Source organism: Psittacula echo (assembly GCF_963264785.1).
Source record: "Psittacula echo genome assembly, chromosome: 7".
Classification (NCBI taxonomy): Eukaryota; Metazoa; Chordata; class Aves; order Psittaciformes; family Psittacidae; genus Psittacula; species Psittacula echo.
Genome location: NC_137740.1, coordinates 31,065,079 through 31,136,740, shown reverse-complemented (window position 1 = coordinate 31,136,740; position 71,662 = coordinate 31,065,079). Strand labels below are relative to the sequence as shown.

The following is a 71,662-nucleotide window of genomic DNA, read 5'->3' as shown; positions in this document are numbered from 1 at the left end:
TAGCAAAAGGTAACACATTGATATAAAATCCATTGTACTGAACCGTTAACATCAAAAGAAAGCTAAGTGGTTAAAATAATAGTTATTGAATAAATTCAGACATCTACTCAAGTAATAATAAGCTCACTGTTGAAAAAAAACCCCAGTAATCACTATTCACAGTGATGAATACTTCAAGAGACTGCTTTTTAGGCCTTTCCTTATACTAAGCAATTGCTATCTGTCCACCTAGCTTGCCAAAGTCCTATCCACCACTTTCCCATTCCATTAAATTTTCAGGAATGCCCTGAAGCATCCCCTTCCTTCATTGTGTCAGACACTGTGGGTGCTCTCCCAGTGCCCAGACATCGTCAATTGTGAGTCCTTCCTTCCAGCTTCACAGGGACACTTTCTATCCCCATACCATTCCCTCTTCATCCTTTATACATGTTGGACTCTTGTGGCTCTTTCCTCCAGACATATCTTTCATGCCATTATTAATTCTTTTATTTCTACAATGAGAAGACAAGCAGAGGTGAGATATTTTGTTGTTATGCTACATGCTGTTAATAGCTTTGATCGGTAGACAATAACAGATCAAATTGCAGTTTCTATTCTGCCAGCTCTGTATCTGAGCTTCATATATTCCCTGTTTAGCTTTCTTTCTCATTTGATTCTGCTTAAATCTGTAAATACCTATGCATTTATGTCTAGGACATTCTTTGAGAAACTGTAGAACAGATTGGATGTATTATTCAAAATTTTCCATGTTACAACCATAAAGACAAATGACACCAACCTGAGAATAAAACCTTGCTTGATTTGGCTACCTGTGTTATCTGCAGCAGTTTTCCTGGGGTGAGCTATTTGGAGGATATACAGAAGCATGTGTGACTTTCATGTTGCTATTAAGGTGAAGCCATTGTGACAAGAGCTATGACTAGTTTTCATAAAGATAGTTTGAAAAGACAAAACCAGGACATTGGCTTTTGGTGAAAGAAGGCAAGGGACACAGCTAGAGGAACTAGGAACCAAGAACAGCCAGCTAGAGAAAGTTGTGTGATCAAAGTCCAAGAAAAGGGTTTGGGTTTTTTTTTCATGAATTTTGCCATTAGAGATATTGAGGAGGCCTATGTATTAAATTCCTGAGTTTTGAGGCACTGTAATAGAGCTGTCAAACAAAGATATAGAAAGTGCTACTGTTTCCACTAGACATGACAAGCTAAGGATTCCCAACAAAGTAAGCTGTCGAGGCCACCTGAAGAGGGATAATGAAAGTGATTACATCAGCAAAGAAGAAGGAACAATCCAGGTAAAGAGTTGGTGGATGTTTGATCTTGGAGGGTTGCTGTTACCTCCAGTGCAGTCATCCAAAGCTGTCTAAAAATTAAATAGGCTAAAAGAACAAGAATGCCTAGGATTTCTTCCAGGAACTTCTGTAGTTACCTACTAGGCATCAAAGGAGACTTCTTTTGAACCTTCAAATATACAAGGAGGTCACATGCACCAGTGACTGCAGGTTTGGTAACCTATTATTCATTATTTTCTTTTATTGATTGTTTTACAGTCCCCAAGACGTGTGTGTTGCTTTCTGTGCCACAAAAAAAAAAAAAAAAAGGATTCTGTAAAATCTTGGGGTTTTTTACAGGAGTAACAGCAGCTCTCTGTCATTGTTAATGACAATGGCAGCCTATTTTTTTTTCCTATTAACTCTGATTAGGGGGTCTAACATAAATATGAAGTCCAATTTTTATTATGAATGATGTCCTGCAACCAGCAAAAAAAATGTCAGGCTCACCTAAGATATTTTCTTATTTAAAGATGTCCTTTAAAAACCTAAAATTACAACAGGTTAATTATTTGGCTTAACCACTTCATTAATTTTTTAAAAACAGAACATTAGATGCAGTACTTGGGTTATACTGACATTCAGGACAAAGAGACAAGCCAAAGCAATGAGAAAATGGTGGAAAAGTAAGGTATCACCCACAAATATAAATAGCCACTAATTAAATAGCTTTAGTTAGAAAAATAATATACTTGTTTTATAACTCTAGGTGGCGGCAGTGGAACAAAATAGAGAAAATGTATTATTATTATTATAATTATACTTGCTGTTAATACAAAACCCAGTAATTAAATACTGCTGATGGTGTTTCTTGACACAGTATTACTTTTATACTCTAGATGGCAGCATCATCACAAAATACAGAAAAATAAGATTCGTTTTATTCATGCTGTGTCCAAATATGCAGCCCCTTCAAGTTTTTAGAGGTTAAAGTTGGAGAGGTGGAAATGCAATTTCCTGTACGCACTTTCCCACCACAAAAGAAGAAAAAAACTAACAATGACGGTTAAATATCACGTACAATTAGAGGTAAATCACTTCTGAACTAAGGCTACATTTTACCATTTTTACAACAGTCCATGTTTTACTAATGGAGAACTGATGTGCAGAAAACATAAATCACAGCACGTCTCCAGCTGGGTGCAGAGCACTGATCCTTAAAAATCTGTGCCTGTGCTTACCTGTCATGGATCTTACTTTTGTCTGTTAGGAGAATATACAGCTTTTGCAAGAGAAGGCAGTAACAGTAACCAAATCATGTATGCAGTCTTTAAAGTACCAAGGTTTTGCGTATATCAGTTCACAAGGACTTCATACGTAAGTCTAGGTCAGAGAACTTTGAGGTGAAAAGAATTCACTTGCTTGACTGTGAGACTTCTTCTATACACAGTTATAGTAAAACCTATTTTGAATACTGTTTGCATAGAAAGCATCATAGATGCCAGCTCAGCAGAAGGCTGCTCTGGAGGTAGAAGCAAGAGGGACTGAAGGTGGAACCACATAACCTCAACTCCCCTGCTTCTTCCTCTACTGTTAGAGAGAAGGTCTCTACTGGATGAAAAGCTCAAGCAGTCCAATAATAACTTCATATTCAAATCGCTACCTGCCAGGTGAAGTTACACAGATTGTTGCCCAGCGCCATGGTAGAGTCACACTATGGAGGTGATTCCTTTGACATATTCTCAGAGTGTGCCTTGTTCAACAGGTATAAATCTGTATGCTAAGGGGGATGACTCACTGTGACCTGTTAATGTGATCTATGAGCAGGACCATGTGAGAGACCCAAACACTAATTACAAGGTTTCTCCTTGATCACTTAATACACACTCAAGATGGTCTGTGCTGCTTACTGGGGAAAAAATAAATTTAATTAAATATTTTGGTATTTTGTTTTTGAAATTATTTAATCTTTCTAGGAAAAAAAAATTAAAGCAGGACACTAAAACTGAGCTGGTATTACCAGTATTAAGCTGAAGAGAAAGTTGAGTCCACTTACTGAGGGAATAATAACTGAAATATTTTGTTACCTAAATAGATATTTATCAATTGATATATCAGATTGGAATTAAATAATCAGATCATTTCCAAAGACTAACAGTAAACTCTAATTCATTATGAGCTCTTTGATTATAAGCCCTAAAGAATTCCATCTGCTGAAATCTGTAATTCAGGATTAATATTCTGATGGGGGAAAACAAACAAACAAACCCAACCAAACAAAAAACTTCAGCACCTGTACAAAACTTTCTGAGAAAGATATGAAGGTGTCCTTCCAGTTCGTCTATGGTGGCTAATACCGTCCTTTTCTCAGAAGTAAGCTTATCCAACTGTTGTTTCAGACTACTTAAAACTATTTGAAAGTTTTCTGGCACTCTTCCCAGATAAACTTCAGTTGCTTGTAATGAACAGGCCAAACTGCACCTTCAAATCCTAAATTAAATTAAAAATATGATTTCATCAATGAAAAACAGTGATAAAGGAAAAAGCGGATACTGAAGATTGCAAAAAATCTGCAGCTCTTCTGTTCTCTATTCTTACAATCTCTTGGAAGAAGTGAAGTAATCTCAGAACCAAGTGTTGGTGTGGGTACTGTGCTGCTCACTACAGGCTTTCCTCAGAACCCAATGATTCTGGTATTCATCAGAAAATAGCAGTCTGCGCTAAAGCTCTGCAATTAGATGTTCAGAGGTTGCTATTTTCTGGTGAATACGACGTGGACTACGAAGCATGCTACAAGCTTTATGTCTTTGGCAGTCCTATGTAACTTCACGGTTGCAGCCAGTGGTGCGCATAGGATCAGAGTTTTCTGAGGATTAGGCATAGCTTAGCCATTTGTCCTGTAGGTACAAGTACCTGCTGGGGAGTTTGTTCCAGAGACTTAGTGATTCCATGGAAACAGTATTTTTTCCTATTAAAATTAGATTCCTGTTGAACTTAACACTGTGGCATTAATTTTGCAAGATGTGTATGTGCACATTCTCTCTTTTACTCCCTCCATGCTGTAGCTAGATTCACAGACAAAGCTGCTCTACTGGTGGGATGAAAAAGCACAGTGAAAGTAAGGGCGTTGTATCCTTCACCTGGGCAACATACCTCTGTTCCTTCTCTGCTCTGAATAGATTCTTTCAAGGCTCGGACAACTCTTGACAGTAGATATCCCATTAGCTGGTGCCAGCTAATGCTGCTGTTCAGATGAGGGCAACAACTGCTGTTGCCTTCTTCATAGTAGTATTAATATATATAGCAATAGTAGTAGTGCTATTTTCTGTCCACCATTTAATTTGTCAGCTAAATAGCAGCTATATACTGCAAGAGACTAATCAGCAGGATTCATCTTTTTATTTCCTCTTTATTGCAGTGGCTCTGAATATTTCTTTAGAGGGGAGTTCCTGTGCCTGAAACTACAATATACTTACCTACTGTTTAGTTATACAGTAGATTAACTAAAACTACTGTTTAGTTGTACAGCAAAAGGACTGAAGACATGTTCTGGAAAGAATATCTTGAAGTGGAGTAATACAGGAAGAGGAATGACACAAAAAGGCGATAGAATGTATGTTTTTCTTTGGAGAGGAAAAAATGCACTGAGACACAAATATTTTCTGCCTGTGCAATGAGTGCCCGGCTTGTTGATACAATGCCACTTCATTGAAGTGATCCTCTTAGCCTGTGAGATACCATCGTTAGCCAGAGACATAAATTACTCCTTGCTTTGTGAACTACTATAATGATTAACCATAGAGGTGTCTTAATTCACTGAAATGAGATGATGACTGAAGATGCTGAAAAGCATTGGTTGAGACTGACACAGAATCCTTGCAGCAGAAACTGGTCTTCTTTGAAGTGTTCTCCAGCACTTTTCCTTTTTTTTTTTTATGCTTTGTAGACAATTCCTGTGATTTCTGACACACAGACCCACTCTCTCCCTTCATAGTCTACACTGTCAGCTACACTGGGTAACCAGAATCCTAAAGAAAGTGATTTCCCAGCACCTTGATCTGCCTCTTGTAGACATTCTCTAATGGAAATATCACTAAGAGCAGGGTGATCAATAACTAATATTTGATTTTAAAAAATAGATCTTTGCTTACTAGCATGTGAAGGAGAACTTTTCTGGAAGTAATCTAAACTGTCCCCAAGTATAGATGATTATGACAGGACCTTTTATTAGAAATCCATGAAATAAGAGTTACTCAATCATTATAAAAAAAATATAAATCATTGTAGCAGGAAGAGGAAGTACCATCTGGGTGAAATCACTGTGCTGAAACAAATAATGTGTTGTATTGATCAGCATAAAGTTTCAGATAGAGCTGTTCCGCTCATTTGAAGTCTTCTGCAGCTGTTTTTTGCCATTGTGTGATAATACAAAGCAGAGATGTGCAGACTTGGTAGATGTGAGTTGGATCTCTGCTTTACAAAGCCCTGTAACCTATACCCCCTCCTCTTGCCTGCAGCTGCAGTCCATGTCTCCTCTCCCAGCAAGCAGCTGTCTCTTTCATACAGCAGTCAAATCCACTCTCACCAGGCAGCAGCTCTCCTGCCCTAACCTGTCCAATCAGCCTTCAGCCTCCACATACTGGCAAAGGCAGCAGCACACTGATCACCTCATGAACACTTTATTATCACCTCCACCACATAAGCAGCAATACTTCTCTTCACCAATCAGTCAACTTTCATTTCCCCTGAAAATCCTTGGTGCTAGACCTAATTTTCTCCAGAAGGCTGCTGCAGAAGGGAGAAGGAAAAAGTAGGCAGAAGGCCCAGTCAGGGAAGGGGAAAGGCTGGAACTAGGATGGTAATACCTCATAGACCAATTCCAGCAGAAGATTTGTCTGCCAGACCACAATGGACTGTAGTATTTACTTTCACATAGGGAGAATGAAGTTGGCCTTCTCCAGCTACAGGTCAGATGTACCATGACTAAGGTGGTGATCTTCTTCAGTCCATATTCTGCTGAACTTCACAGCTTGGGTTCAGCATTAATGAACATTATGGTTTCTGCTTAGTAGATTTTAAAATCTTTTTTTTTTAAAAAACCCTCTCCTCTCAATGCACACAGGCAGCACTGAGTCACCCCAAATCCCAGAAATTCCAGTAGATCTTACACTGATGGAAACATCAAAAATTCCATGGCTTATTTAGTAACCACCTATGAGTATGATTTGAACTGAAGAGCTCAAACGGAGGATAAAAAAAAAAAAATCTCAGCATTTCATACTTCAGGCAACTGTTATCTCTGATGCCTGAAAAGCTCCACCAATGACATTCTCAGCTGAATACACAGCTTCTTAGTTTGGTTTTGTTAATAACTAAAAGTTAATGATTCAGCATAAGTCTTAATATAGACATCTCTCTGTCTGGCACCTTCAAGACTTTCGTCCAGTACTTTCTCTCTCTTAATGTTGTAAATATCAGTATTAGCAATGACTGATTCAGCAACATATACCTTGAACTTCGGAACAGTGACTTGGCACCTGAGCCCAATGAAGTTCCTTTTCAGCTTACCAAGTTTTCTCTTAAAAGGTTACATGTGAAAATGTCACCAGACAATATTGCCAGACTATTCAGAAAATGGAGAGTATCAAATTAAGACTGGGTATTTGATTTATCATATGATTTCTATTCCAGTAAGGGAGAGGCAGAGAAATGTTTTTTTTTCCTTTCACAAACAAGTTAACCCTTTCTTTATGTTCAGCCTTACCTACTACCTTCAAACTGCATTTTACCTCAGTTAATTTATCCAGACCCAACCTGGTGAAAGAGTGCAACAGCAATTTTTCCACTTTTTTGTCCTGTCAACAGAATTGTTTATTGTTTACCAAGTTTCATGTAATCACAAGTGTACAAACGTACTGAATGAAGCTGGATAGATGATGCAAGTTGAAATTTGTAATGCAGAGGTCCCAACTGACTGGAAGTGAAAGCCTATAACATTACGTATGCACAACACAATTAAACACTGGAAACACAAGCTCTAAGTACGGTTTCATACCAAGGTTATGGTGTCAGGCCTGAGGTTGCAGCTTTTCCAAATGCAGTGGTATGAGAAGTACATCCTTTGCTTTTAAACTGCTTGAATTTTGTGCAGAATCATTGAAAGGAAGTGGACTCTGCAATGAAGAATATGTAGAAAATCAAGTATGATGTGTAATCTCATTATCTTTGATGTCAACAGGAGTCCTTCTGTGGACTTTGATACAGAATTTCTGTAATCTTAATTATTTTTTCTCTGTCCTAATATTTTTACTGCACCATGAAATAGTGTTTTCCTAAAATAGAGCAAACAGGGGACTTTCTTCCTTATTTTTCAGTTTTGTTTTGGTTTTAGTGGGAGTAGTGTTAGTTGAGTTGCTGAGAAAAAAGCTAAATGCTTCAATCCAGAGGGACAGTAGAGGATGTATTTGTGTTTTAAGAGAGATGGAGATGGCATATTGGCCTTATGATGGATGCACAGAAATGACAAATAATAATGCATTCAAAATCCATGGTTGTAATATTTTGATTTATTATGACAATATAATCTTGTGTGTTAATAACAGATTATAATATGTATATTTATAGGTCAGTATTTAGCCAGATGAGATTTGCTTATGTAAATTCTGTTACCTGTGTTTGAAACTGATAGTGCCTGTTACTCAACAGCGCTCAAAAATAAGGCATGCCCAGCTTCAGACTTAGGTGGGACTATTGGTTTGGAGGACTGTCTCTATGGTTACTTATTTTCTCCTCATTCTCTCTTGAGGATTCCTAGAAAAATATATTTAATCCACAAACTCTAGTGTTCTTCTAATTTGGTGATACTAATTTCATTTACTTGTGCACCGTTTTCACAGACTCAATGTAATGTGCCATCTTCCTCTGCCACACAACAGGGATGAGTGAAGAAGAACCAAAACTTTTCCAAAAAAGGAAAGAAAGGCTTTATCATATGAAGCTTAAACAGAAAAGCAAGAGTGACAGGATTTCCACACAACTAAAGGATTATCTTCCTTAAATATGTAACTTATGTTTGCTCTTCATGGATAGATTGTTAGACTGTACGTTCAGCTCTCTCAAGAGGCATTCAGGACTTCAAATACGGTAATAAATTAATTTGCAAGATAGAGACAATAATGAAAGATTCTATTTCAAACCAGTGAAGTGAAACTTCTCCGGAATTTTCAAACATTAAAAAGCATAAATGACAACATTATTTACTTGTGTAAATGAGCCCACCAATGAAGTAAAATACACGACTGACAGCATTAGGAAGAGTAGCTCCTTTTTTTTCTCTATAAAGAGATGCGACTTACAACAGTGCTATTGCTTGCTTTCTTCCACGTCACTTGGCCACCCCACTCCCCTGCGAGCTCAGTCACAACAAAGTAAGGGCAGATTAGAGATCTGGTGTATGCAGGCCTTGCTTTTTCTTAGATAACCAAGGTTACTCTTGGCAACAAGGAGGTGACGAGCTGACACCCATCATCTAAGAAAAGAAACCATTAGTTTGCTCAAAGGCCAATACAAAGCTACCAGATGGGAACAGTTTTCTGAGACTATCTATCAAGGCTAGAGCACAGCTATCCAGCCTTCTGTGACATTAATTTTATGCTGAGAGCACAGCAGTCTCAAAAAACACTGAAGAGCCATTTACTTGTAAAGTATAGGAAACAGATGTTTCAGGGACTAAAAGTGTTAAAGAAATGCTTAACAGTGCATTGAATTGGCAGATTCTTAGGCTCAGATTACAGAAAAAACATTAGCAGTGAAAGTCCACAAGATTTATCCTAATTTATCAGATTACTTCCTCAGAAACTCTCCTTTTGAACCGCTCTTCAACAGAAGAACAAATGTGTAGACTTCAATGCTTAATAAAGCTAAAAGCTTCTCCCTGGGGTAATTGAAATTTTTCTATCAAAGGGTAGATAGACCTGGTTGCAGCTGCAACAAAGAAGAAACATATAAAGCCAAGTGGAAAGCAGTTAGACAGCATTGGTGGTGTAGGACCATTGAACATGGTCTTGCTAATTGGAATCTATAGCACAGGACATTCAACTACATGCTGGGCAAATGACCCTGAAAGTTTCAAGTCTATCTAGTATAAAAAAAAGTTCAGATGTAAAAATAATCATACGAATGATGGATTCTGTATCCTTGAATGGGCACAACCAACCAGAGATCTGGGTAACTGGCAAATTTCTTTTTTAAATAAGGCCCTTTGAGTCCCATATATGCATCTACTTTCACAAGCATTTCAAAACCTGTCTTCTAATAATTTCACACAGAGCTTTCAGAGAGGCAATGTTCAAAAGAATGAAAGTAATGAAACATAGCAAAGTTTTACATTTTTATTTCTGCACTTTGGGAAAATTCCTATTGAAGACAGAAGGCAGTTCAAATTGGAATTGCTTTACTGCCAACAAAAATGTGTGACTCTTGATCTAATGAAAAATTAGAGAGATTGAAAAGCAGAAGTAGACTTAGGAAGGATTTCAGTTACAGCAGGATGCAGCCCTTATTGCATTTGTAGTTCAAACTGTGATCTCTAAGGAGACCTAAATTGCTCTAGAGTGTGGAATTTAGGCTATTTGAGTATTTATTTTCTCAGAGGAACAAGGATGGGTAGCTAAGGCATTAGCCTTTACTGTCACACATTTAGAAAACGTATTTTAATTTAAAATAAAATGTAATTTCATGCTACGAAAATGTTCAATTCTTAAAACATGTGTCATATGAATTAAAGGGTTTTCAAAATGGTTAAATAAAGTGGAACTTGGGATTGTTTTCAGTTTCCAGTCCTGCTTTTATTTTATTTGGAAAAGCCTGCTTTTACTTTATACAGAAAAAGCCATTGTATTTGTGATTGTTACCAGTATGTAAGGATTCACTGGATCAAAATCTAAACTATGATTATCACACACTCTGTAGCTTTGCGAACACTACTGGGAAATGAAAGAGCTTTAACAGAAAAAGATGGAATTACCTCTATACTTCACCATGTGCTAACATACAAAGATGTCAGAACAAGCTCCCTTGGGCATTGGAAATACCTTGCCCATGCTGCTTTGGCATTTCAGAGAGGCTAAGTACCTTGATGAAAGGCAGGGTATCTTAGCGTGAATGGAATGCTAAGTTGCATGGCTATGCTGCTTCCCACGGAAATGCTACTTCATTCAGAGCTTAGTCCAGTATCTTGACTGGACGCTGACTGTGTGGTACAGACATGCTCACACAGTTCAGACAATAAAAGAACTGTGATCAAATTCCTGCTCCAAATCAGCAACAGATTTGAACTTGAATTTCCAAATACCAACAACGTGATGTTAGATATGAGTTAGTCTCATGGGTTAACATCGTACACATCTTCTACCATCTCTTCTTCCATTCTTTTTTAGTGATAAAAAGCATATGAATGTCAGAGATGACAATTGTGTATTTTTATGTATCCCCTAGAATTGTTCTTTTTCTCTTGACATTCCTCATCTATCACCCATTTTATCTATCTTCCTCTTACCTCATTCATTCATCAAACTTTTCTTTTTTTTTCTTCATCAAAGCCTAAATTTTGAGCCTTTCTTTCTTCTGCTGTTCTTGTCCTGCTGTTCTTGACTTTTTCTACCATTTATCTCCTCCTTCTTCCTATTTCTTTTCTTGCATATTTCATCTGTTTGCATTAACCCTCCTCAGCCCCTCCTTTTGATGACTCTAATGTATTTGGTTTCTGATGATTAGCCACCTCTTTGCCACTATCTAAAGCAGCATTTTAAATGGTGAACAGAGGAGCTCCTTTCCAAGATAGTGATTCAGCCCAGCAGGAAAAGTCCCAGCCTGGATGCTTAACTCCACTGGGACAGGAGAGAACAACTGAGCATGTACAGTTGCAAAAACAGCAAGTTAAAATACCCTAGGTTTAGGGCTCAGATTATGGCTCGCGGCAAGGAATCACTGGTGAAACCAGGAACTGCAGTGTCTAATATGCCAGGCAGCCTACAGCATTTTGTATCAGGGTATCAAACAACCGAAAAAAAGCAAGCAGCATTATGACGAAGACATGATGTCCTGAACACTTGTGCAATTATATCATTGATTAGATCAAAAGGATGATCAGTTTTGTCATATTTATCAGAACTGTCCACTTTATCACTAAAGTAGCTTCATAGGTTTCCTTTCTCATCTCAGCAGATATGCAGTCTGGGAAAATACTATGCTATTAATGGAACAGTATTTTTAGAAAGATGGAAAAAAGAAAAAGGCAGGAGTCCAGATTTTACCCCATCCTCTTCAGCGGCATTTGTGATACAACTGGTACACACGAACCAGAGGAAGGTCATCTCAGTTGAAAGAGCAACCACAAAAACCACAGAAAACTTTTTAATATTTTAACTTCTTGATAAACTATTTCACTAAAATGCAATCTGTTCCATACTTCCTCGTTGTATCTGTAAAGCAGGGCTTCACATAGTGTATATTTATGTGTTGTCATTACTAGCTGTCTTGCAAACATCAGAATGCGCATGTTTAATCCCTTATTTTAGTATTTAATCTCTTAAAGACAGTGCCTATTACTAAAGTAATAGGAAAGGTTCCCTGATTTTTTGATGAAGTTGAATACAATCCATTTGAGAACAACTGATGTTGAGATCCTGACACTGACATACAAATATTCTTAGTATGTCATCTGTGAAATGCTTATCTTTGACCCTAGGGCATTGAGACACTGTATTTATCTGCAGTTTCTTTATATATTTGTATAAGAGCCATATACACAAAACCCCCATATATATATAAAATATATATATTGGTGGGACTTTTCAGAGGAACCTGAAAATATGTGTATACAGAATGTTTTACATTATTGTTCTGCCAACAAATTAGCAGAAAACTTTCTTCTCAACTCTGTCCTTTCTTGGAGAGTGCAGATTAAGCCAACTATTTAAAGTCATTCCCTTCCATTGAGATACTAAATAAAATATCAGCCTAGGTACTTTGCTTTACTTGGGCCTTCCAAAAGTAAAGTGTGGCAAGACGTAGACCTGCTTTTGAAACTCTTGACAGCGAAGTACCTTGAGCTGACAACCAATCTCTTCTTGAAATGAATTATTCTGTGCTTTAGATTATATCAGGTAATCATATAGCATCAGAAATAAGCTTTTCAGTTTGTTAACTTACAGTTTCACACAGACACATTGCTAACATCTTCTTACCTGTGAGTACCCCCTCGCTCTTCCATATTGCATTTCTTTATGTGGATTGATGTGCACCCCTGTTCTATTACAGATGCACCTTTAAGTGCTTTCTTTGTTGATGTTTTGTGGCACTAAATTCCTATGCTTGAGATCATGTATTTATGACAGCAACATGCCTGCCCACTGTCCACTCTCTCTCACCAATCATGCTCAGGACTTCAATGCTTTTTACAGTAGGCTCCAACTTTAAGAATTACATAGTAATACTCAGATCCAACGATTAAATGAGTTCATTTAATGTTTGCAAGAAATAGGTAGTAATTCGTGTCACAGAAATCGACATTACCTGAAACCCCACTCTGGTCCAGTTCAGCACTAGAAATCCAGATATCTCTTTACATGACACACTAAAAGTTGACTCAGGTGTCAAGTCAAAACAAAAGTAGTCTAGCTCCTCTGAGGATCAAACAAGTATGAAAACTGGTTCAGCAATAGAGAAAAAAATACTCTCCTTTCCTAGTTTCCATTAAAAGTATTCAGAAGACAGTATTTGAGTTTGAACTCTTGGAGATGATAAAATCTAGGGTTGGATGCCTAAAGCTAATACTATGACAGGCCTTTCCACACCATAAGTTCACCATGACTTCACACTATCAGGTTCCTCTCTGATGCTCAGCACATTTCACTTCCTGGCTTGGAACTAAGTCAAGCACAAGGTTATTTTTGGCCAGCTGCATCCATATGAATTCAAAAGACGCAGATGCAGAGTGATAATGAAAATTATGAACCCAACCCAACCCCATGAGAAGTTGTGTTGTGACTGGATGAGCTTCAGACCATTGCATAAAGTCCATTAAACAGCAGTGTTCTCAGTTTAGTTCATTAAAATTTCAGTGAAATGATTTTGCAGTTTCTTTGCATTGTGCCAGAATGAACATTGCATTACAGCAGGCATTGCCTAGTGCTTCTCTTTGCTTTTAGAATGACATCAAACTTTTATTTTGCTTACTTTCCTGTGCTGCTACTGAGAAAGAGGAACACCAGCCAAATAATCATAAGCCAGGTCATCCAGCATGAAGAAACAGGGATAATTTGTTGTTATTCATTGTGAAATTGTTTGCACACAGTAGTCTGTTGCCTGGATGTATATTCTTCTTTTCCTGACCATGCACATTATCTTGTGGACTTTGAACAAATGAAACCTGAATCATATTACTCATCATTAATTTGACCAATCTGACCAATTTCATGGCCTTCTATGATGGGGCTACTGTACTGATGGACAGGGGTAGAGCAGTTGACGTCATCTACCTGGACTTGTGCAAAGCGTTTGACACCATCCCGCCATCCTCGACATCCTTGTCTCTAAATCGGAGAGACATCAATTTGATAGGTGGACCACTCGGTGGATAAAGAACTGGCTGGATGGCCACACACAAAGAGTTGTGGTCAATGGCTCAATGTCCGGCTGGCGATCGGTAATGAGTGGTGTCCCTCAGGGATCGGTGTTGGGACTGGTCTTGTTCAACATCTTTGTCAGTGACATGGACAGTGGGATTGAGTGCGCCCTCAGCAAGTTTGTTGATGACACCAAGCTGTGTGGTTCGGTTGATACGCCGGAGGGAAGGGATGCCATCCAGAGGGACCTCGACACGCTTGTGAGGTGGGCTGATGCCAACCTCACGAAGTTTAACAATGCCAAGTGCAAGGTCCTACACCTGGGTCGGAGCAATCCCAGACACAGCTACAGGTTGGGCAGAGAAGAGATTCAGAGCAGCCCTGCAGAGAAGGACTTGGGGGTGTTGGTCGATGAGAAACTGAGCATGAGCCAGCAGTGTGCGCTCACGGCCCAGAAAAGCCAACTGTATCCTGGGCTGCATCAAAAGGAGCGTGACCAGCAGGTCGAAGGATCCTGCCCCTCTTCTCTGCTCTTGTGAGACCTCACTTGGAGTATTGTGTGCAGTTCTGGTGTCCTAAAAAAGACATGAAACTGTTGGAATAAGTCCAGAGGAGGGCCAGGAGGATGATCAGGGGAGTGGAGCACCTCCCATATGGAGACAGGCTGAGAAAGTTGGGGCTGTTCAGCCTGGAGAAGAGAAGGCTGCGTGGAGACCTCATAGCAGCCTTCCAGTATCTGAAGGGGGCCTACAAGGATGCTGGGGAGGGACTCTTCATTAGGGACTGTAAAGACAAGAGGTAACGGGGTAAAGGGGTAAACTTAAACAGGGGAAGTTTAGATTGGATATAAGGAAGAAATTCTTTACTGTGAGGGTGGTGAGGCACTGGAATGGGTTGCCCAGGAAGGTTGTGAATGCTCCATCCCTGGTGGTGTTCAAGGCCAGGTTGGACAGAGCCTTGGGTGACATGGTTTAGTGTGAGGTGTCCCTACCCATGGAAGGTCCTTTCCAACCCTAACTATTCTATGATTCTATCATTACTTCAGCATAAATACAGACTATAGTCAAACCCAATTTTGTTTTAATATTGGTTGTTGATGTCTTCCTTACATAATTTAATTAGCTCAGTGACTTTCTTTTTTAGTCTGTATTAACAGGAAGTAGAATATAATAGTAAACACCTATTGTGGATTATTAACACTTTATCCTTCTAAACATAGCAGGTTTTTAACCCCCTAACTGTGAAACCTTTTAAGTTCTGGACACAAAGCTAAATGTGAGTGTTATCAGCCATAATACAAAAAAATGAACTAGCTCCAAATATTTTCCCTTTCAAGGAACGTGTAAATAACTACAAAAGTTAATTTACAATAATAGGAACACTTGTGATTTTTTCTTTCTCTGATTTCTATACCAGACAGAAGGTTGTAAGCTGCACTGCACAAAAATGTTTTTACATACACTCACTTAGCAACACCTTTTGTGGATCCTATTTTCAGAAGTGGTGTCTGCTTACAGTGCATGCAGATGTATCTGGGTATGGCACACTCAGTTCACCTAACCTCCAGACAAATATTCATTCATTTGTAAAGGTCAGGAATGCATTTGTAAAAGGCTGCTGAAAATTGGTAGAGATTCTTCTTCAGCTCAGTATTCAAGTAGTGCAAAAATTACAGTGAAGAACAAAATAAAACAAAACAGGTTTTTCATTTGGAGTTTTCTTTCAATTTTAACAATAAACCATTGGCCCTTTATACAGTGGCAGCCCATGAGGACAATCTCTATTGAGACCATATGCCTTAACACCAGTGTTGTGCTACAAACTATTAGATCCCTTGCTCTACTTGCACAAGTCTATTTGAACTGATTTTATAAGTCTCACAAACTTCCTTCTGCTACCCAAGTACAACATGTGGAGCAAAGAAAACATACACATAAATGAGTAAACCCCCCACACTCAGAAGCATGTACTTTTTCAAAACTATTATCCATGACTTTTCCTGAATTGTAATGTAGTTTCATCATTTGATAAGACATGAGGCCAGTAGGATCTTATCTAGTAGTATCATTCTAATATTCATCTGTGTTGCTTGTCTGCACTGAGGATTAAGGATGTGCAGTAATTTACAGAGGGTGTAAGTGCTGCCAGTTGCTGAAGCTTCTGCTAAGGCTGGAAGTGCCTGGATGGACATCTCATAGCTATGAGCCTCCTGCCAAAATTTCAGAATGAGCAAATGAACAGAAGAGATTTTCACCCACTTAAAGGTGAAGCTAGATTAATTTTTATTATTATTTTATTTTTTTTTATGGCACAAGTTGCTAAGTGTCAGCATTTCCCTTTGCTGAATGGAATGCAAGACCCAGGTTATCATGGTCTGCGTTTGTGAGTAAATGCACAAGTTTTAATTTAACTGACCTTGATTTTTGACTAATTATTTTTTACCAAATGTGCTAAGAAAGTATGCTTCTGGGGTTTTATTTTTCTGAAGGGTGGGCAATATGTTCAGTAAAACACAGTGATACTCCTTGGTTTGCTATCAGCAAAGATAATGAGTTAATTGGCAGGTGACTGATTAGTTTAAAACGACATTCTTTTTTTTTTTTTCTCCCCCCTCCCCCCGCAGAAAAAGCTCTCAGCCTATGAGCAGTTTAAGAGGGCTATCAATTTTTGCACAGCTTCATCCTTCATCGCTATTTTGAGGAGTAACGTTGTTGATTCTGTAGTTGTCTCGCTCCTACTCAAGTCCCTGAAAATGGCTAAAATTTGTGTGTTTGTGGATAAGATGAATATTAAGAGAGTCTGATGTCAGAAGGTCCCAGTAGGACAACTCCATACTGATCTACAGTTACACAGATGATAATATTTCCATGAATTCATTTTTGTGTGAACCAAGGAATATCGAATCTTAATTGAAAAACTGCAGGTGATAGGAATCTAAAGAGGCATTTATATTTTTTCTGTTAAATTGCTACTTGCAAATTGTGGCCAAAAATCATTCTTGCAAAATATTAAAACTCTGCTATGATATTGCTTCACTGTTACATTTTCAATCCCTGTGTTTGTGGCTTTCTCCTGAACCCTCTCCAGTTTGTCCACATACTTCCTGAATTTTAGACAATGGCATCTGGAAGGATGGGGGTGGAGGTTGATTGTTTATTTGTTGGAATCAATACTTTTAAAGTCTCTTATCTTGAAAATATGGTTTATATTGCTCAGGATGTATCACCATCATAAATACTATTTTTCATCCTGAAAGTATGCAGGCTTTATTAACTATCATTATTTCATTTTGAAAGGCTGTTCTTGAAGCTTCCTCGACCTTCCATTTTAACCTCTAATTTGAAGACTAAATTTATCAATGGTCAGCCTATACCTATTTGGTATAGGTATTTTTGCTATCATATATTTGCTATATCTTTATATAGAAAATTATATTTATTTATATAGCATGCAATTTTTATATTATTTATATAGCATATTTTTATAGCAAATTATATTTATATACCAAATTACATATCTTTATATAGCAAATATTAATACTTGCTATTATATATCTTTTTGCTAGCCCTGTTTTCTGTCTTTTCTAGCCTTAGTCTCTCATTGGTAATTATCCTTTCTGTGTGCCTTGTATTTGAAGACAACAATCCTAATCCTCCAGTGTTTAAACCTTTACCATTCTTTTTGCCCACTTGAATAAGCAAACCCTTTTCCTGCTCATTCCAACCAAGGACCCCAAGGAGAGAGAATCCTACTATTTCTTGCTTACTTTCCTTCTGGCATGATGAAGCTTGCTCTCTTCCTGCGTTGCTGAATAGTTTCAAGAGGACAGACAGTGGTTCAACTAGACTTACTCATACCATCTCCCTGACCAGAACTGCTCTATGAAATGTAGGTGGCAGTTTCACTGTGGGTGTTGCCAAATGAAAACTAGAAAATAACCACCTTACGCAGTCTTGTGAAAGAAGTAGTAACTAGCTACTATCAGAGGAAGACTTCTGAGTTCCTGCAGCTGAGTAGAGAAAGGAACCTCCCATTTCTTATTTCAGTAAATACTTAAATTTAGTAGTTACTTCTAATTTTACATTAAGTGAAATATAAAAGAGGTTCATCCTCACCAGTCTCACTGGTGTGCTACAATTATGGCCCCAACCTAATAATAACCCTCTTCCACCTGTTTTCTCCTAGCTATAGCAATCTGCCTCAATATTAATCTGTAAACAACCCTGCCCTTTTAACTACTAACGTGCACACTTCCAGAAAAACAAATTTTATCAGGCAAATTCAGATGCAGATTGCGTTGGCTCAAGCCAGTTCTCGTTATCATTACTGACCAGAGCTGTGTCCCATTTTGCAGATGTGGACACCCAGGCACTTCACACAGTTCTGAAGTCTATCAAAAAGTTAATGTGTTCTGGTTTTACCCCTGGGGACAGCAACTCGTGCACAGCTTGGTTTTGTGTTTTGGTTTGTTTTTTTTGTTTGTTTAAAAAAACCCCAACAAACCTGAACACCCCTTTTTACCAGTTGATATTGAGAGTCTGTGTCTTGGAAGCCGAATAAATGACCCTATGACTATTCCATCTTGAGGCAATAGAAATTTTTTGGCATAGATTTTTTGTAGCACAACTGTCTGCTTCATACTGTCAGGTTTCATATTTTATCTTGGAAAGTTCTGAGCCAATAGGAAAGGGGGAATCTACCATTCTGCAACAAGGGCTCTCTTACCTATGCATGGCCTAGGCACCATTAAAAGAATAAATTGTGGGTAATTTCTAAAGGTTTAAACAATATATACAATAAATTATACCCTCCAACATTCCTGTGGAATAAATACTATGCAAGAATGAGAATATTCATGCACACAGCATAGGAAAACAGTAGATCACATAATCACTTTTTTTTATAAACGCCACCTCACAGCCAAACAAAAACATGAGTTATTGAGTGGAAAAGCATGGTGTTCTTTGGAACAAGCAGAGCATATTGGGTTTTTTCCCCAATTAATTTGTTTCTCATTTCCCTTCATGCTTCACCACAATGGCACAAGGCTCTACTGTCCACAAAGCCTGTAACTTCAGCTCCACCTATGGCCTGCAGTTCTTCCCCAAAAGAACCCTCCCAGCTCACCCTGACACCCTCAGATTACTCATTGGATAATATGAGCAGTGTATAAATGGTCAAAGAGTTGCCTGCTTGCCATCTGGCACATGTGAGGTTAGCCAGCAGCAGGCAAGCAAGGCCGACAATGTTGAATCCATCTTTCCCTCAGCTGTGACACATTTGCTCAGTATCCAGCTTTCCCAAAACTTTTAGGCGTGGATTATCCAAAATCCCTCTGACAGACATGGCTAACACTAGCAAAAAAGCTGCAATGGGAGATTAACATGGAAAAACTTAAAAATTAGAACATTCGATGGGTAAAATACCATGATGTACTCCTCTTCATTTGGGGCTGACGTCTAATAGGAAAGATCAGTAGAAAGGGCATTTGAAAGTACTGTTATTGATATTTGACGCTACTGAAAAAAAAATATATATGCAATTTGGCAAAGATACAGCCTTTTCATCAAGCTCTGCATGACTAAGCTTATGTGAACATTGACCTCATAGCAAAACCGGGAACTGTTGTGTTGTGAGGGTCATCGAATAGCAAAGTCATTCTATCATGTTTTGTCTTTTCCTCTGTGCAGCAGTACATGCAGGAAGAAAGGGCAGCCTCCAGATGAGCGATTCGCCACGGCGCCGAGCCCGTGAGAAGGAGCTGCTGGTGCGTGATCGAGCGTGGAAAGGGGTAGCTCCCGCCCCACAAGGTAGGCCGGAGCACAGGAGGGACAAAGGCAGCAGAATAAGGCCAACGTGAAAGCAGAGTCCACGGGTGAATGACGGGCACCATCTTGATTGCACCGGGCGACGCGCCAGGCCGCCTGAGGCGGCTCGGGAACGGAAAGTGTCTCCTAAGGCCCGGCCTTTTGAATCATTAAAAAAAAAAAACAAAACCACAAAACAATCACAAAGACAAAACAAACAAAACACTGCGTTTTCCCTGCAGCGCTGCTGCGTGCAGCGCCAGCGCCGCTACTTCCTCCATTAGCACAAACTGGCGGCTCCCCCGAGGTCCGAGCGACACTGCTGGACCACCTGGCCCTCCAGTGCGCGCGGAGGGCTACACCTCTCAACTAGCGAGCTGGCCACCAGCGGAGTGCGCGCGACAGCCGGCAACTCCCACTCCCGCCGGCTCCGGCGGGGGGAGACGGCGGCGGCCGGCAGCACTACCCGCAGGGAACGCCTCGCTTCGCCTGCAGTGAGCTCCCCCCTTCCTGCCCACAGCGTGGGCAGACCCACCGCTGGCCGCTGGGGAAGGCGGGGCGGGGCGGTGCCGGAGTGGCCCCAACCCCACGGGGAATGGGCGGAGGGGGAGTCCGGCAGCGCTCCCCCCCGTGGTGACAGTTTCTAGAAGCACGTCCCGGCGTCCTTTGCGCTCTGAACATGGAGGAGCTGACGGTGGAAGTGCGCGGCTCTAACGGGGCCTTCTACAAGGTATTGGCTCGGGGAGGGTGCGGCGGCAGGCTCGGCGCGGTTCGGGTAGCGCAGGGGGCGGCCGCCTGGCGGCTTCAGCACCTGGCCGCAGGCGGGTGGCCGACAGCGGCCGAAGGGGAGGCCCTTGCGCCGGGCCGCGGAGGAGGGGAACGTGAGGGGGGAAGGGCGTTGGGGGAAGGTATCTGGGTTTGGTGGGGGCGGTAGGGGAGGGGGCTACGGAAGGGAGTGGGGGCGGTCGGCGTGAGTGGAGGGGGCCGAGGGGCGGCGGGGATGGAGAGGAGCGGCGGTGACTGGGGAAGGTGGGGACCAGGCGGGCTGATAAGGGCTCCTCTTAGGGGAGGTTCATGTGTCGGAGAGAGAGAGAACACTGGCTAGGCCGGGAGAGAGCAGATGCACGGCACCAGGGTTCGCTCAGACTTCATTTTGGGAAGTGCGAGTGGGCGTGGGGAGGGTATTTTTGGACGAAGTACGGGGTTTGGGTGGGATGAGCTGAACTGAGCCGATAATAATAATTCTAAAATATTTAAAATAATTTTTCAAGATTTCGAGTTTATTTATGTCATCAGAAAGCTTACTTCACCATCACCCTCCCTGGAATGTCAGGATGTTACAGGATCAATGCAAATACTCTCAGCTGTTGCCCGTCAGTCATTTTGCCCTAAGCCTGGCTTCAGATATTTAAGAATCCCAGCTCTTTTTATGGCAATAGCCTTCTGTCTTCCTTTCCAGGAGGGCTGATTCCAGACAGTATTGTGAGCATGCAGTGTAGCTATGATCTGGGAGTATTAATCTCAGGACTCTCTGTAGCTATTGTGCCTAACCGCATACACAGTGTGCTATTGCACATGCAGTATTATGCTGGGGGGGGGCGGGGTAGGGGGTCTTTTTTTTTTTTTTTTTTTTTAATTCCATCTTTTTCTGCCTGAATTTCCTGCGTGCAGCTGTGGATTTGGCTTGGAAGTCATGTGGTAATTGTACAGTATGTAAAGGCAGTTGGTGTTTAAGGGATTGTAACCAGCTGACTTCAGGAGTTAGTTTTTTCAACTGGCTGTCTATTAAAAGAGACCAATAGGAGATCCTGTTATGAGGAGAGAATGTAATGGAGTAAGCTATATCTCCTTAAGAGGTAAAGCTCTTAAGTTTTTACTAAAATCAGTAGATTTTAAATTTTGTAAATTGGATGCATTTTTAATTGGACTTGAAATACCACACAGAAACCAGTGTCAAAATCTTTCATATTTAGACTGGGATACTCCAAATAGAATTAATTTGGTTTTTTTTCTTTTGCCTGCACAGTAGAAAGCCCAGATTTTGGAGGCACTCTTCTTAGCTTTCTGTTTTTTACCTTGTGATCTTGGATAACTTTATAAACTGTGGATTACTTGCCTCTTCTGCTTAAGAGGAACATGAGACTAATGGGATTTTCAGGAGGTGTACTGAATTCTTGGACTGCAGGGATCTGTGTGCAGAGGATTTATTCCAATAAGCCAAACTTAAAATCTGCGATGATGATGTCTCCGTCAAAGTCAGTGAAAATTGCCAGGCTTTGATCAAGACTATTACATGGCTTTAGCCTTGTGAGCAGTGACTAACAAAAGCAAAAAATTTTACTTAAAAGTGGCATTAATGACTTTCAGATCAATGAAATGGGGATTAAGTCCAGTGATGGCATCTTCCTGGTGAATAAAGTGAGTTTATAGTGATCGGACCCATAGTGACCAAAGCCCCAACTCAGTAATCCACTGTTAATGTGAAGGGGTAGGGAAAACCCCACAGAACTGCCCAAAAAATGAAAACCTAATAAACCAAACACAATTTCAGAAGGTTATTCTTGTGAGCTACATGCAATGAGTGACTCCATTTTGTGAGTCTTACTGTTGAGGTAGACAGAGGATGTATGCACATTTTGGAACTACGTGACACCACTAGTAACTTTTCTGTTCAAAGTTTCTGAGGCAAAGGAGGGATGTCAGTCTTATTTAGAATAAGATGTCGGTGTTATTTAGAAAGTACCCTATTTTGGACACTGATAGCATGCATTGATAATAGCATTTGTAAGATAATGGGAATTGGTTCGTCTTGTCTAAGCCCCATGTCACTGTATAGAAAGAAGGTGGCAGAAATTTTCTGAAAAGCAGAATTTGTATGATAGGATGAAATTTGAGGTTTGTCTTCAGAACAGCCTGAATTCAGATTCATTAACACAGCATACCTCCCAGTAAGTGAGATGAGAAGGATCCTGCTATGCCAACTGAGATAAACCCCAGATAATTGTGTAAACAATTACATGTCAGATTTTTTTTAATGAGTTATTAATAGATCTGCAATTTAGCTGTGGTAGAATAAATGTAGCTATTAAATCTGTTGGAACATTATCTCAATTATTAGAGATAGGACCATCATAAATTATCTTCTTTATAGATTCTGTTGTTCCTATAATAATTCTTCATTTTAGTAAAACTCAGTTTTAACAGGGAATTCTTTGAATGTGTATTTATATGTACACATGATAGTTGTTATAAATTAGTGAGGAAAATTATGTTCTTTGTTAAAATACATTAAAAGTCTAAATATATATTTCATGATGCGTAAACTGGCGGACAGTAACTGTTGTTGTGGCAGACACCCCAGGTTAACCTTTCTATGCTCTGTCCTGTACAAAAAATATTATGATCTAAATTTAGCCTTTTATTTATAGATCTCCAAACCAGTTAAAGGGTTGGTTGGTTGGTTTGTTTGTGTTTTGTTTTTTTGGTTTTTTGTTTTTTTTTTTTTTTTTTTGGGTGGGGGGGGCGTGGTGGATGTTTGGGTTTTGGGTCTTTTTTGTTTGTTTGGTTTGGGGTTTGGTTTGGGGTTTTTTTATCCTTTAAATAAGGAATATAATCCAGAGAACAGGACAGCATTTACCTTGTATTTTATCTCAGGTTTGCAACTAGTATACAGGAGAGCCTGTCTTTAGCCACTCCCTGCAGCCAGAAGACTTTGCATATATCATGTTGAGCACCCACTGCCTTTAGAGAACACATGGCACTGACGTGGCTCAGAGTGGTTATGGTCTTTTCAAAAAAAGGTGAGGTTTGTGTTGTGGAACAGGGAGGAGAATGGACAGGGTTGATGAACCCTAGTAGTTAAGGATTTGTATATATTAAAAGCGTGGTTAGGACTTCCTGAGGGCAGAATGGTTGATGCTTTCTAGGTGAGTGCTAGATTGCAGGTTATTTTTTTTATCTTTAGGATTTTAGATATTTTTTTTTAATTATTATTTCTTCTTAATGTGAAATGGCTAAAAATATCTGGATTTGTTTAGCCCCTAAGTGAGTTGGAGAAAGTGAAAGTTGAATACTCCCAGCCTTATCTTGGCATGACAGCAGTGTTTTCAGGATGAGGGTTCTCTGTGTCATTAAGAAATTCACAGAATCACAGATGGTTGAGGTTGGCAGAGACTGTGGGAGGTCATCCTGTCCACACTCTTACTCAAGCAGGGCCACCTAGAACTGGTTGCCCAGGACCATGCCCAGATGGCTTTTGAATATCTCTAAGGATGGAGACTGCAACATCCCTGGACAACCTGTGCTCAGTCACCCTTTCAGTAAAAATAAATAAGTAGTTTTTCCTGACATTCATACAGGATCTCCTGTATATTTGTGTCCGTTGCCTCTGGTCCTACCAGTTGTGAAGGGTGTCTGCAGCTCTAGGCAAATTCATACAGGATCTCCTGTGTTTCAATTTGTGCCCATTGCCTCTGGTCCTGCCAATAGTGAAGGGTGTCTGTGCAGCTCTGGGCAAGAATAAGACAAAAGTTTCTGTTCTGTCCAGTATCTCAGCCTGCATATGCCCACTTGTATGCAGATTAGAGCCCTGTTCTGCACATTATTCATGAGTTCAGATGTCAGCTTACATGAAGCAGGTTGGGACTTACAATAAAATGATGCCAAGGTACATACATTGAACACCATATAATGTCCTCTGAAAAATCCGGTGTGTTTTTCATTGTAGGGACTCGGAGGTGCTTAGAACTTGACTTGTGTGTTGCATGCACTTGTATTCTCCCTGTTCTAGAATGGTAGCTATGTAGATTATGCCAGAGCATAAAATAGATAAAAACATGAATATTTCAGTTCACAGGTTGTGAAGTGTTTCCTTCTTGGTATGTTCCTCTTTCAAGAGGTGCAGTTGTTCTGATAACAGGACTAACTGGAGTGCTGGTAGTAGGAGTTGGCATCAGTCTCAAGGTGGAGACTAGTCAGAATGCTGCTAAAGGAAAAATGATGAAAGAGAAGCATACAGCATTTCTTCATGTGTACAGTGTCAAAACATGATGAGCTATTTGGTGTAAGAAAAAAGTTTATGCATGCATACAAAAACATAATGGTGTTTTAATTTTTCTTACATGTTTTCATTAGTGACTCTGAAAACAACTTTGAATTCTCCTGAATGTTTTTTAGGTTGGTGGTTATTAAGATGGGAAACTGTCATTAAGAGTGCAGCTTACACAGCTGTTTGTACCCAGTACCCAGTTACTGCACCAGGAAACATGGTAGCTGGAATAACTTTTTTTCCCTTTTTTTTTTTTTTTTATTTTCTTCAAAGATCTCTCCGTCTTACAATGGTCAGCACTTATTTATTATATCTAGACCTAATGGGTGGGAGATTTCAGATGTTTTAAAGTTGTCCCTGATCTCTTGAAAGTTGTATAGACTAGTGCAGGAAGTATGCGTAGTCATTACTACTGTTGATAAGCCGTCTGCTTGCCCCTTTTAGGCTGATAAAAGGGAGATGCCACAGGCTGTGATTATTGACTGCTGATGTACATCATCAGTGGAGGGTGTCTTTCAGAAGTTTTGCCGTTTGGGAATATGTATATGAAGAAAGCAGTATAAGTAATTCGAGTCGTTTAGGCTTTCATGACTAAGCCTAAACCAGGGTATTCAGCACTGAAGCTCTTGCATAACTGTCTGTCATAAGGACCCTTGAATTTACAAATTATAATTATGGCTGTGTGTGGAAATAAGCAGTAATGTCATAAATTAAACTGTGGTTGCTAAAATTGATATAATAGTTCAGGATTTCTTTGTTACCCGATACATACTTGTAATGTGATTTGTGGCAAGCTAGACCTGCTTTCTTTTATCAATTGCTTGTATAAGCAGGTGCAGCTTATGATTTGTAATGAAAATAGTACTTTATGAAGTTGTCTTTTTTCCAGTGATTTGATTATTTACAAGTTTCCTGTATTTGCTTTGATTTTTTTATTATTTCCTAGGGGAATCAGCATGTGATACATCCCTTAACAATAATTATTTCATGTGTTTGTTACATGAAGCAGTTATATGACTGTTCATTAAAAACACTAATCTTTCTTACTTCTGAAAGGAGTGAAAGGATTGGTAATTGGATATGGGTTTCTTGACCTTTATATCACAGATTCAGAAACAGTCCATCATACCAGATGGCAAAGCATTTACTGTTTGAAATTTGCTTAGTAGTAGGTAAGGTGATCTTAATATAGTTTTTAGCATGCAGATGTTTGTGACTCAGCAGCTATCCTGGGAAGAATGTTTGCCACTAAACTAACATTTCATTCTTTTGGCTCAGCCATCCTACTTTGGGGTCAGATAAACTTAAGAAAGCAGGATGAAAAGGGAGCTTGGATTGCTTTTGCCTATTGTATGGATTTTGTGACTTTGCCTGGAACTGGATTTAGAGAGAAAAAAATGTGTCTCTGCCCACAGAGACATACAGTTCGCTGTAAGGGCATGTCAGTAAGTCTTGATCTGTTTATGTTATCAGCAGATCCTAAATCCATAAGCAAAATCCAGGTAAAAAGGAAAGAGTGAGATGAAGGCTCAGCTCTAGTAGTTTTATTTCATTCATAGCTTCGTGTCCTTTTGTTCATACTTAAAACGGTGTGGCCCTGTGTTAGGTTTGCAAAATCTCTGATCCCAAACCCAGGCAAGAGTCCTAGTGATGTACCCTCATTTTACAGGTGCTGGTGTTGGGAGCCTGGCTTCTGCCAAGTGAGTGGCAGAGAGAGGTCTGAACCAAAGTGTCTGGGGATGACATTAATAGCCTGTAGTGCAGTGTAACGTCTTGTCTGCCTCATGAGCTTGGCTGCAGCAGGCAGGGCATACATGGACTTGCGGACATCCAGCTCACAGCATAAACCATATGACTGACACTGATATGGAAACCATATGGACTGACAGTCCAAACTGGAGGTCTGGCAAGGTGAAGTCATGTCAATTTTTCTTCTCTTCATGCCCTCAACAGTTTTGTATGAGTAAAACCACAGATTTTGTGTAGGCTTGCTTCCTGGTAACACAATTCATCACTGTGGTTTTGATGCCAGTGTATTGATGATGTGTTTGGTGGTTTGTTAGCTCTTCCTCATCGCCTGTCTTTTTAATTGAGGATACATGGAATGATGTGTAAGGAACATAGAATATTTCAAACTTAGATATTTGCATCATCTATCTTAGGCAACATTGATAAGTTAAATTTCAGTAGTGGAGTACCTTGGTCATTTGAGCAAAAGTTAAGATGATGCATCATTGCTTAATTTAGTAGAAAATGTTTTGATACAGTATCAGACACGGCTAGCTTTGAGTACAAATCTATTTATATAGGTTACCTCACGGATAAAGAACTCCTTCAAAGCTCCTAGCTGAAAACTGGGATATTAAGGGGATGTTATAAATATTGTAAGTCTGCTTGGTATTGTGAGATATCTTAAGTCACAGGTTTTTGTAAAGGCTTTAAAAAAAACAAACAAAAAAACAGCCAAAACCACCAAAAAAGCCAAACCAAAACAAAAAAACAACCAACCACAAAACCAAAAACCCACCAACCCCTAGGTTCTTGGAATACTTTAAAAATTGCACTAAATCTCATCCCGACATGCATGACATCTATTTCTCTGTTTTTATGTTGGAGTTGTAACAGATGATAATGTGTATAGTAAAGGCCAGGGTTGTAAGTAGGAAAGTAGTATGTAGGAATTTTCACTTCTGACAAATGTTTCGATGATACTTTGGGCATATTTCTTGGCAGTAATGAACAGTTTCTTATAAAACTATTTAAAGTTTATATTGAACTCTGATTATTTCTAGCTGTCTTACAAATGAACCATATAATTTGTAATACCTTATAGACTCCTGTGCTTCAGTTATGGGAAGTAAGATTTCTTACCCACAGCTGTAGAGAAATCAGTGATAGAAGGAAGAATTATACTTGGGATTTTCTACTTTTATGTTACTTGTTAACTGTTAGTCTTTTCCTTGTACAATTAGAATGTGATCAGACAGTTTTCAGGGCTCACAACAATGTGATTATTTGAATTATGTAATTTTATTTAATGCTTTACATGTGTCCATTTATGACCCTGAGTGCGTACCTGATAAACACTGGAGTGTTTCTCATACATAAATACTGTGGAGTGAGAGAGTTTGAGAATGCTGGTTGAAAACACTATTCAGATAATTTCAAGCAAGTTACTGCATACAGGTCTGCCAGGCATGAGTCTGCATTATATTCTCTCAGGGGAAGAGCAGCATGCATGCTGAAAGACTTCTTTGTGTGAAGCAGTTCCTGAAACCCACATGACAGTTTAAAATGTACAGGCTATCAGAAATTGTACTTTAATTTTATTAAAAAGTGTGCAGTGTTTGTGCAGCTGATGATGTGCAGTGTCTGCTGTTAGTCTGCTGCTAGTCCTGTCTCTGCGCTAGTGTTACATTTAAGCTTTCCCACTCTTCAGCCGGAAGTTAGCTTGCAGTCAGTTGTAAATATTAAACCTGTTTGTACCATTACACTGAAAACGAGACTTTTTGTAGTAGTGGACCAGTTGTCTGAAATCTTGGAAAGTCAGTGTGGTTGGGATTCTGTTTTTCCACTTCTTTTGTCTTACTAATGAAACCGACAGCTACTCAGTTGGTTTTCTAAGCTCTGCAGAGCATTATGTTCTGAATGTTTTTCAGATGGTTTATGGTACCCTATTTTGAATATCTCTTGATTCTGAAGTTCTGTTTTTTAACAAAGATGACTGAATTCAGATCTGCAGAATAATTCTTTAGCTACTGTAGGCCGACCTTAGAAATGACATACATATTCTGCCTCCCGCTGTGTTGAGTACTGTGGGAGCATATAATGACGTGAATAAGAGGTAGGTTTCAGTGATGAAGTAAAGCAGCATAAAGAGGCAAAGACTAATACTGAATCACAGACTCTTAGAATGCAGATAAATGGTTTTCCATAGTAAGTAGTTAAATCTCCTTCTGTAAATACTGCTTTTTGTTGATAAGTTGTCATTTGGTGTAATGTTGGACTGTGTGAACTTGTTGCGCAGTGCTGTGACTTGGATGTTTTGTCTCTGGACAGAGTTTGAATGAATTTTAGTAGAGCAACTCTTATCTGCACTTTATGCCATGTTAATTAGTCCCCATGTTGGAGCACGTTTAAAGAGGACTTTAGTATCCTAAATTTAGTACGAGTTCTGTTTTGTCACTGATGTTAGCTAACACACACTTCAGGCAGTAGCATTTTGTAAGTAAGTACTATAGGTAACTTCAGTATTCCTGTCCAGTTTACCTGTCCAGAAACTTCATTGAAATCAAAAAGTTCCTGATGACAGGTGTATTTTATTGCTGTTTCAGTTGTTTACCTTTCAAAGAAAGAGATTTGCTGTGACCTGCGTTGTTCAGGTTTGCCAGTATGCTTTCTGCTAGAACCATAGAATCAGAATAGTTAGGGTTGGAAAGGACCTTAAGATCACCTAGTTCCAACCCCCCTCGCATGGGCAGGGATACCTCCCACTAAGCCATTTCACTCAAGGCTCTGTCCAACCTGGCCTTAAACACAGCCAGGGATGAAGCATTCACAACTTCCTTGGGCAACCCATTCCAGTGCCTCACCACCCTAACGGTAAAAAATTTCTTCCTTATATCCAGTCTAAACTTCCCCTGTTTAAGTTTGAACCCGTTACCTCTTGTCCTATCACTACTGTCCGTCATGAAGAGTCCCTCCCCAGCACCCCTGTAGCACCTGTTCAGATACTGGGAGGCTGCTATGAGGACTCCACGCAGCCTTCTCTTCTTCAGTCTTCTGTGTTGCTGGCAGATGGCTTTCAGTGAACCTCAGGGAGGAGAAAAGCAGGGTTTGAGCAAATGCCTTCACAGGATTTCCTGAGTACGAGTTGAGGTAGAAGGAGATTTGTTTATATAGGCCCTTTGCAACCAGCTGTCAGTATGGGGTCCTTTACTGACCATAGTTACATTGAGGGATCTCTTGTGTCAAAATTTCTCTCTCTCTGAGTTGACATATGATACCTCTGTGGCCTGGCTGCTCCTTGCACAGTAGATATATTCTTTGTCCTCAGCTGGCAGTTCCTTAAGCAGATATAATCCATTCAGCAGATTTCTTGGAACTTCTCTTAACGTAGCTATGCAACTCCCTTACTCCTTTAAAACTGCAGGGTCTTCCTTGACTTCTCCTTGGGCAAAGACCAGGCAGTAGCAAAAGGGGGAGAGAGTAGTTTGAAAGATCTTTCATGTCTCTTTATCTGTATTTTTTTGCAACATGCCTGCCTTCCTTAACCAAGAGATGCAGGAAGTTAATTTCTGTATCGACACTTAAGTACAACTCTATCTATCAGATTATTTGTCTTTAGTTTTTTGACAGCAAGCAGAGCCCCCAAAGAAGACCTTTGTTTTTCAGGAGAAAGGAAGAAAAGTGGGATTTCACATCAGTTGTTCCTGAGATCATAATAATGTGACACAAAAACCCCCATGAAATACTGTATTCTTGTTTTCCTGTGAGGTCCTACAGGTATTTGTCCTCATACAGTCCCCAGTTTGATACTTCAGATGATACCATAATTGGCTCTGTGGCAGCCTGTATTGCCATATTTTATCCAAACTTGCTGTCATACTGTTCTGAAGGAACCAGAGGTTTTTGGGATTAAGTTTTGTGTTAAGAACACCTATAAAACGAATAGTGCTATGCACAGCTATTTCACATTGTATGGTGAGTTGTACTAATGGCCCTGTGCCTAGATCTCTCATTTTGTTCCTATAAAACAGTTGTGCACACCTGTAGATAAAATTATAACTTCTGATAGTGATTTTTTTCAGTTGTAAATGTGCTGGCTTGATTTGAGCAGTCATTGAAAAAATCCCTGTGTGCTAAGAAATTCACAGCATCCCTGTGTATTTCTTCGAATAGCCAGCGAAGAATATCAGCAGCCTTATGTGAACAGTGGCTTTGTGTCTTGGAACTTTGCTGGATTGGAACCATAGCATTAATGGTGGTCTGCTGTTTGGCTTAGTTTCAGGCTGTATTGAAATTGCTGCCTTGTCTTAAATGCACATGCATTCTTATAACAAAACTTTTTTTGTTTTAGGGATTTATCAAAGATGTTCATGAGGACTCACTCACAGTGGTATTTGAAAACAAGTAAGTATTAAGAAAAATCATCTGAGTGTTAGGTTTTTATTTTGGTTTTCTGGCTTTGATGTGTTTTTTTGGTTTTGACATCAAGAGGAAGTAGATTTCATGAGAAAGGTACAGTTGTACAGACTCACTATTCACTATTATAGCTCACAGTCTCCATGAACTCTCTTCTTGAATCACTGTCTAAGAATTCAGCTCATCAGTTACTCAGTCCTTTACATTTTCTGGTATTATTACTGATACCTGTGTATGTGACAGCGAAATTTAATTAAAATAATAGTCAGGTGGCAGAGACCTGATACTGTTACGCTAGAGCAGAAAAAGGTGCAACATACCAAAATACTTCTGTTAAATAAACAGTTCTCTACATGTCTGATCTGAGGAATACTGATCAGTGTTCTCAACTAGAGAGAAATAGATAGAAGTATCCTGACAGTGATTGCTTTTTCTTTTTGACTAATACATGTGCATATATAGTCTAAAGATCAGATTTTTTTTTTTTTTTTTTGTGGGAAATGAGTGCAAATCTGGAGAAAGAATTATCTGTGAGGCCCTCTTCATTTAATATATAATCACAGCAGTCCTACTAGGAACTTGTAGTGGCAAGCCAAAGATAATCCATGGTCTGGTAAAGTATGAATGAATACCTGTTGTTCAGTGTTCAGACTGATAACACCATGGATTACCTGGAAGATTATTTCAGGAGCTACATCCTCTTTCCTGTTCCCTTTCAGTTGCTAGGTGGAGATCCTAAAAATGTGTCAGCTTTTGATGTGAAAAATCATTACAAAACTCTGCTAGTGCCAACTTGTAGGTTAGTCTTTCACCCCTTCTTCAAGAAAGATTGCTGGGTAATAAAGGTAATACTAGGGAGTGTGTGTATTTATAAACAGTATTTTATAATCCTGAATATATAATCCTAGGGGGTGGGTGTATATATATGTATGTGTGTGTGTGTGTATATATATACACACATGCATGTGTATAAAAGTAAGTCCCAGGAGGGGGGAAGTAGTCCTAGGGTTTACCTTGTAAATCCAGCCTTTGTTTCTTTCTAACCTGTGTTTTCTAGCCTTTCTTTAATGAAAAACAGAGAATGAGTTGGCAGCCATAATCTGTGCTAACACTTAACTGAGGTTGTTATGGAAGTTTGTTATTACTGTCTCTTAGGTTTTTGTACCCCCACCCCAAAACCCAACTGAAAAAACAAATTGGTTCTTTCATCCCATCCATGTGGCCTGAAGAGATATGACAGGTCTTCAGTTTTATATTCAAATCCATATAGTTTTTCTTCAAGGTAGAAAACTCTTTGCCTTCAAAGTATATACTTTCACATCAGAAACCAAGTAAGCTAAAAGAAGTGCCTATGGTTCACAGCAGGGATCTTAATTGTTGGCACACATGTTTCTAGGGTTTAGTTATCCACGTGTTTTGCATGCAAAACATGCTTTTGCAGAAGCAGGCATGTTTCAAAAACAGTGAGCTACAACATACATAGTGTTTTGACCAAAAATATGTCTTACCACGAAGTGTGTGTACGTTTCTAGTAAAATTAATCTGTGATGTAAATCTGAAAAATTATTATGTTTACCAAGTTAAATTCATTAAGGCTTTAGTAGAACTGAAGCTGGTGAAGTGTTGTATCCTTATTGCATCATTCTGTTAGATAGTGATCAGCACTAACCAAGTTGAAACATCAGCTCTGCTAAAGGCGATCTAAATGGTCTGTTTGCATTTTCTTCTCTTGTTAACCAGTCTTTAGTTACAACTATTGTAATGTTGCCAAAGTTGATGTACTAGCACAGACTGATAGTGTCTGTGGCCATAGCAGTATTTGATCAAGGACATCTGCTCAGAGGTTCTTTTAAGAGACATTTTTTGCAGGTAGGCAGGTGAAAAGGAGTGCAGAAGCCTCAGGAACTGGAAACTTCTGTTACAGTGTAAAACAGAAAATTGGATCTTGAGGTGCAATTTCATATAGGCCCATGGGAGTTTGAAGCAGACATATTGAAAGAGGACTTCTCTCTTGTAAGAAGCAAGCAGTTCCCTTTTTGTGTGATTTATGCCAGATATGCCAGTTTTATGCCGGATAATCCGTTAGGTGTAAGTTCTGTCAGATCCTCTTAGTAGGTAATTTTTAGCCAGTTAGAAGTCATTTCTTAGAACATCTTGTTTTGCATTTCAGCAGTGAGACACTCCAGTTTTGGTCTTTTTAGTCATCAAAACTTTGGCTCCTCATATTTGGAGAACTAAGCCTTTTGTCCACTTTTCCACCATTTTATTAAAAAATACCAAAACATCTTGCAACTGATAGGGGTAAGTCATTATTCATCTACTTGTAGTGGATGCAGTTCCTTTAGATAATTAGAGATGGAACCAAATTCGGCCTACTACAACTTAAAGCAGATTTTTTTGAAGGTACAAAGTCTTTTCAATCTCATTGTGGGCAGTTCATAACTTTTTTACACTCCCATTTGCACCATCTTTAACTACAAGCCACAGTTGAAATTCTCAAGAGAATTTTAAGCAGCTCATTTGAGGTTGCAACATTTTTGATCCTGTTGTTCAGTTATGATCATTATGCTAACTCTGTTTCTAAACTGAAGTTTTACATAACTTCAGTTATGTAAATATAATTGAATAATTGAAGGAATGCATTTTGTCAAGTCTTACTAATTGCCTTTGCATCTATGAGAGTAATAACTTCACAAATGCAGGAAGAGGGGAAAAAAGGGCCAAACACTGAGGTTTGACCATTACTGTTGCAACAAGGGCAACTGAATTGCAAGTGATTTTTGCCAGCCACATTCACCATTTCTGAGAAATAGAATGAGATTTAAATAACATTTTATGGCCAAAATACCTTCCAGCTTCAACAAAAGCTATCCATAATCTTAATGGGTTTTTCTTGTTTTTCAGAGTTGCGCTATAGTTAAAAGAAAAATAGTGTATAATAATGGCTAGAGCAAAGCTATATGGATACCTCACATTTTTATTAAGTGAGGTACTTGAGCATAAGCTGTCTTTTCAGAGGAAATACAAATGTATACATCTTGTCGAGAAACACCCTTTACTCTTAACACTGAGACTTGTTCCAGTAATGTAGGCTGCTGTGTCTGCATGTATATTGGAAGTAAGCAAGACCAATTACTTGCAGTAGTCCTTATTTCAAGTTGGTTCTGGATACTGTCTGTACCTGATGTGAACTTCAAGATGGGCATAAATGGTGGACATCGAAATGCTTTAATAGATACTGTCAAAGTCCCTCAGATACTCTAAATTAGTATGTTTCTTTGAGGGGTGTTTTTTCCCCTGGTTTTATTTTAACCTGTGTAGAGTCTTTGATGGGTTTCTGACTTAAGAAGTGAGGAACAGCTGATGGTGTCCTGTGACATTTACAGAATAGAAGGAAAAGGAATTACAGGAGAACACAGAGGATGTGAATTGCTCCAGTAGTCTTTGTAAAATGTGCCTAAAATACACCCTTCTACAAGTAAAATGCTTTGTAGAGCTAGCTACAGTAAAAGAAATAGCCTTCAGGTGCAGGAAGGTAAAATTTAAGTTTTATATGCCTAGTAATACTTCTTGCTGATAAGCAGATATAAAGATATGTTTTTAACTGCATCTGGATGCCAGATGCCTCAATACAAAAAAATGCAAATTTGTGGGTAGAAATTTAAAATTTTGTTAACAATCAGAGTCAGATTTTCATGATACACTTAAAACATTACAGTATCACAGTATGTTAGAGATTGGAAGGGACCTCAAAAGATCATCTAGTCCAATCCCCCTGCCAGAGCAGGAATACCTAGATAAGGTTACACAGGAAAGCATCCAGGCGGGTTTTGAATGTCTCCAGAGAAGGAGACTCCACAACCCCCCTGGGCAGCCTGTTCCAGTGTTCCGTCACCCTCACTGAGAAGAAGTTACATTCATGGTAAGCAGTTGAAATGTTAAGTATGAGGTAAAGAATTGGATGAACCCCATGCAAAGATACCCTTATGACCTGTGGAAAATGGATGAACCCCTTTGCCCTGCGAAGATAAGCTTATGTCTGCATAAAGGCGTTACGATTTGAACAGTAGACATGTAAGTACATCATCTAGCAATCTTTTTACTGAGGTTTTATGAAAGCCATTTAGTGAATCCAGTCAAGTTAAGAGTTTTCAGTCAATTTAAAAATTTTGTCAGTAAATAACTTCCCAGATATTATTTTTGTTGACAGAATTGTTTCTTTGTGTATAAAGCTTGCATATGAGGAAACAGACTTGATTATATGGATAGTGTGAGTTTTAACTAAACTCGGAGTTCTAAAACAAAACTGAGAAAATGACAGAAAAAATCAAGAAATAATGTGTAGTGTCTCTTCTTCAACTTCCAGTTGGCAACCAGAGCGCCAGGTACCCTTTAATGAAGTCAGATTACCACCACCCCCTGATATCAAGAAAGAAATTGGTGAAGGAGATGAAGTGGAGGTGAGTTTGTCCTAATGAGCTCTCCTGATAGGTAATTGTCCATTAAAGTGGTGATGGCAATTTTAAGTACGTTACCAAAGTGAAGATTTAAAGTGGAGCGTGTCTCCAGTAATGGTTTTATTAGTCTGTCAGTGTAGTATCTTTAGTAATTAATGTAAGTTCTGCTTTTTATTTTACTTGTTCTTAAAATCAAAGTAATGGGCTTATTTAGGATTCCTTTATAGGTACTGGCTAGTTATTTCTTCAACAGTGTAGTAAAGGTGCTGGGTTTTTTTTGTTATTTGAAGTACCTGCTATTGGTTGTCCTTGTGAGAGTTTAAATGTAAAGGATTACTTTCTATCTCCTTGCTTCTGCAAAGTTTCTTATTTAGTCTGCTTGCAAATTACTTTGGCCTGTTAGAAGTCTATAGGAGAAAATTAAACTTAGAGAAGGTGAGGAAAGTTTCAGAAGTCATCTGTTCTATATCTGGTCTTGCATTAACTTGGTAGAGCTTGTTAAAAATTGAATATGTAGTCATATGGTAACTTAGTTCGTTTCAGTAGCCCTAGATATATCAAGCAAGCCAAGGACAAAACAAAAGTCTTGATTGTTGAGTTACTTTTATGCATGAACCTTCAGTGTGAAAACGATGTTTGGATTTAGTGAGGAAAGTACTCCAGAATAAGTGTTGAGCCAAGGTTTCCTCTAGAAATTTCTGTTGAATTGCCAGTAATGTATGCAAATGAAATCTGTCACAATCCTCCTCATAGTGCAGAATAATAAAAAGCTATGCAAGAAGCACGTGTCTGGGTAATTAATACAAAAGTTACTTTTATGGAGAATACCGTGCTGTTTTAATGAAAATTGAACAAGTTGCAGTGTTCATTCTTCATTGTTTGTGCTGGCAAGGTGAATTGTGTATGTGCTTTCAATGTTTCTTACTGTTTTCGTTTTCAGGTTTACTCTCGAGCAAATGACCAAGAGCCCTGTGGCTGGTGGCTGGCAAAAGTTCGAATGATGAAAGGAGAGGTAAATTATTTTAAAACCTACTGATTTCATGCTGTTGTGTTAAATACAGTAAATATGAAAGGGTTTTGTGGTGGAAGAACTATGATGGAAGTACTACAAGTACAAAACTGTGACAAAACAGAGTTGTAACCTGAGGTCACTTTGCAGTGACCCATGCTGCGTTACACAGCTGAGGGGTTGTGTTTTTATAGCTGAGCAAGTCGCTTCCATAATTAGTAGTTCAATTGCTTGGGGGACTGTACGCATGCAGAAGAACAGGGCTTCTAACAAACCTACTTTGTGACTTGAACTTGGTGCTAAAAATTAAGTAAAGCATTGCATTTCACCTGTGGTTGAAGTATTTTTGAACTTTATAAATTAAGCATACTGTAGCTATCTGTGTGTTGCTGTGGATTCTTTTTTGTGTGTTTCTACTGAGTGTAGCAGAAAGACAGTGGTTAATTGGTTTGCTTTATACATAGGTCAAAGTCTAAATTTTCCTGTTGACTGTTAGTTGCAGCTGCAAAGTAACTTGTAGATTCAGACACTTAAATAGAGCTACGGCAGTGTCTCATAGTCTTATTAAAGCTTTACTTTTTTAAATGACAGCAAGAGTATTTAACTTAATAGTAGGAAAGATGCTGTCTTTCGATGCTTTTTCTGTAATAGATTAGTAAGCCAAATTACCTGTTTTATGGGATTGTCCCCCACAAAAGCCACTCACAGTTCAATTTTGGCTTCTTTGTACAGTCTTTAACATGGTTCATTGGGAAAAAATACTCTTATTTTTCCCCTCAAATGTGAAACTCACAAATAACCCATATGTCCAATTATTGTTAGCTTTGTGATTGTTCTGATAATCAGAATTATCTTTAACTATAGCAGTTAATCTTTTTAAGCATATATTGGTGGTTCTCTTAAATTTAGTCTGTTTAGTATTTATTTTTCATTATTATTACTTGTTTTGTGATAAGTTTCAAAGCAGCTTTATATGATCAGGATGATAATTGGGGCTGTTCAGCCTGGAGAAGAGAAGCTTTGTGGAGACCTCATAGCAGCCTTCCAATATCTGGGGCCTTCAAGGATGCTGGGGAGGTACTCTTCATCAGCGACTGTAACGATAGGACAAGGGGTAATGGACTTAAACAACAAAAGTTCAGATTAGATGTAAGGAATAGATACAAGTTCTTTACTGTGAGGGTGGTAAGGCACTGGAACAGGTTGCCCGAAGAAGTAAGTGATAAATGCTTCATCCCTGGCAGTGTTCAGGGCCAGGATGGACAGAGCATTGGGCGACGTAGTCTAGTGTGAGGTGTCCCTGCCCGCGGCAGGGGGGTTAGAACTGGATGATCTTAAGGTCCTTTCCTAATCCAAACCATTGTGATTCTATGATTCTATACCTAAGCTAAACTTGAACTTAAAATTGGAGAATAGCAGGTGGGAAGGTATGTCATGACCTTAGTGATTTACTTTTTCCTGATACTTGAGTAAATTAAATGTGTTAACAAAATTAGATCCCAGTTTTCAGGGAGGAAGAGGAGAAAGTACTGCTGCACTCCTAAATTGCATATAGCTGGAGGGGAGGATAGGACAAGGCTGCATCCCTAATACAAAGCTGAGCTTCGGGGATACTGTGCACACAAGCTTCTTTTATGCTTGTGTGTGTTAAGTGGAAATGTAGGAGTAGATTATTGGTGCCTGTTAAATCTTCTTAATTCTTTTGCCTTCCTCAGTTTAGGATAGTGTGTATCAAAAACATTGAGGTTTTATTTTCCTTTTGATCTTACATGATTAGCAGGTAGTTTGTCCATTGTATCAGTGTATTGGGGTTTCTCGTGGTGCTTTTGGGGGTTGTTTTGTTTTGGGGTTTTTTTTGTGAGGTTCTTTTTTTTGTTTTGTTTTTTGGGGAGTTTTGTTTTACGGTTTTTGGAGGTTTTTTGGGGTTTTGTTTGAACTATTTGTAGAGCAGATATTTCTGTGAAGAACGAGTTAAATTTGTTTTTCTGTTAGGTATTTTTTTAGAATTAGAGCTCTAGCAAATACTTTGAACTTTGGAACTTGAACTGGACTAAATTATGAATTTGAAGAGGAATGGGCATGAGGCAAATCAATCAAAGATGCTTTTGTTGGGGACTGAAATTACATTGATATGGTGCCCTGTTCTCACTGAGGTATCAAATGGGTACTGAAGTATATCCAGGTTCATTTGTGTAGAACTGTAGTATTGCGTCAACTCAGATTTATGTTTTAGTCTATATATTTGTCTCGTACTTTCTTGGCGATGCTGGTAATGTTATTGTGTCTTTGTTGCTCCTTATTTAAGTTAAAATTAAAAATTATATTCTTCCATAGTTTTATGTCATTGAATATGCTGCTTGTGATGCCACTTACAATGAAATTGTCACTTATGAACGACTCCGACCTGTGAATCAAAATAAAACTGTCAAAAAGAACACATTTTTCAAGTGCACAGTGGATGTTCCTGAAGATCTGCGAGATGCGTGAGTAGCTCTGCACCTTTTAATAAGACATTTGTTGTATTTGCGGGGGAGGAACCCTGCTTGGCTTATGTTTGAGACCAGTGTACAGGTCCATGAGAAACTTGAGGGTGGCTGTGACACTGCAGTAGCTGGTTCAGAAACTACTGGCTGGAATCTGAGCCCTTGGGGTGAGGACAAAAAGCAAGTTCTGAGATGGGAGCTTCAGGTCTTGCTTTAGGCTTGTACAGGTGATATGCTCACAGGGAGCCTCTGGTACTGAGACTTGCCAAATAACCACACTGGCATACAGTTCACAGAGAAATAACCTCTGCAACCATGTTAAGGAGCATGGGAATTTTCCAGTTTCTGAAGTCTGAAGAAACATTTTTAATAGTACACCTTCTGTTTAGATGCAGCTTATCGAAGTAACAATTATTTTGTCTCCTTAGGTGTGCTAATGAAAATGCACATAAAGATTTCAAGAAAGCTGTGGGAGCATGTCGAATTTTTTATCATGGTGAAACTGCTCAACTAATAATACTGGTAAGTTATTATTTATGTGTAAATGTTGCATGAATTTTCATTTATGGGACATATATAGCCAGCTGTGTGTCCATATGGAAAAAGGTTTAGCTTGTCAAGTTATGTAAATTGTGAGAAGTCTAAGTAGGTACGTCTACATTTAGTCTTTGGGGGTAGGCCTTTTGGAAGAGCTACAAATACTGCATTGCTTACAACCTAAATTTAGAAGCAGCTTTCAGTCTCGTTTTTATGACTGAGTGACGTTTCACTGATTTGTGGAGGTGGCTCAAAGCTAACGCTACTTTCCTTTGCTCTGGAGCAGTAGCTTTCCCCCTGTACTGTATTATCCTGTGCACTTCCACCTGCAGCTGGGTTTTCATGTGAAGAACTGCACCAGTTTAGCATAGCCTTTAAAGATTTGTTCACTTAGATGCTTCTGTGATGGTTTTCTCTTACTACGTAGAATTTTTCCAGCATTAATTTCTCTTCAGAGTTCTGTTTACTTAATCTTATCCATTTGAACCTTGCACTCTTAAGGTTTTCCTTGCTTATCCTTTTAGCTGTGTCATTCAGACAGCAAGTAACATATATATAGTAGAGTATTTAATTTTTTGGGGGATCATCAAAGGGAAAGAGTCACCATGTATATCCAGCAGCAAAATCTTCAGAATAAAACATGCCGTGAGTGAGAACAGGAAATTGTTGGTTTGCGGAGATGGTGCTGAGTTTCTTGTGATTTGTTTTGAGGAAGAATAATGTCCACGTAAGTGCTGGAAATTTAGATCATGTGTATGATTTAGTTTAAACTGATTCCTGATTTATCCTCTAAATGTGAACTTACTTAAAAAATGAAACTTAATGCTCTTTCTTCTTCTGTAGTCTGCCAGTGAAGCAACAGTGAAGAGAGTGAATATACTGAGTGACATGCATTTGCGCAGCATTCGTACCAAACTTATGCTCATGTCGAGAAATGAAGAAGCTACAAAACACTTAGAAGTAAGCCATAGCTTGTAATTCTTGTTACTTGAAACTGAGCACACAACTGTATGTCACATGGAGTGCATGTGGATGAATCTTACTTTGTTTTCCGTTCAGTGCACAAAGCAGCTTGCTGCAGCATTTCATGAGGAGTTTGTAGTGAGAGAAGATTTAATGGGACTTGCTATAGGAACGCATGGCAGTAACATACAACAAGCCAGAAAGGTTCCAGGAGTTACTGCCATTGAACTTGAGGAGAATACTGGTACTTTCAGAATCTATGGAGAGGTAAGGGAGAAACTTTCTATGAATCTGGTGAACGGTTTGCTCTATATCTGCTTTAAGTGGTGAGAGGTGTATTTGTGAATTAAGAACTGGAAATAGCTATTAATTGTCTGAGTGTCTATATAGATGTTCACAGTATGGCAGCTTGTATTATGTGTATTTGAAATACAAGTCTTCTTACGGGGGTCACACTGCAATGATGTGTACTGTCCTAATCACTCCATGTGCTGTTGCACAAATTCTGTAGCAGCTGCGCTGTACATCTCAGTCAACCTGGGGGAAGTATTGCTGCTACTTTGATTGCAGATGTTTTTTTTCATTCCCTTCCCCCCCCAGCCTTCAGATGTGTATGCTGTTCTTGTTGGTTCTCTACTACCTCCCTTTCTAGTTCATGCGTGTGTTGCTGTGTGTTGTCTGCTCCTCTGACCTAGACAAATGTGTTAAAGCCTCTATCTGCTGCTTCTAACCCTTTTCGTTTTGGCAATTTAATGCTGGCTTTGCCAATATAATACTGTTTTGCTCCAAGTTAATTCCATTTGTATGACTCTTATCTGATGTGCTTTAAATCTCACAAGTGCCTTAAAATGTTCCTGGTGTTTAAACCAAAACAGTGATCCATGTAGGAGGCAGTAGTCACCAGGGCATTGTCAGAACAGTTTTTGAGGGTTTTTATCCCGAATTACCAACTCCATAGGTGTCACCAACACCTGAGTCTCTGGTGTTAACACTTCAAGAAATCCTTGGTTGCCTTCTATTTCAGGAATCTCTGGTCTTGAATTACGCTGTGTGCATGTCAGTAGTAGATCCTGGTTTTGATGCAAGGGTCAGAGGAAGTTCTGGTTTTTTGTTTTGGGGTTTTTTTTGTGGGTTTTTCATTTGTTTGGGTTTGTTTGGGGGGGGTTTTCTGGCTTTTTGGTTTGGTTGTTTTTTTTGGTTTTGGTTTTGTTTTTTTTTTTTTAAAACCTTAGAACACTTTCAGGGTATCAGGGTGATAACAGATCCTTTGATCTAGTACCACACATAGTTCTTGAAGAGGATTCAGACAAGTTTAAATGCAGTAGAATGCCTAGTGTATTCCAGTTTCAACCTCTTTAATATGAAGGATGTGATGCCAAAACTTGTGGAAAGGTTATGACTGTCACCAGCCTCTTACAGTAGTGCAGACCAGTGATTATAAATAGCAGATGCCCCTAAATAAAAATGCCTTTAGACACATCCAGCATTGTCCTTCCTAAAAGTGATAGCTGCTTCTAGAAAAGCCAAGCAACCTAAATATTCCATGTGATGAGGGCTTCAGAATCTGGGTATACTTGTCCACTCTTTTTTGCCTCTTTTCAAGTTGGCAAGCAGCCAGGCCCTAATGGCTGCATGCATGGGCAGACAATTTTAGGCTGATATACGTGTGAGTAGTGATCCAGTGTCCTTGACATTGTAGTCAGGGTCTGAGGAACTCCTTAGCTAATACTTTTTTTATACAAATAAAAGTTCAGTCTCAGGGCCAGAATCTTTGAGGGGAAGGAACAAAGGTATAAATTTTTAAGAACATTGGAAGTCTGTATGATTAGAAGGAAGCTAAACTGTACAGGATGCTGCTCATGCTTTTTTCCTGTCTGGTCAAGACCACTTTGGTTTCAAGACCCTTCCCTTCTGCCTGAACTGCTGCTTGATACCACAGTAGGGCGAACTTCAAAGCTTGGACAGTTAATTGCTGTCTGAGATCTTCTCCTTCCTCAGAGAGGGAGAGTTATATCAGAAACAGAAAAGTTTCTCTTACGACTTTGTTACAGGCAAAATTGAATTGCATTCAATTCTTGTGCAGTTCTTCACTTGAGCTTTGTGCTTCTTACACCATTTTGAAGGTACTTAACTGTATGATAACCATCTCTTTGGATAGAAGGAGAGCAAGATCCTATCATGGCTTTTTCAGGAGACTGTTACTTTTCTTTTCCCTTTGGAGAAAACAAGAAAACTCTTTTTCCCTTTGGAGCTTTCATTAGATCAGTTTCATAGGAGACTAGTGTGTTCTTTTCTTGAAGAAAGACTTGTCATCACTATGGAAACGGCATGTTCTCTACTGTGACTTGGGAGGACTTCGTCTTTATCTGCATGGGGATAAAACTTTGTCGAATGATTCCCACAGGTAGTTTTATTTTTCTATTTGGGAAGGTCTAAAAGAGCTTCCAAGACTTTGAAGAGACTTTTGAAACCTCGTCTCAGAAACTGGTGTGAAACTCCTGAGACAGATCCACAGTTTGTAATACAGTGCCCTCCACCAGCGTGTAGCCAGTAGATCTATGCTAGTGACTGTTACAAAACATTTTCACTAAAACCTGCAGCCATACAGTTCTCATTTCACACTCATTTAGAACTGTCTTGCTACAGAAATGGTAGGTATAATGCTGAGTTTGAAAAAATACCCTGCATTTAATCCTTCTATTAAAGATCTATATAGTAATATGGACATGGCTTGATTATATGGGCTACTATATGAGGTAACCGGAGCATGGATAAACATGTGAACTGTAATACAAAGTTAGAAAAGTACATTACTAGTAACTGGAATCCTTTGAGGTCTTAATCCATGTGCACGCTAATTTTTTAGAGAGAGATAAATTATTTTTCTTTACCTTTTCTGAATTATTGACTGTGAGGAACTGAGAATATGTTGTCTAAATCAGCTTTGTATGCAGTCTTCTCATGCTGGTGTGTGAATGAGTCCTACAGGTTGCACAGAAATTCAGAGTGCTTGTGGCAAAGTGCAGATACGTGTATGGGTGCTTTGGAGAACTCCTGTTACTTGCAGTTGTTTATTTTGTCATCCTCACTCTGCTTTTGTGAAAGCAGTCGCTGTTCCTTCATCTTTATTTGGGAAAGAATTGATGAACATGCCTCTGAGGCAGGGTATTGTGAACTCTTGAGTTAATTGTGTGCCATTTGTAGGGTTCATTGAAGGTGAAAAAATGCTAATGTTTGTTGAAGTCTGTAGCATTTAGCAGTTGCTTTGAGTATGCAGCATAACCTCTGCTCCCTGCAGTGGCTTCCTGTTCATCTGTTTTCCATGTTTGATTGCTTATATCGTTATTTTGAAATCTAATTCGACTGTGTTTCTCTTGCTGTCATTTTGACCTCTGCTAGAAGTAGAAGTTTATAAATTTCTTCTCTTCTGAAACTTCCCTAATTTGATTGAAAGATGCCAGAGCTGGTGGTACTTTTTATTTCATGTGTTACCTAAAAAATGGTAGATGAAAGGGCTGAGGCATTAGTGTAAAATGGAAACTGTGATCAAGTCTTTCATTACTGGCCAGATGCTGATACTTGTTCCTTAATTCTGCACTTCTGCTGTTGCTAATTTGAAACTTTGTTTCTTGTTTCAGCATCTGTAGAGCATCAATTAACTGTCAGTTAATTTCTGTCATGTAACAATAAAGCTGTTAGAGAACATTTGTAGGAGTTCTCCACACTAACAAGTGACGCTGTCCTGTCTTGGAAAATACTGTAGATGAACTGTGGCCAGAAACCAGCATTCTGGGAGGAGAGTGCCTTGATTGTAATATTACTTGCAATGTAGAGGTGATATGATTAGGACAGATTTCTAAGTGCAGTACACCATTTTGGCAACCTTTGTGGAGTTCAGGTTGCACTAGTGTTATTTCCCTGCTGTTAGAAGAGAGTGTTTGTTTAAAGGTGCTGGTTATTCAGGCTTAGTTTTATGTCAAGTATAAGATGGGAGAGAAACAGAAGAAGAAAAATCTTGTAGAGAAAACGGAAAACTTCCTACCTGTAGCCAGCCCTAAGCAGTCTTGGTGTGCCCTGTCTGTATACTCCAATACTTTCACCAGTGCTGTTGCTCCTTTGAATCCCCAGTTTCCTGACTGCTGGCAAGTTCTCCTGTTGAGCTCTGTACTCTGAACATAGCCTCCTAACCCTTCTGTAGCTTTCCTCTATCTTTCCTGAAGATAGAGGTGAGCAAGCCTTGTGTGTGCACACTTAAAGGAGTAGTTGCTTTTGTCACTTTCTCAGTGTTTATTCACTGAAGATTAATGTGTATTTGCAAGCAGTACTTTGTATTAAGACTTGAATGCAAAATGGATTTGTCTGCTATAGGAAAGACTCTGTGACTGATTTTGTGGTTTCTTTCTGTCCCTTCAATACTGAAGAAGAGAACAGAAACTCCATAGAGGAGAGAGCTTGTAATGGCTGTTCCACTTAGCGTACTCTGAAAAATCAGTACACTTTGCTTATGGAAAAGGCTGTAAAGCCAGTCACTGCTTACAGTGAGCCTGTGAAGTTCTGTGGAGAGCTTGTTCTTCAACCTTGGAAGTGTCTTACCTTTATCAGGTGACATAATCTTTAGACACTGTCAAGAGACAAATGAGCCTAAAATTCATCTTTTCTTTCGCCATTTTTCTGCGAGTTCTGGATAATAGCGTATTGCATGTTAAAAATGTTTAAAGTTGTGAGACAAATTTACATTGCACACAGTATTGATGGTAGCACAGTTTCTGTGGAGGAAAAACTGGGTGCTTGCAAAGCAGTTTTGAGAAAAATGCAGAGATTAAACTAAAGTTTTGTGGCTTGCCCATCTGTCATAGCCATGTAACTACTCATTCACTGTGAAGTCAGGTGAAATGAGATACATTATTTAACGTTTCTTTTAATATAATATTCTTGTAAGCTGAAGTTTCTGTGAACACTGGTAGGACCACTTATAAATTTCTTCCTCTTCAGTACAAAATCATTGTAATAATTACTGGGTTTTATAAATGGATTCCAGATTTGAAAATTGTCTTGATTTTGGTGAAAAAGAGTAAAATTAGCTGTTTTTTCCCCTGTCAGTGTCTGAGAAACTGCTTCAAGATATATCTGTAAGATATTTTACATCTGGGGTTTATTCATGAGAAATTGCAGATAATAATTTAAAGTATCTTGAAATAATATGGAAAAAATGTGCTATGTATTACTGATGCTTTGCTAATGAATTTTGTCTCTGGGCATTTTACTCATTTTTTAACGGGTCAAAGTTAGATTAATCTTGTCTCTATTCCTCTCTCTTTGAAAATAAGTTTGATGTTTTGAAGCCGTGCAGCTGTTCAGCAAGGCTTTATTTTTGACATATTATATTCACAAATAAACTTCTTTTTTAATTCATTTCCAGACTGCTGATGCAGTAAAAAAGGCTAGAAGTTACTTGGAATTTGTGGAGGATTTTATTCAAGTTCCCAGAAATCTTGTTGGTATGTAATGCTGCTAACACTTGAAAACTTGGGGGAAGGGAGCCTAATCGTCATGACTCTGCAAAGATTTAGATGCCAGTATCAAAGTTGGTTTCTCCTTTTAAATAGAAAGTAATTGCTCTTTTAAAACAATATGTATCAGGTAATTACTAAGAAACTACATATGTTGTTATTGGATAACACTTTGTTGGGATTTTGGCACTTAAGATGGTTTGATTACAGACTTGTACTATCAAATTCAGTGGTAATACTTGAAGTTCACATTCTAGTAAAAAAAAAAAAAAAAAAATAAAGGGGGTTGCTAAATTGACTACTTGGAAGTGCTGAAACTAAATTCCAAAATGTAATATGGACGTACTGCAGTTGAGATGCAAGAATGACAAAAGACAGTCCTCATGTTATTGCTCTCTCCTGGGTTGAGATGGTTAGAGGTTGTGGTTGGATGGTGTTGAGCTGCCATGTCAAGCAGCAGTGCTTACCAGCCTTACTGTAAATCTAGAAATGGGCATTTTGCTATGCTTTAGCTTCATGAAGGTATAGCTTCCCAAAATGTGTGTGTATTATGGTATCTTCTATATCATAAGCTGCCTAAAGGTGAGCTTCATCTTATTCCCCTTGAAGAGAAAATATGCCTCCCCTAGTCCAGTCTTCCCAGGGTGCATTTTCTGTTTCCCTCGTTCTCCTAGTGTGCTTGTTACATTGAGTCTGGCTGCTTGACATTATCATCTCCCAGGCAATGAAGGCAGTATTAAGAGTACAGGTGTTGTACCCGATTCAACAGCTTGGCTTATCCAAAGGAGAAATTAAAACCTGTGCTTTAACCTCCTATGGGTTTGGGCTTGGACCTTGCATATTATAGATTATGTAATTTAAACAATTCATGTGCAAACTCCTTAAAGTTAGACTTTCAGAGTTTTACAGCTTGAGCAAGTTAAGGTGTAGGGTTTTGCTGGTTTGGGTCTTTTTAATAGGACTTCTGCAAATTATTTATCTGATGCAACTCTGATTCCCTCATCTGCCTAATGATAAAGCTTCTTTTCATGTTCAGCAAATTAATTGTTAGTTTGTACAGGGACACTTATTTTTCTTTTTCTGTAATCTCATCCAGCAGACCTAATTGAACCATTAATTGGTGAATACACCCATATAAGAATCATGGCACTAGTCATAGTAATGGATTTAACTGAAAATAACTACTTTTAAACACTTACCAGTTTATGATGAAGGCATACATTTTGCCCATCTCACCTATGGTCATATATGTAAGCAGGCAGATATTTAGCTGCATTTTATGAACGCAACCAATTCAAAAGAAGTGCAGCGATCATTAATGACTCAAATTGAAGTAACCATGCTGTGCCCAAGGCAGCTCTTCCTGTACCAAGAGAGAGGAGTGCCATGCTGTGAACTGCCGGTTTCAGCTACTGATGCTTCTTGGGACTTTTTCCAAAATAGTGGCTAACCATTATCCTTAGAAATAAGTTCAGCACATGAGCGTGGTTTATTTTAGTAGTAATAAGAGAATCACTGTGCTAAACAAAATTGCAGGCACGCAGAATGATTAGTTGGGTTGTGTTTTTTAAGGAAAAAAACCTGCTGAACTGCTAGAAATTTTGAGGAAAAGAAGTGATTTTTTTTTTTCTTTTTTTAATGCTTTTTGCATTTTATATCATGTTGATATCTGCTGTAAAGAACATCCCTTACAGCATATTCTGTCACACACTTTTGGCTGTTAGACCCTTTTTTCAGAAGTTGTAGCTCCCTTTAAATTAAACATAAATATTTTTTGAGTGCCAGATATCTGTAGCTGGAATGAAGAAATATGTCCTCATAACTTTAAGGAAGAGCTAAAAACTTCTAGTAAGGGAGCAAAGGAGTCACTTCTTTTGAGGTTTAAACATAAAGTTCTGAAGAGCCTTTTGGTTTAGATCCCACTCATGATCTCAAAATAAATATGTTAAAGGTGATACGGGAAGTATGGGCAGTACTTGTTCGTTGTGAAAGCAAAAGAAAATTTCAGAAAATAATTACGCACTTTTTTACTCTTTTTAAAAAAAAAAAAAAAAAAAAAGCCCAGCTAGAAAAAAAAAAATGGCTCCCAACATTCTCTGTTGTATATGCCTGTCAAAATGTCAGGAAAGACTGAGTGAGGGTACATGGGGAGTCGGGGGTGGCAGATAATTTTGATACATAAATTTAAAGTAAGCATTTGCGAAACTTTGTCATTTTACTCTTGGTCTGGTTCTATTTGAAACTTGTGTAGTGGTGATCTTCACCACTAATTGTCATTCTATGCATATATATATGCATAGAATATAACTGTGTATATATATGTATATATACACGGTTTCATTTGGGAAGTTTCTGTCTCTTCTGGCAGAGTGTGGGGTTTTCTTTAGGTTTTTTGCGAGTGTGAAGTAGGACAAACATTTGAAACTGAATGGTAAAGGAGAGTCAAGTGGTTGTTACTGTTATCATATACATAACTTAAAGTATCAAGAAATCCATTAAAATACTTTGCCTGTGGGTGCAAAATTAACCATTCTTGCCCTCTGAAGGAAAAGTTATTGGAAAAAATGGAAAAGTGATTCAGGAGATTGTAGACAAGTCTGGAGTCGTCAGGGTGAGAATTGAAGGAGATAATGAAAATAAACTGCCCCGTGAAGATGTAAGTACTTTATTCTTTCTTCCTATGATTAGGTTTTTACTTTCAAAACCAGTCACATTGAATCTTTTAACAAAGAACATGTAGCAAAATGTATGCAGAAAGCGAGAGTTTCTGGAATGTGACTCACATGACTTAAAGTGCTTCCTTATGGCTTCAGAGAGGGGTCACCGTTTCATCTTTGCATCATTATGCAGTTCATAAGTACAGCCTTCATGACCTGTGCACTCTTTTTATTGTTACAGTGGCCAGCCTCTAATGGTGGTGATGTCCATGTTAGAAACACATGATGGTCTGGGATTTAGGTAGTTTTAGGGACAGATTGTTTTAACAAAAACAGTTTTCTAACCGTTCTGTGGATATAGATAAAGCAGTTTTTATCTTTTTTTTTTTTTTTTTTTTCTTCTAGACTAGCATCTTGTAGTAAATTTTATATGAAACAGGAAGGGGTTTTTTTGCTGCTGAAGCAAGACTTGTTTTTTTTTTTAATCTTTTCTCCTGTATGTACTTCAGCTGCACAACTAATTTGGGTTTGATAATGTTGATAGTGTACACATATTTTAAATCTATGCAAACATAAGATAAAATCTTCTACAAGTGCTTCATCTAGTCCAGTGGCTGATTAAACCAACTTTACACTTCTTGGTAAACTGGGGGTGCTCTTAACAGCTCCTGGGATAAACCCATGTAGCAGTTGTGTTACCTGGGGGAATATAAACACTGTATGTCAAGTTACCTCAGCTGCCAGAATAGGTTGTTGGGAAAGCTGGACAGTCTTGTCCCTAATGTATAAGCCCTTACCATCACCCCAGTCTGAGCTATTTCTAGTGCATCTTGGCAGCCCAAGATTCAATTACTGTCTGGGCTTATTTAGCTCACTTTCATAATTTAAACAGAATTTTTCTTTTTCTTTTTTTTTTTTTTCCCCATGTAATTTGAACAGAAAGCATTTTTTTGATGATTACTTTCTTCCTGAAAATAAGATTTGTCATTTTGTTTCCATAGGGAATGGTACCGTTTGTATTTGTTGGTACTAAAGAAAGCATTGGAAATGTCCAAGTTCTCTTAGAGTATCACATCGCGTATCTAAAGGTAAGTGTCTCTCAGAAGAAATTTTCTGTAGAGGAAACTTTAGTTGAGTAACAGAATTTTAGGTCAACAGCTTTGACTTCAGTGGGATTTGCCATTGATAAACTGATAAACAATTGGGGTATTGAAATTTAAGGTTCAGTGCCTTGAACCCACCCTGTGGTCACGGGTATTATATAGGCCTGTAAGTATGTTATTGTGGTTACATAGTATTGTTGGTGTTGAAAGGATTGGATTGTAAAGAACACCGGTGTAAGTGGGTTTGGGGAAATGATAAGCAAATTTTTTTGTCTATGCTAGCGTTCTGTTGTTCTGGAGTTCTTTGTTGGGGTAGGATGGAATTTCTAGTGTGACACGCTCATACTAGGGAACATCTAGAACAATTATGCATTTAGATGTGTTGGAGGTGTAGCAGTGACTTAACAGAAAGAAAGTGAATTTGAATCATGTTACTTTGCCAGTTTGCCCTTTTTTTTTTTTTTTTTTTTTTTGTAATTGATTTAAGTGTTTAGCCTGAATGGGGCCTACAAGGATGCTGGAGAGAGACTCTTCATCAGGGATTGTAGTGATAGGACAACAAGTAATGGGTTCAAACTTTAACAAGGAAGGTCAGGTTAGATATAAGGAAGAATTGCCCAAAGTTCTGAATGTTCCATCCCTGGTAGCATTCATGGCCAGGTTGGACAGAGCCTTGGGCAACGTAGTTTAGGGTGAGGCATCCCTGCCCATGGCAGGTGGGTTGGAACTAGATGATCTTAAGGTCCTTTCCAGCCCAAACCATTCTATGATTCTATGAAAATGTGGTGAAGTATAGTTAAGGAGGTAATAATAGTCTTTAAAACAGTCTTTCTGTGTTGTGGTTTAACAGAAAGGTTTTAGGTTCTTCCAAAACTCAGAGACTGCAGAACTCATACCTCAATTCCACTGTTTGTAGTCACCTTCAAAGTGGTGTTACCTTTCACACAGGCCCACTGGCTTTCAGGATGACTGGTATTTTGTTAGGGAGAAGAATGTTTCTTTATCAGCAATTGATTTTGTTTCCTTTCCTGTAGGAGGTGGAACAACTAAGACTGGAAAGGCTCCAGATTGATGAGCAGTTGCGTCAGATTGGTATGGGTTTCAGACCCTCTTCTGCTAGAGTTCCTGAAAAAGAAAAGGGTTATACGACCGATGAGAGCACCCTCTCCTCTGTGCAAGGTTCCAGATCCTACAGTGGAAGGGGGAGAGGCCGCAGAGGCCCCAGTTACACATCTGGTTACGGTGAGTTTCCTTGAACATCTACTGAGTGAGTCCTCACCATACTTTGGAATCCAGAACTGTCTCTAGATTTTGTGCTCAGCATAGTTGAGTGAAGGTAGGGTTGAAAATGTAGAGTGGCCATTTTATTTTTTCGTAAAGCTCAAACTACCTAATTAGATTTATGTTCTTGTTGAAGTTACATTTTAAATTGAAAAAATGAGCAAACCAGACTCTGGTAAAATCTTGTCCTTCAACAGTAGTAGTTACATCATACAAAACTGGAGAGAAAGATACTCCTCAGGAGACACAAATTAAAAAATATATCTGGAATTAGCATTATCTGTTTTGATTTAGGAGGGGGAAAAACAACCTTGTCTGTGAGCATTGGCCATCTCATGGATTCGTTTTTGAAAAGTAAACCAAAGTAACTTACTTGTTCAAGAGATTTTCTGATGGATTTTTAAATTAAGGAGGCACAGCTGTTCAATGCCCTAGAGGTGTACGTGTGCCCTTTTCAGTCACCAGCAGCTCCCCAAACAGTGACAGTTTGCATTTCAATATAGACACATTTTACAAAGAAATATAGGTGTTTCATTAAACAAAGGGGGAGAAAAGCTGTCTGTTTAATACAGTAAATTACTCTTGATCATCTACATGTAGCTCACTTCTGTTACAAAATCAGACACCACCACCTTTTGGAATTTACAATCTGTCACCGCCTCTAGCTTCCAGGACTGTGCCATGCTGGTCAGGTTTATTCTGATGATAATGCTGATGTTTGTAATGTCATTTTTTTTCCTCTTTCCCTAAGAATTGTTTGATTAAACTGCAATGAAAGCTGTTTATGTACACACAGACTTCCATTTGAAAAACTCTTTCCCCTCCCTCTCCCCACCCTCAAAGAAAAAAAAGAAAGGCAAGAATTGCAGGTTAGGAGCATCTGGATCTATGTATCTTTACTCCAGAATGGTTATTTGGGTGTTCCTGGGTGCTTTAAATGAATGGTAGGTGTTGAATTTTCAAGTAGTATAAGGCTGTGTGCGTTTGGTACCTCAGAGGGGGCAAGATATTCCAGATGCTGTTAAATACAAATGGTTCAGTTGTTCAAGGCAGCATCCCAACAGGCAGAAGAGGTTGCTAAGCAACAGCCATCTGCTCTAAGGTGGCAAAGTTGTGCCTGGGAATTTCAGAGCAGTTGTCTAGAAATAGCAACCAAATGCCTGCAGTGCGACACAAAGAGAGGGAACACCATTTCATCCTTGGCTTATCTGTGTATGGAAGTTACAGTCTTGTAGTCCTTGAGCCCTTATTTTGCATGTTGTTACAAACAAATCTTAGAAACTTGGGTAACTTTTGCTCTATATAGTTCATATGTGCATATATTTTTATATATGAGTGTATATAGTATAAAATTATATATGCCCTTATATGCTTTTAGGAGTTTATATTACTATTCTGTATTTATGTATTTCATCTGTATTGTAGATAATATGTAACAAGCCATGCTGGTTGGAAGACTTCTATGAGGATATGAAACTAGAATATAGTGCCAAATTTCATATTGATTTCCAATTTTCTTTTCCTTCCTGTACAAGGTACAAACTCTGAGCTCTCTAATCCCTCTGAAACAGAATCTGAGAGAAAAGATGAACTTAGTGACTGGTCCTTGGCAGGAGAAGATGACAGAGAAGGCAGACACCAGCGTGACAACAGACGACGTCCTGGAGGACGAGGACGTAGTGTGTCTGGAGGGCGTGGGCGCGGTGGACCTCGTGGTGGGAAGTCATCCATTAGCTCTGGTACTGTGTGTCGTGTATATCTTGAGCTTTGTCCTTCTGCCTGGCAATTTCCTGTAGAAATAGTTTTTTTAAATACTCCATTTTTGCATTATAATCCTAATGTACTGGGTTTCAGTAGAGCTGTACAATAGTTTTCTGTCATATGCTATGTTGTTAGATTTTTATCTTCTGCTCACAATGATCTTTTCCTTCCTCTACTACACACACGTAATAATCATATTACCACATTTTATAAATCTTGGGTGTGTTACGTATGGCTGCTCTGTGTTAAGCTTATGCTTAAATACAGAAGAGAAGAAATCATAGGATGGAAGTTTTCCTACACTTTATCAGAATTTACTGTGACAATTCCTACTACTTCAATAGTGTCTGAAGTCCTGTGCTGCTGTGAAGCAAAAGGTGTGTTTTACACACTTCACAGCTTTGGGTAAAAGTTCGCTAAGTGTCACCTTCAGAATCTTTGTGATGAAGTGGTGAAAGTGCCTGTTGTGGTGCCTTACTGCTGGGTTTGGAGTCATAGAGGAACTAGCATGAAATCTTAAATATTGTAGTTCTGTGTACTAGACCTTGTTGTAAGGTTGCTCTGTATTTAAACTTTCACATGCAGGTGTGAGTCAGCCTGGAAATTAAATTAGATGCAATGGCAGTATTTTAGGCCTAAACTTCTTTTTGTTTGTTCAGTGCTTAAAGATCCGGACAGCAACCCTTACAGCTTGCTTGATAACACAGAGTCAGACCAGACTGTGGACACTGATGCTAGTGAATCTCACCACAGTAGTAACCGCCGCAGGAGGTCGCGTCGGCGAAGGACTGATGAAGATGCTGTTCTTATGGATGGGATGACAGAGTCTGATACAGCTTCTGTTAATGAGAATGGTTTAGGTATGTAAACAGTTGGATAATAGTCCCAGAACAGGCTAAGCAAAAATGGTTGTCCATGTAAGTGTAGTGAAACAATCATTCATTTTTGTTAGTGACAAGTCATTGTTCCGTTAAAGTTTGCTGTCTTATTAAAGAAAGACTTCTTCCACAGCTCTGCCATGGAACAGATCTGTTTGCTGAGCTCCACTAGTGTTTTCATGTGCCTCTTTTTTGTAAAAACTGTCTGACGAGACACCCAAGGCTAGCCTGTTTGTTTGCCATTAGTACTGCTGTTTTTCATGCAAACAGTACTGTTGGATCAGTGTTCTGTTTTGTCCTGGGTAACTTCAGTCTCGGTGTAAGAAAGCTACTTAAGTAGCAGTCAGTTTGTCTCTACTCAACTTCTGCTTAAGTATTTTCCCTCGGTAAATTCTTTTGATACTGGGACAAGACTATAATCTGTTTGTTAATACTGTAGGGGGAAAAAAAAACCCCAACAAAATCAAACCCTCTTCTTTCATGGGTTATGTGGCTACAATTTGACATATGGTTACTTATTCAATAAATGAAATCTGAGGTCATTAAGCATATGCCTAAATGTTTTTAATGAGCCAAGAGCAAAAAGTAAACTCTAGCTTTTGCGTTACTGTGTATGCTTTTGGTATAAAGTAATGTTTTTCTTTCAGCCTGTCTTGTTTAGCCTGTGTCTGTAACAGAAGCTATTTTAAATGCCCCATGCTGCAACTGAAGAATTTATTTATTTATTTTATCATCAGAAATAGTTCATGGTCAACTTTGCAATTGCAGATGATAGTGACAAAAAACCCCAGCGACGCAATCGTAGCCGCAGGCGTCGCTTCAGGGGTCAGGCAGAAGATAGACAGCCAGGTAATTCGAGTGGAGCTGTGGGTAATCTCAGGTCGAAAGCATGAGAGAATGTTGTGTCTGCTGTTTTACATAGAGCTGCATAATATCAAAAGGTTACTCAATAACTAATAAGACTACTAGATAAAGATAAAAGACGTTTCTTCTACTAGGAGAACTTACAAAAGTTCTTAATCTGTCTAATGAAACTAATTTACAATGTCTAACTCTTTGCTTGGACGTAAGAGTTGCTCTTCTGATCTGGTTCTGGCTGAGGTCAATAGCCAAGCCGCTGTTGAGTTCAGTGCTCCAGGACCCAGACAGATGCGAAGGCTACTGGCCTGCGCTCACGTGCATCTGTGCGCTTGCACCGAACGTGACACAACCTTTTCAGCGCTGGCTGAGCAGCAGGAAGTTGGAACAGCAGGATGCAGGTGTCCTGGCGGAGCACTGTGAGGGAACTCATGTGGGATCCACCAGCCCTGTGCCTGCATCAAACTGCTGCTATCAGTCCTCAGCTTTTGTCCATATTTAAGTCATCTGCAAATTGAGGGTGGGGAGGAGGAATTTAAATGAAATTGCATGTTTCCAGTTTTTCATTGTTGTGGCTTGTTGCATTTCTTTTGTGTGTACTAACACTTGAAATGTTAATGATAAACTAGCTAATTCCCAGTGTAATGCCCCATATAGAAAATGCTTGCATACCCATGGCGTGAGGTAGTAACAGAAGGTCTTCTAGATTGACAGGTTCAAAATTGCACCCATATTTGTCTTCCTTCTATCTGTGGTGCTCATACAACATTTGTTTCAGAAGAAAAAAAGTTGTTGTATTACACTAACCAAAACTTGGTGAAAGGAAAAGAAAAAAAACCCCAAACACACACTACCCCCACCCCACCCACCTCCATCCATCACCTGCTAAAAAAACCCATCCAAACCAAAAGTAACCCTTTACTTTTCAACATCTGGTTTTGTAACAGTCATAGGAGTTCATAAAGGGGCAGGAAAAAGTAAAAGTGGATTTCAGCTTTTATTTTTAAGAAGCTAATTTCAGCCAGCAACATAATGAGATACTGGTCATCCCTCCAGAAAGCTGTGGTATTCATCTTTTAAATCCAAGTATTCAAAGAACAGAATTCCCCAAAGACAATTTATCTTTTTTTTTTTTTTCTGTTGATGTCTTTGTTCAAGATACCATTTTCAGTTTGCATAATAAATATTTTTGAATGCAACAGTAAAGAGCAGTGGTAGTCAGTTATACTGTCTCTGTGAAAAATTAATCTCTTCATAAATACTTAGTTAAGTGTATAGCAAGAGGACTTCAAGACAGGAGGAACTCCCCTGGTGCTAACAGTGTAGTCCATTATTTGATTTATGTTGTTACATGTTTTGAGTTCCTATTATGTATATGACTATTAAGAATTGGTGTCCGATACTGTGCATAAAAGGTGCACTGTGATGTAAAGGTGCACCTTTACATCACAGGAGCTGGGTACAGAACCTCATTTTAAAGAAAAATCTCTCCTTGTGAAGGAAGTCACTTGGTCTTGATCATGATAAAAGGAGCCAGTTGTCAGAAGGCCACTTAGCGTAATTTCCTGTGTTGTGCTTCCTGTTCTGATGTAGGTTTCATGCACAGTCATTCCTAAAGCCAGAAAAACAGTTCACCTGAGTGCATGATATACTAAATGCAACTGACTGTGCTGTTCAACAAACAATGCTTGCCAATTCTAATGTGCTGTATCTCATTGAAGGTACAAGCATGTATGTAAATTGGTAGTTGACTCCCAGTTGGTGTGGTTACAAGAGGGTGGGATAGGGCAAACCCCAGGCTGCATGAACATGTGGTGGGGTGGTGAGACAAAAAAGGGGTCAACAAAGCTCTGGCCAGCATTCATTAAGTGTAGCCATAACAGCCCAGGCATGGCTTTCCTGCCTTTTGAGTATGGGCTCGCTCATGTGGAGCTACGAAGTATCCATACATACACCACAATTACGCCAGCCACCCACCTACCAGCCAGAGTTAACAGTGCAGATTGCATTTTGAATGCCAGGAGGAGGGCGAGTTCTCTTGCCAATCGCTTCATGAAATAAGAAAGATTTGAATGCTGCTTTATCGTGATTACTCTGACCCTCCCCCAGTTCCTTTCATATTCTAACTTCATTTCATTAGTATGAAATTCTTTGTTACTTGAGATGGTAAAACCCCAATGACAAACACAGTCAATAATTTAAAGAGCCTGCAGTGTGATCTCTTCAAGCCCAATCCAAAAAGCCCCAGTAAAATTTACTGTTGGGCCAAAATTATTAATTTAGTAACTTCCAAGATTCCACCTCCAGATCATCAACTTACCACAAATTTTATTGAAAGCTGTATTAAACAGAACCAAATTGATCCTTGCCATGTAGTTGATACCTGTAAGTGTGAAGGCCTTTTGTGAGATGTCCCCAGTTACAGCATAGCTTGTACAGAAAAGAGATGTGAAGCTTAATGAGAATTCTCATGTGAGCATCACTGTAATTTTTTTCCTTGAACAGTAACAGTAGCTGATTATATATCACGAGCTGAATCTCAGAGTAGACAGAGAAACCCTCCAAAGGAGACACTAGCCAAAACCAAGAAAGAAACGGTAAGATCTTTTATTTTTTTTTTTTTTTTTTTAATGTGTATTTTCTATTTTCCTCATCTCTTGCAGCAGAACAGTAAAGGAATGCTTCATTTAGATTGCTCACATTTGACTAGAACTGTGTTTGGGTTCAAGAATAAATCATTAAAAACAAAAATGGCCCAGAGTAAACAAAACTGCTATTGACTTATAGACTGCCATTGCAGACTTTATGCTCAAACTAAGTCTAGGGTAATACTCAAACTAAGTCTTCACACATTTTAAAGTACTGCACTTCATAATGTAACACTACGTGATAAAATGTAAAAATTACCCATGGATGAGTCCTGAAAAGTAATCCCTAGAATACATTATGGATCGTGGATGCTAGAAAGCATGTTTAGTGACTGGTACAAACAGTTTTAGAAAGAAATTATTACAAAGATTTGTAGATTTGAGATCTGTTCTCCTTAAAGTATCAGAGTGGCGTTAAAGATCATAAAAAATAATATCCAAATCAGGATTCCTTTACTCCTGAAGTGACACTGAACTTGCTGACGCAAGTTATGTCTGAGGTTAGCAAAGTAAGATCCACTGCTGTATGATTAATGAAATCTACTCTTAAAATAGACAATGAAAGGGGTGTGAAACTCCAGTTGTCAGGTAGCTTCTTCATTGGCTTAGACAAATGAAGTTTTCTGGGTCTGCTGGGCCTGTGGTGCCTCAGGGTTGCCTTGGCATTGTTTCCTTGAAGGTGTTGGTACAGCAGTGTCCTATAAAGGGCAAGGTGAGTAACAGGGTGCTGTCGATGGCAGGGTACTAGCACAGGCAGGCAAGAGGTGCTTCCTGTTGCAGAATTGCAGTTGAGCCAGAGGGAAACTTAGATGACACTGTATATTTATAATATCATCCTGGTTTTGTTTTTTCAAGGCAAAAGATGCTATTGATGAAAACAGCCCTTCTGAAAAGGCAGTGAATGGTCCTGCTGCAACTTCTGGGGATGAGCCTTCTAAAGTACAGCACACTCCTGATGAGAAGAAAGTTACTGTTCAGGAGGATGGAAACAATCAGGAAGAAGCCGTGCTGAATGGTGTTTCATAAACTGAAGTCCCTAGTTTACAGTTCTTCTACATTACATTTAAAATAGTGCTTGTATAAGCTTGCCAAAGATAGAATATGGATCGCCAGTCTTGACACCGCACTTTCAGTTCCTCCATTTTGGAATACAGAAAGGGGAGGGATCCTGAAGAAATCATATGTTAAACATACTTTGACACCTACTGTGTTATAAATATATCATCAGATGTGCCTTGAGATAGTATATGTAACATTTAAATAAACAAAATTGCTGGCTATAGGAAATGTTATTTTGTTTTCAAAATATGGCAAAGATGTGAGGGGGATCCCTAACATAATACTCTTTATGAAAGCATTAGCTGCTTTTGTTACATTTTTAATAATATGCAACCACTTCTTCACCTGAGGAATACTAGAAAGAAATGCAGTCTAAAATATTTTGCACTGAAATGTAATTTCTCCATTAGTTTAGTCTGGAAACTGGTCTGTTTTAATACATGTTTTTTAAATGCTGTATGTAGAGGAAAAATCTGCAGACCACTGGAATAATTTGTTAAATTCTCATAATCTGCAGGGATACTGGGTGACATTGGCAGTGACTGTTCTACATTGAGGCTTTGTTTGGTTTATTTATTAAACTGTACAGTATTTAAAAATCAAACATAGCTTTAGTTAACACTAAGCTGAATTAGTCATGTCCATTAAGACATAACCTGAACTACTGAAAAGATCAATTTCCAGAAAGTTTATTCTGTATAAACTACATATGTTAGTCCTTAGGTAGAGTATTTTTATTTTTGTTTTGGTTGTTTGATGTGCAATATGTTTTTTTTGTATGCTGGTAGTAAAATAAACTTTGATCTTCCATCTGTTGACTGTTTCTATCAGAAATTTAAATTACTTTAAGGATTACTGTAAGTATTTCAAGCTATTGCCACAATTGGAACTTAACTTGCAAGGCAGCTTGAACCTTTAACTCTTTTGTAAGTTTTTAATGTGCTAATCTTCCATTCTTTATGGTGATGATGTAAAACATCAGTGAAGTCTAAAATCAGACTTCTTGTCTTGGAGAATCACATAACCTGACTAACATATATAGGAATAAATGCAGATGTTGTTTATGATTAAGTTGGAAGTGTGACACACTTAACTCATCTTCTCAGGCACATGAGCAGTGAAGCAGAAGACACAGGTGTGGAAAAACATCTGGGTAGCAATGATATGACATAAAAAGTCAGAGCAAACAGGTACCACTGAAGTTGTGCTGACTTCAGAGACAAAAAAAATATGTCTTACCTGATTTTGTCAGAAGCAAGGAAGGACGAACACCAAGTATTCTGAGCCACTGGCAACTCCAGCAGCTGCACCTGATGCAGCTGCAGAAGCACTGTGCCAGCTAGAACAGGGTATTTCATGTAAGGAGATGTGCAGCTTTCAATAAGAATTAAGTGTTGACAATCACTTACAATGTTCCCTCCAGGAAAACAAGTAGAGTTAAATTGCTGTAACTCAGCAGCCACAGGAGTGGAAAGAATTTGAAAACCAGGGAAGCAAACAAAAATTCTGTGTATGGCTTGTGATGCACCGGCTCTGGAACCACTGCATGGCAGTGTTCTAGCTGTGCTTTTCACTCTACTTTAAATAAATCCTGTAGTAAAGTGAAGTAACTGCTCCCTCCATCCTGGTTCTAAACGTTTTCCATTTCATACTCATGCTACTGATTTGATCCTCTCTTTGGAAGGCCCAGAACTCCTTCCTGTTGTTCTCATAATCCTTGCGAAATGGGCTGTAAGGAGCAGCAATGCAGGCAAAGAGGATGTGAGAGCACTTCAGAGTTGTACTCTGTTGTACTCTGAAGTACTCTGAAGTAGAGGCATGTCAGTGCCAGACACTGAAAGCTCAGAAACCCACCATATTTATGAAGAGAGGGATGTTAACCTTTGCAGATGCTGTACAGCAGAGCAGAATTATTGTAATTGCAGAAGGCTGGCAGGATTTGTGGAGTACAGCTGAACTCACTGGCTCTAATTTGTATACTTAGGCACTGTGCTGCACAACAGATGAAGCTTGGAGATCTTTCATGGTTGATGTAAAGAGTTCTTGTTCCCCAGTTATAAATGCAAACCTTATTATGTGAATTCTAACTTCGTAATGTAAGATAATGTATAGAACTGCAGTACTTAATACAAATTTTGAATTTATTAAGTGCTATAAAAATTCATTAAAAACTGAAAGTTACTAAAAAATCTGGGACATTCCAGGCCCATGGCAACAATGAAGCAGCTCAACCAACCTTGTTATTCACAAGGCAAAGACAATCTAGTGTGTAGTTTCCTATACTTTTATTTCTTCAGCCAGAGACAACCACATCTGTCCAGTCCTTCCCATCAAATAAATCCTCTTGGTTTTTTCCACCCCCTCCCCAGATCAGTCCCTCGTGCTGCCTTTGGCATGTGGAAGAACAGCACCATGAACTTTAAACATAGCTACTTTAACAAAAATTAGGTAACAGCAAGGAAGGCTGGTAACATTAACATGATTAAGGGAGTGGAGCATCTCCCTTATGAGGAAAGGCTGAGGGAGCTGTGTCTCTATAGTTTGGAGAAGAGGAGACTGCGGGGGGACCTTATTAGTGTATATAAATATATAAAGGGGGAGTGTCATGAGGATGGAGCCAGGCTCTTCTCAGTGGCAAACAATGATAGGACAAGGAGTAATGGGTATAAACTGGAACACAAGAGGTTCCACTTAAACTTGAGAAGAAACTTCTTCTCAGTGAGGGTGACAGAACACTGGAACAGGCTGCCCAGGGAGGTTGTGGAGTCTCCTTCTCTGGAGACATTCAAAACCCGCCTGGACACATTCCTATGTAACCTTATTTAGGTGTTCCTGCTCTGGCAGGGGGATTGGACTAGATGATCTTTTGAGGTCCCTTCCAATCTCTAACATACTGTGATACTGTGATACATGCATTGACCAAACCACTTAGTACTCTTTTACACTGAAAACAGTTCTGAGTGGCAGATTTTGCTGCTTAATAAAGAATAGCTATGAAAAAAAAAACCCTGAAGTCTCGCTTGCTCACACACTTCCCCAAAAAGTGAGTAAGAAGCGAGTGGGGAGGGAAGTACCTCCCTGAATTCATATTTCCAGCTTCATTTATGTTAAGTCAAAGACTGACATTAGAACTTTTCTTGAGCCATTTATCAAAAATAATCATTTGCATGGACAAACCCTCTGATTTTCTCATTTTTTAGCCTGGTCTTCCAGTAAATCTTTAGCTTCATTGATTTTGGCTGCTACATATGGAGAGCCACCTAGAAGAAAGATAACCTTGTGTCACCTCAAGTGAAAAAAATTTCTCCTTCTGCATTGTTACTAATGCCACAGTACACAGGAAAAGCAGCAAGAAGATGGTCTGAAAATTATTCACAGTAAAGTGATTTATTCACAGTAAACTCGTACAGCTGAAGCCCTATCAGTTTACACCTGCAGTAGCTAGGTTGGCAGGCAGCTCCTTCCCGTGGGTTGGTTTTGGTTAATTGGGAGTGGGTTTTTCCTCTAGTTTTCCAAGTCATAAATGAACACTGGTTGCTAATGACTTAGTGTGAAGTTTGTTGTGAACACAGCAGCATCAAACTATCAAGTCTGCAGATAAATCTTTCCCCCCAGTTCAAGGCCAACGTGTGAACTGCTGCGGTACCAGCAGACTGGTTCGGTTCATAAACATGACATGCTTAACGATTATACTGAAAAGAGAATCCACTATGCAAATGCTTTGAAGTTGTACCTGACCCTGAGGTGCAAAGATTTATAGCATGTTTGTATTATGTCTGCCATTTACTAGTACTGGAATTACTCCCTTTATCTGAAGTTAACTTACTTAGGTCATGTAAAAGGTGAAATGCTCCCAGCAGTTATTGGCTACATGCATATATTCAATTAAGTTAATTTCGAAGTTAACTTCTGCTAGGTATTCTCTGTGAAAGGCATAGCTCAAGGATTACTCTGGATTTTGGTGCATGTAAGTAAATTAACGAAGTTCCATGGTCACTTTAAAGGAAGCATTTTACCTTTTAAGTGAGGATTAACAAGTTAACTGCCAAGCACTATTACATGATTATGAGTCATACAAACTAAACAGAATGCAAAACAGATATAGGTGCCTCAAGTTACTAACTTGAAGCACAACTAGATTCTGAGCCTTCAGAGTACCACAAATGCAAATATTTCATAGATTAGTGTCTTCATCAGACACAGAAGGCTCAATACTTGCTATTTACAGTGAATTGCCTATGCACTCAAACGAACTCAAACTCATAAAGTACATAAAGCACAGAAACATACTCTGAGCTTTCATCTAAAATTAAGATAATTTTGTCTTGTTTTAACCAATCATATTTTAATCCAATGCACACAGAAAATAGAGCAAGTGACAGAAGCTGATGCTCTGAAGCTGCCTGCTTGTTTTAGAGCATTCAAACACAAAAAAATGCTCCCGTATTAAAGCACCCTAAAATTTGTTTTCACTCCAGTTTTCTGGGGTTTTTCCAGTAGCTGAGGTAGTCACGTGTCACTTTTTCCCAACACAGTTCTATTAACATGTTAAAAACATGAATTAATTAATCAATGTGACTTTACTTACCTTTATCTGGATGATTCAGAAGCATGATTCGTCTATGAGCTTCTCTGATTTTATTTCTGTTTGCTGTAGGGCTTTAGAAGAGAGAGAGAAACTGACTTAAGGGAACCTCACCAAACACCCCACCCCCCACCCCCTCCAGTCTTTAACAGGTATCACAGAACAAGCAAGCACTCTGTCTTATCCAGAAACCCTCTGGCTTACATGTATGTGTTTCTTTTGCTGTTACTGACGTGTAAGATCTAAGTCGTGGGGAGGGTTGGAGTTTTTTCCAAGCACTGCATGCTGAAGAGGACATGACACAGCAGTCTAATTCGGGTCATTCACACAGTTGAAAAGAAACACAACTATGTTCTAACATTTTATTGTGTCAACTTCCTCAAGGGTGGAGCAAATAAAATTTGCTCTTGATTTAAAAAACCAAACAAAAACCCGTAACACAACAACAAACTGTCTGTACACAAACTTCAGGTAGAAGTTGCCTTCAAACAGAAATGGTTCTTGTTCTCTATCTCATTAGATAAACTTGTGTATTTGGTCTTAAGTCTCTTTAAATTCCGGCAGGGCCAGCTACCATACTTGTATCTAAGACATTCTAGAATAAGTGATGAATTTACTCCACATGCAAGGAGTAGGTTTGCAGCACCTTCACACTGCATCTATCTGAAATGCACCAAAGTGACACAACCCACAAGCAACCAGCCCAAATGTGTGCCCCAAGCCAAGCAAACCCTGAGGCTTCCTGAACATGGCATATGTAGCTTTGGAATGTGCTAGGGATTTGCAGACATACAGAAGTCCAGCTAGAGGTAGCTTTAAGCAAGTTAACATGCCACCAAGAATTCCAAATAAGTACAGAAAATCCTGAAAGGCCACTTCATGTCTCCTAACTTGCAGTGACACTCCCAGAGGAAGATGCATATTGGACAGCCTTCAGCATCAAGAATTATATCCTATTCAATCTAGGCCAGCAACCAGGTAACACTGTGGCCTCCTTTTGATTTCTAATAAATTTCCTTTTACCTCACTCCTAGTATTAAAGCTGCTTCTCGTTTAGTCATTTTGGGTTCAAATCCACCTCTGTAATAACCACTGAAGTCCTGAAAGAGAAAATATGTTAGTTTAAAAAACATTAATTTTTAAGTTAATCAGTTAAAACAGCTCGTTATTACATTAGTAGCTGCTGAGCTTTTAGTCTGTAAGAATACTGCAAAGCTTCTTTTGAGCTTGTAATAAATACAGCTGAAGTAGAGGAGCATTATTTATATGAATACTTACTCATCAAAACAAGTTCTTTATTAGTCAACCTCCACCAGAACTGCTAAGATTAATTCTACTATTATAGACAAAATTATCTTTAACATTAGAAAACACAATAGTCTGTAGCTATTTCACCAAGTAAACTTTTAAATAGAAAGATGTTTCTGATAAAACAAAAAACTTACAGGTTTTGGTAGGTTCTGAAGTGCTTGTTTTACTTGTGGCTCCATTTGTTTCATAGCTTTTAGTGCATAGCGACCTTAAAGAAATCAGGGTTGAACATGGCTAAGTGTAACGCTTCATGAAGATTTAGCAGTTCAGGGCAACTGGTAACTTGTAGATTAGAACAGGAATAAATTTTTGGGGATATAAAAAAAAAATTACTTTGATCTTCTGTTTAATCACAGCCATGTTTCTCAATACAGGCTCTCCCAAAACAGTATCCTGTATCAACTACTGAACTACCTTAAAATTCATCCATACTGAAGCAGGCAATGGATAAGTACAACTGGGTGTTCAGTGTTCTCCCATCATCTACAAACCTGCAAATCCAGCTGCTGCTATGGTCAGGCCAACTGCCACCATGGTACTGGCCTGCACAGGGAACACATAAAGCACCTGTTTACCAAAGGAAAAGACAAAAAGCCTACCTGGCAATCTCTACAGCAGGTCAGTATATACATTTAAACCCGCATGACGAGGGGAAATTGGTCATTATACTATTTACTCCAGCTATTCTGCTGTAGATGAGCGTAGGGGCACGGCTACATTTGGCGCAGCTGCTGCTGGCAGCGGGAATGGGGCTCAGGCGCGCCCGGGAGCAGTGGGAACCCCCCAGCTGCGGGAAGGATATATCTAATGAGAATCCCAGCCTAGCAGCACCGTCTCGCTCGGTGGCTCCACTTTAACCCCGGAGTACCAGGGCCGAGGCAGGAGCCCATGGCTCCGCCGCGGCCTGTACGGGTCAGCACCCTCCCGCGCGGCCCCGGGCCACACCAAGGACGAGCCGAGCTCCTCGGCCAGGGGAAGACCCTAGCAGCTGCCGGCCCATACAGAAGCAGCGCCCAGTTCCTACAGCAAGCCCCGTCGGACCCTACCCTCACTTACCATAGCCGACCCAACCCCGGCCCCGCGCACTGGCGATCGCCGGGACGAGTTCACGGAGTGCCCCACTCGCCGTACGGCACCCGGGCAAGCCGCAAAGCCATCTCCAGCTGTCGTAAAGCGGGGCGGGGAGGGAGCTGCGGACACCACCCCAGGGCAGGTGGCCGGGGCAGGGCCTGGAGTGTGTGAGAGCCGGGGGCGGGGCGATGTGGTGCGTGAGGGGATGGGGCCGAACAGGGTGATGCTGCTTGTGGTGCGGCGGGGCGCGGTAGGACGGCGGAGCAGCGGGGGGGCGCAGGCCGGGAGCAGCGCAGGGGCAGCTTGTACAGGGACCTCTCCTTGGGGAGAAAGAGCGTTTACACCTCGGGGCGGTGCACAGCTGGAGAGATCCGGTGCTGGGCGGCAGGGCGCGGTCCGACGGAGAGATGGCACCGGAGGGTGTCGTGCAGAGACTCATCTGCGGGAGAGGTCTGCCGTCGAGCCTGGGCCGTAACTGCTGCAAGAGGGACAGAGCACAGTGTGACAGCGTTATGAAAATGATAGTACAGTCCTTGTGCAAATAAGCGATTTGTTTCCTGATCTAGAGCCTCTTCACACAGGAGGCTTGTTTGTTGGAAAAAGTAGGTTTTTTTGCCATTTTTTATTCTTCACTGTTCACCCCATTTTTCCATGAGTTGTACTCTTGCTGCCTACTGGCCATGCCTGGTGCATTCATGATCACCAGGCTCTGAACCCCTGAACGTTCCAGTGCGGATGGCTGGAACTGTGGTGCTGTTGGCACAGTGCACAGCTGTCAGGCAGCCTGCAGACACATCCTGCCCAGGTGTGGGTTCCAGATGGACAAGCTCAGTTACTTCGTTCCTGAAGATTACTACAAAGTGAGAGAGACTTACAGACCTGGCACATGTATTTGAGTGTTACTAATAATCCAATGTCATCTGTTAATCATACAGTGTCGTATGCAATGCAACAGTTGAGTGTCCTGTCTGTAGTTCTAGTCAGAAGTCACAGTTCTGGAAACAGAGTAATGTGTAGTAAACAGAATAAAAGCCTTTATCCTGAGGTCACAGCTCAAAGCTCTGTGTGCTAGTGTCTGCCTGATGTTTAGTCTGCAGGAGTGAAAAGCTTTAGTGTCATCCTCTGTGCTTGTAGAACATGTCTGTGTCCTCATGGGCTCCTGGACAGCCAAGTGGTCAAAGGCAGCAACCTTTTGGTTGCTTGAGGCCTCAAACTCACAAGCCCTCACGCAAGTAGTTCAGTATGAGGGCTAATTCTTTGCTAAACAGCTTGTAATTTTGCTGGCTTTTTGCAGTGGATGGTAGAATTTTTCTTCTCTGCTGTATAGTTTCTGTGAGTACTGAGTTCACTTTGAATATGTCATAATTTCAGTTTGAGCTTGAATTGGTTTGGTTTGGTTGTTTGGGTTTTTTTCACTAAAATTTCAAGTGCCCAATTTAAGGTAATATTTGGAGGTAGTTTTCTGTCTCTTTCTTTCCCTGTCATCTAAATAACACTACAAGAAAATAATCTGCTGCCTTTTAAAATGGGTAGAAGAAAGATTTTGGTTAAGACATTTGTACTGTTGTACAGTAGAAATGGAAATAAAAGGAAACTTTCATATTTGATAAAGGAATCAAACCCAATCATTGCAGAGCACAAAGCTGTGACAGCCTACAAGACAATTTCAAACATAGGGGAGATAGCTAATGAAAAACACCTAGGTATTTGTTTTATCGGGAGGGGGAGAGAAAAACATCTGTAGAGATGTATAGGTCTGGTAGCTAATTAGATTTCTTCATATTTAGAAGAGAATTTGGTTTTGAGATGGTTTCCCCTTTGTTTTCTATCAAAAAAGGGGGTTAGAGCTGCGCATAAAAGGGGGGTAATGACTGTATGGGAGCTGACTAATGTTTAATTTTTCATGTCATCTAAACCAATAGAGGCAGGGACTCCTTCCCTGTAATTAATTACGTGAGGTTTGATTTTTACATCTTGACAGAGCCTTTTACTAGATCCAGATCCTGGTGGCTTTCAGGAGAAAACTTAGCTGCAAGGGAAATTTATTTTCTTTCTTTACTGGCCTTCCCGAGTCCCCATTTAGAAGAACCAGTAGCTCTACTGGCAAAGGGGATTTTGCAGATTTATACTTAGTAGTTCTTTCTGTTGTGAGATTTCTTATGTTTTAGAGAAAAAGGACAGACCTTACGAGATGTGCCAACTTCCATATGGGTTGGGAACTTGTTAATAACCTATCTAACCCTTCTTTTCTGACAACACTTTAAAGAAAAGCCAGAAAGGGAGATTTTGGGAGCCTTCTGCTTGTGCAAGAGATTTCATCTTTACTGAGGAGAAAGTAACTTTTATCTGCAAGTGGGAAGGCCTCGCAAAAGGGGTATGCATTATTGGTATATTTGATACCAGCAATTGGACAAGACTGTTGGTTGAGCCTAGAGATGGAATAAATTTTATTACTATTATTAAATAATTTATAATACAGCATTCCAAGATGAAATATCACAATTCCTTTAAAATATGCTGTATCTATTTTTACTTCATAAGACAATCCGAACTTCCTGTCTTACCAAGGTTTGTTGCACTTCCCTGTAAGAACTAAAGGAAAACTAGCTCTGTCCCAACTTGGACATCGCTGCGGGTACGTTATATTGGATGAAGAAGACAAAGCCAGAGGCACAAAATGCTGCACTTGTTAAGGAAGAGGATATTTGGGAGACTTCTAACATGTTTTGAGTGTGGTCTTTTTTTCAGGGCTGCTTCTTCAAGTACCATGTGTTTCTAGAGGGCAAATGATATATAAAATATTCTTCTACCTTCTGCTAGCTGAGAGGATGTCCTGATTTCAGCTGGGTTATGGTTATTTTTCTTCCTGGTAGCTGGTACAGTGTTGTGTTTTGACTTTAGTCTGAGAATAGTGCTCATAACACACCAGTGCTTTTAGGCGCTGCTGAGAAGTGTTTACTCTGTCCAAGGACTTTTCAGTCTTTCATGCTCTGCCAGTGAGGAGGGACACAAGAAGCCAGGAGGAATCAGAGACAGAGCACCTGACCAAAACTAGCCAAAAGAGTATTCCATCCCACAGCACATCATGCCCAGTATATAAACTGGGAGGAGTTACCCAGAAGGGACTGACTGCTGCTCGGATCAGGCTGGGTATCAGTCAGCAGCTGGTAAGCATCACTTGTATGTATTGTGCATCACTTGTGTTTATTGGGTTTTTTTCCCTTTCCCCTTTTTAGTTTTATATTCTCTCCCCCTATGACTTTCCTTATCATTAGTAGTAGTAGTAGTATAGTAGTATATTGTACTTCTATATTGTACTTCAGTTATTAAACTGCTCTTACCTCAACCTGTGGGTTTTATATTCTTTCGATTCGCCTCCCCAACCCGCCTAAGGAGGTGGGGGAGAGGGAGCAGCTGTGTGGTGCTGAGTTACTAGCTGGGTTTAAACCAGGACAGGGGAAAACCAGTTGCCTTCCCTTCCTGAGCACTGTTTCTAGAGTACTTTGGCATGGGTGATGGATGTCAGCTGTTGTGGCTTTTTACTGACCGCATACCTAAACACGGCCACTAACCTCTCCAAATCTGTATTAGTATTAAAGTAAGTTTTCTGTGCATAAATTTGCAAATAGCCAGTCTATGCTTGTCTAAATCTATTCCATTTTCCTCCTCTGCTGCTCATAAAATCTGTATTCAGTGCAGAAAGGGACTGGGTGTTTAAAAGCTGTGTTTAAGTTCATGTCAGTTCGTATTTCAACACACAAAGTCAGTAAACATTTATGTATCTGAGTAGCTTTAATAACAAGTGCTTGAAGGATCCGAGCTGTGATATATTATTTATGAAACTGTAAGGTTTATGAATTATTACTGATATATAGGCTGAGTTCTCCAGAAACTAATCATCTAGATGCCCCTCTTAGCAAATGGTGTTCTAATTCTTGCCAAATGCTGAAAGTTGATTTTGTTCAGGTTCTGTACATAAATATTAATCTTGTGCTCGTGACACAACAGGTAGCTTCATGGTTTTTAAGCATTGTTTTTCAGGCTAGTACAGGTAGAGCTTTATGGCCATGTTGGTGGCTATATAGACGTGGAGGCACCATGCTGAAGTAATAGTTACTTCTGCTGTTTATAGGAAGCAGGAATTGGGCATCATGAGGAATATAAAAGTCAAACAAAAACTGAAAACGCAGAAAACCTCATGGAACCAGAATTATTTTTTGTCTCATAAAGTTGGAAGTGACTTCTTTTGCCATCAGAGTTCGCATTCATTTAGAAATTGAAATTCTGTTCTACTTGCCTGATTACTTCATTTTATAGCACCTTATTCCTCTGCATCTTCTATCAGTCAGCCTTTTGGTGGTATATGGTAGGCTATTTACAGGAGAAAATTAATGGGCTCTAATGGGCTCAAATGAAGTAGCTGCACTACATTTTTTATACTTTCTGCAGAACGTCTGGTTTTGAAATCAGGAGGAAGGCAAAATTATTGAGTGTTTACAAACTATGCTTTTGTAGTTTCTTCTGTCAAGAGTTCTATCCTTCTGCTATCTTCAAGTTTTCTACTCTGGGGTTAAAATACCTCGTGATAGAAGATTACTTTTCTTTTGGAATCTTTATTTTATTGGGTAAAGCAGCTGGTATGTAGTATATAAGTTAACTTTTCAATTAAAATAGACAATTTCTGCAGAAATCTGGAAGTACTTTCTCGTAACTGTATCTTACTTTCTTGTAACTGTATCTTTCACGAACTGGACAGAAGGCGAAATAGACAGTTGTGTTTTCAGAAGGTTTGTGGTGTACCTGTTAAATGCCTATATAAGACTTGAACATTTAAGTGTTGTTTATGTTGTCATATGCACAGCTGGCAAAGTCTTACATTGCTTATTCCTATATGTGCACTGACTGAATACCAAGCTGTTAAAGGCTTGCAGACGTTCACCTTGGGACCCTAAGACACAGAATTCCATAAGCAATTCTAAGTGCATTATTTATTTATGTGTTAAGGTATATATAGTAGAAATAAAGCTTAGGTAGACTGACTTGTTGTTTGGGGTTTTTTTCTGCAGACTTTTTTCCTGCTTTCTGCCCATCCTCCACCTTCCTTGGCTATGCCAATTTGCCAATTATATATTTCATGTCTCTTTCTTTTCATTTGTCATTTTTGAGATTCTGCTGTCTTTTTGTGTGCTCAGCATTTGTACCAGAATACAATGCTGCACTCTCTTACCTGTGGCTAAGTTAGCTTGGTATATGTAGCATCACTTTGTCATTAAATTTATAATCATAATTATTAGAGCATAGTGTGGGTGACATTAATTATAAACTGAGATTCACTTGGTAAGAATTGTTGTGGATTTTTTTAATCAGACAAAGCAAGATTTCGCTATAATTTGACACCAGGTATGAAGTGTGTTTGTGTGGCAGGTAGCATATCTGTGTTCATGACAATCGCAAGAAAATCCATCTGACTTGCAGTGGCCATTATTTGGCTTCCTAGTACAGTTAAAAGGTAAGACTGTTGGTAAGTGGTGGAGCAAGGTTTATAATGGTTAGTAAATTAGTCACAAAATTCTGTGACAATTCCCTAAAGCTGAACTAAGGAATACAGAATCTAGATGTGAATATGTTCTCTCACGGTTATTTCTAAAGTCAAGTTTGATTTCAAATATCACCTTTTACCAGTGTTGTCCTGAGTTATGCTTCTTATTTGAGGAAAAAGCAATGAGATAATGCTGATGTGTTTTACCAGAGCTATTGCGAAATTTCTGGGTTTATGTTATAATTACCCTTGAGTGTTCATTTTTTTTACGTTTGTATTCTGCCTGAATTTGTGCTGAAATTTGCATGTCTGTGTTGTGAAACTCTTTTAAGTATTAAATCCTTTATTTGCATTGACAATGAATTGTAGTGAGGAATAGTTCTTCAAAATAGAGGTCCTGATTGTTAGGTTTCCCCCACATGAAGATTATCACTGGATCAAAGCCTGGATCGGCTATTAGGTAGGCTCTGGTGCCTTTGTGTGTGATGTAGGTTCAGATTTGCAACAGAATCTGCTCCACTCCTACCCAGAGATTATGTCAATATTGCCAGCCAGCAAGGGAAATTTGGGTAGAGCAGAGACCAGAAGGTGCGGGAAAAGCAAGAAGATAGCTACAAGTTAGGGGAAAGCTTTAATGACGTTCTTCAGCCATGAGTTTATAAGAAGCTTTCTCTATGCATTGTTTTTCTGACTGAGCAGAGGGGTTTTGCCCGCTGATGTTAAGGTTGAAAGTTGAAACTGTAATGGATGGGTTGATGGTGGAAGCTGTAATGGGTAGTGTTGGGTTTGTATTTTGCTCTTGGTTTGCATGTTACTGACTTTGGGAGAGAAGATTCAAGAATGTAAGCAGAAAAGAAAGAAATTAAAAAAAAAAAAAACACAACAACACAGCAAAGAGAGGAAGGATCTTGCTCAAGTAGGAATCTAGTTGAGAGGGCATATGGTCAGACCTGTAGATGATAGGAAAACTTCCTAGGGACTGTGCAGAAATTGTTTCAACTGAGCCATCAAGTTATCTGAAACCAAGCATGGAAAACACTAAAATACAGCATGGACAAGAA

The 71,662-nt window shown here is 39.2% G+C and overlaps 2 protein-coding genes across 9 annotated transcripts; one reads left to right on the top strand and one right to left on the bottom strand.

The window, feature by feature from the left end:
• Positions 1–15,636: 15,636 nt before the first annotated feature.
• Positions 15,637–58,905, top strand: FXR1 (FMR1 autosomal homolog 1). Of its 5 annotated transcripts, none has more exons than XM_080622759.1 (17): positions 15,637–16,157; positions 19,584–20,430; positions 30,827–30,879; positions 35,258–35,351; positions 36,289–36,360; positions 38,692–38,840; positions 39,269–39,362; positions 40,221–40,337; positions 40,437–40,607; positions 45,760–45,838; positions 48,397–48,506; positions 49,509–49,595; positions 50,645–50,852; positions 52,427–52,630; positions 53,312–53,512; positions 56,894–56,985; positions 57,892–58,905. In XM_080622759.1, the coding sequence occupies exons 2-17, from the start codon at positions 20,380–20,382 to the stop codon at positions 58,060–58,062; spliced, it is 1,953 nt and encodes a 650-aa protein (XP_080478885.1). In that variant the 5' UTR covers positions 15,637–16,157; positions 19,584–20,379; the 3' UTR covers positions 58,063–58,905. The 5 variants fall into 5 exon arrangements, with proteins under 5 accessions (XP_080478885.1, XP_080478887.1, XP_080478884.1 ...); XM_080622761.1 differs by lacking the exon at positions 15,637–16,157 and adding an exon at positions 54,299–54,379 and having other exon boundaries at positions 19,051–20,430; XM_080622758.1 differs by lacking the exon at positions 15,637–16,157 and having other exon boundaries at positions 19,062–20,430.
• A 2,320-nt stretch (positions 58,906–61,225) lies between these two features.
• On the bottom strand, positions 61,226–65,182 carry DNAJC19 (DnaJ heat shock protein family (Hsp40) member C19). Of its 4 annotated transcripts, none has more exons than XM_080622766.1 (6): positions 65,048–65,182; positions 64,483–64,534; positions 64,126–64,199; positions 63,704–63,780; positions 62,684–62,754; positions 61,226–61,355 (listed from the first exon to the last, which is right to left on the bottom strand). In XM_080622766.1, the coding sequence occupies exons 1-6, from the start codon at positions 65,048–65,050 to the stop codon at positions 61,285–61,287; spliced, it is 348 nt and encodes a 115-aa protein (XP_080478892.1). In that variant the 5' UTR covers positions 65,051–65,182; the 3' UTR covers positions 61,226–61,284. The 4 variants fall into 4 exon arrangements, with proteins under 4 accessions (XP_080478892.1, XP_080478891.1, XP_080478893.1 ...); XM_080622765.1 differs by having other exon boundaries at positions 64,483–64,558; positions 65,048–65,128; XM_080622767.1 differs by lacking the exon at positions 64,483–64,534 and having other exon boundaries at positions 65,048–65,173.
• Positions 65,183–71,662: the final 6,480 nt, after the last annotated feature.

Bases quoted from the DNA above. Each gene is read 5' to 3' on its own strand.
- FXR1 (XM_080622761.1), top strand. From the start codon at position 20,380: ATGGAGGAGCTGACGGTGGAAGTGCGCGGCTCTAACGGGGCCTTCTAC. The intron at 36,361-38,691 runs GTAAATTATTTT...ATTCTTCCATAG, and splicing joins TTCGAATGATGAAAGGAGAG to TTTTATGTCATTGAATATGC. The intron at 39,363-40,220 runs GTAAGTTATTAT...CTTCTTCTGTAG, and splicing joins CTGCTCAACTAATAATACTG to TCTGCCAGTGAAGCAACAGT.
- DNAJC19 (XM_080622765.1), bottom strand. The intron at 62,755-63,703 runs GTAAAAGGAAAT...TCTCTTCTAAAG, and splicing joins GCTTTAATACTAGGAGTGAG to CCCTACAGCAAACAGAAATA. The intron at 61,356-62,683 runs GTAAGTAAAGTC...TCTTTCTTCTAG, and splicing joins TCTGAATCATCCAGATAAAG to GTGGCTCTCCATATGTAGCA.